We start from the raw sequence: 72089 nt of genomic DNA on the forward strand, positions 1-72089 counted from the left end.
GTGTATCAAGCATCTCAGATGTGCTAGGTAATGCGGATAAGCAATGACCAAGAGGAATTTGTCTCCACTCTTTTGGGGCTTAGTTTACAAATGCTAAACTTATTGGTAAATAAGTGATGAATGAATAATTGATAAATTAGAATTATGATAAATACTAAAAATAAAAAGTGTACAATGCAGTATCAATATATAGAAAGTGAACATATGATACTGTTTTTATAATCCAAAACACTCTTTCAATGGAGGCATATTCAGTCTAGCCTAAAAGTATGTGCTAGTCTGTGTGTGTGTGTGTGTATGTGAAGTTGTTCAGTCATATCCGACTCTTTGCGACCCCATGTACTGTAGCCTACCAGGCTCCTCCATCCATGGGATTTTCCAGGCAAGAGTACTGGAGTGGGGTGCCATTGCCTTCTCCATGAGCTAGTCTAGAAGACATTATTTTTTCTTGATTTACAGCATGATCCAGTTATGAGTAAAAACCATAATATCTGAGCGACAAAATAGGAAACTAAATTCCCATTCTTGGGCAAGCATACAGACTAGTTTAGTGAAAGGTAGACATACAGTATGGCTTTTTTCTTCCTGTTGTTTTATGCTAGAGCAGCTATTTTCTGCTTTTACAAATTGCATGGAGCCATCAATTATGGCCAGTATTCTTCAAAAAATACGAAGAGCAAAACTATAAAGAAGCAAGTGATTCATCACTAAGCCTGAGGCCAGCTGTAAGGGGAAAAGCCCTTTCTGGCTTGAAGCTAGCAGGCACAATAGCACATTATTCCTGAAGGAGCTATGGTTTGAAATTTCTGAATGGGCTTACCACCAGTCTCAGCTGGCAGCCTACTCAGCATGCACAGGCAGGTAAACTCTTCAAATACACTTTTTTTTTTTCCCCAGTATGGAGACTGTTCCTAGTATTTCTATAGTCATCAAAAAACAAGGTGAGATTTTATTTTTGTTTTCATCCACTAAATTCACGCATCTAATTGTGAGAGTATAAAATTCCCTCCAACTCTCTTAAGCAAGAGCTTTCTCTTTTTCAGACATAAGGTATCTTATCTCTTTTGGCACCTCTGACTGTCAGTACATGAGTTCTGAGAATAACAAATTACAGGCTGATAGACATCTAAATGGAAGCAAGAAGGCCACCGTCACAGCTACTTTTATAATGTGGCATGTGGTTGAAAGAAGGAACACTAGGACAGAAGGCAACATTCTAGGTAGAGACTGACCTATTGGGAGTGAGATGAACTGAAAGAATTAACCATACAAAAGGTTACCAGGAGGACTAGTTATTGTACTGCCCTGAATTGAAATGAAACTGCAGTGAACTAATGAAAGCCATTGTTGTTGTGTTCTCTAATTAACTGACTTTTAAACATCCTTAAGGACAATGAAGAACACAGAAGGCATAGAGGAATTTTTTCACAGTGAATCCTGAACATTGCCTCTGCAGCAAGAGGTAAATGAGGATAGAAGAATGAAATATACTTCTTCATGAATTTCCCCCTTTTTGATCATGAAAAAAATTTTCGTGGCAAGCAAATTGGAGACATTGTCGAAGAACAGTTCCTTTTCACATAAAAGTTACCTTTATTAAGCTGGCAGTCAGTGCCCTCGTGGTTCATCTGCCAAGTAAGTGCCAGGCATGGAATCTATACTGTGGCAGGCGTGGAGGCAGGCAGGCCTGGCTCTCCCACCCTCCTTATGAATCACCGTTCTTTGCTCCTTTGTACCCGAGTTGCCACTTTTCCCACTCTCTGCCTCCCTTCTCATTGGAGGGGTCTCTTCCCTCACACATGAGCTGAATGTTCTGTTGTTGCCAGGAAGCCAGGCTTACTGAATGCTGATTTCATGGAAGTCGCACAAGAGAAGCGAACAGTAACCTTCCGAGTAATCTGCATGAAAAGTGACTTTACAAGACATAAAGTGTCCAGTTTGGCTGATGATGCCTCATTTGTGCTACTTTAAAGGAGAGGAGGTATATACATATATATATATTATATATATATATATAATATATATGCTATATATACAAGATTTTCCCTTTAATATATACACATGTACACATATGGTTTTGTTTCTATTTTGGGTTGAGTGTTTTAAATGGATCTTTTTTATCCAATGACTTTTCTTTTTTTTTTAAAGATCCCCAGAAAAGTGCAACTTTAAATTAGCTGTTCTATTTTTAAAATTCCTAGTATATTCTAGAGGGTGTTGCATATGTTGTCTACATATATATGACACTTAATATTCAATTTCTGGGGTCTGATATGGTAGAAAGGTATACTTTATTTCCTTTAACATCTAAGATGAGAGGGGCTATTCAAAAGAAGCAAATAAGTGCTCAATAAAAGATATTCTCCTAATATAAAAGATATCTCCATAATCATTACTCTCTGTAGTTCTCAAAAATAAAAATTTTTACAATACATCATCTCAAATTATGCCCCATTGCCATTTACTCAAGCTACTTTTATGCCCAGACTTTACAGGAATTAAAAGGAGATTAGGTAATCACTTATAGTAAACTGTATCTTTATTTACTCTAAACAGCTTTATATGGTGAACTATCACTTACCTTGTGACTTGATAAACTCACAGGGAAAACACTGCTTGACAGTATGATTTGTTTTTATAAAGCAGAGGGGAGGATTTCAGGGTTATATTCTGAATAGTAAATGGTCATAAATACAATTCTTCAAAGTCCTGGAAAACACAGAGATTGCTTATAATAAAAATCATCCCCTATTTATCTTAAATAGCAATTATTTATCTATATTGTGCTGACACACACTTTACATTCAATGTTTTTCTCCCTGGTGTCATACATCTTCATAATGATGAAGAAATAAAACTACCATATGTTTTATGCTTCCTGATTTATGACAATTACAAAAACGAAGAAGCAGAGTAAGCTAATTTCGCAAAAGAGAGAAATCTATTTATTGAAAAATTCAGTACCTAGCTGACAGTGATTTGCGAACTGTGACCAGGAGAACTCCTAAGAAATGAAATATCCATGTTAGTAATGTGATTCCACTGAAGACATTTTTCATATGTTATTTTCCATTTTTCCATTGTTTTCACTAGTAAAACCAATAGAAATCATCAAAATTAAATCTAATAGGAAATCTGATCACTCAGAATCAGTAATAGTAAATAGAGATTCACTGTAAATTCTCCTGCTCAGTTCAGCCCAGATCTACAAGCGTCTAAGAGCTGTTTGGCCCTCTGTTAGCAATCTTGGCAGAAATTCAGAAGACTGAATGGAGATGAATTCTTAATGACTTCCTAACATGTAGGTGGGGGGCTCTTTCCAGAAGCAGACTGAGACACAAGATGTGTAATTACAGAATGAGGGAATTGGGTACATTGAGGCTTCTCCTCAGGATGGAAATATAGGAAGTCAGTTCTCAGCAGAAATGCGATTCTGCCATTAGATACAAATAACAACAGAGGAGTTCTCAATATGCATTTAAAATATTAGTTTCCTTTGAACAAAAAGCATTTATTCATGTTGGTTGTCTACTGAGACGCTTTCAGATATTGAAAGGCAGCTATGCGGCTTTCTCGAGTCTTCTCAGGTCTAGGGTATGAATCTTCTTTTGTGATCAATTTCATATTTGATATTTGGTCCTAATGCTATGGATCTCTAGGTGGTCATACTTTGCATCTTGAAGATGTGAAATATCGTGTGCTAGATTACTCACTCTTTGCCTAGTTTGTGTATCTTGGAAAGTTGTTTCAAATAACCAAATTGCCTTGCTGTACATCTGAAACATTGTAAATCAATATTTCAATAAAAAATAAAATATAATAAATTCTAGAATGAGAGTATCTTTCCTTGTGTTACCATGTTTTTCCTTAAGTCAGATTAAACATATGCCTCTTTACTGTCCAATATGGAAGGCACAAGCCACAAGAGACTAGTCAGTACCCAGACTCAGGCTGTTCTGATTGACTTGCAATATGAATATAAAATACACAACAGATTTTGAAGCTGTCATATGAAAAAAGAATGAAAATATCACAATAAGGTATTTGTATCAGCTACATGATGAAATGATATTTTAGATATGCTGTATTAAATAAAACACACTATTAAAATGAATTTTACTTGTTAAGATATGTAGCTACTAGAAAATTCAAAATTCTACATGTGCCTCATATTGTGTATCTATTGAATAGTTCTGGTATGTATAGCTATATTGTCAATATATTATAGCTGTAAATTCTGAGCAAATCACTTTAACTAATTTCCCCTGTCCCAGTCTGCATGTTTTATGCAGCCTACAAGACATTTGTTGTAGGAGAATACACGAGGATCATATGAGGCAGTGCCAGGGTCCAGCCCCGGTGGATCCAGGGAATTCGAAGGGTGGACGGCGTTGGCAAGGAAAACTTATTTATTTATTAATATAAGATTAGATTAGGAAGAAATAGTGTAGTAGGAAAATTAAGTGGAGAAAGAGGGCTGAATAACTTGGATTACGTGGAAGACCAATAAAATTCCAGACAAGGAACTCGCACCATCTACATTGGGCCACCGGCGCTCGCTTGAATATCTAAGGGTGCCTTGCCTTAGGCTCCCTTTCGTGCGGGTCTTAACAGCCAGGGCAAGTAAGTAAACTTGGCGAGCCTCCACGTCCCAGATGGGAATTCAGCCTGAAATTAAAGTAAAGAGAAAAAGGAGGGAGAGGGGGAAAAAGAGAGAGAGACACGGGGGAAACCAGTCCAGTGACTGGCTCCGGCTCCTATTGTTTAGAAGGCCTTATATGCCTTTTAGATCGTACATAAAGATCAATGGGTAATACAAAATTATGCAGTGTTAGCAGCGCAGACTCTTATCAAAACCAGGCTTTTCTCTCTGCATACCTAATTGTATACACAAGTCTTAGGTGATTTACATCATCTTCTGGCCAAAAAGGGCCAATTAACATTTTACAGCCTTTTTTCTGATAAGAGCTTGTCAACCAGAAGACTTATTTGTGTTGATCTTCCCAAAGTCTGGTGCCACTCTCAGAAAGTACTAAATAAAGTTACATTCTTACATAGCAAGGATACAAGAGGAGTGCAAAGAGAAGTAATTAACTCAAAAGTCTAGTGTTGCTAACATCAGAACTACTATATATCTTTTTCCATATCCCATTTACATTGATTAACATCCTCCCAGGTGCCTAAAAGATAAAGAATATGGAGGCCTGGCAGCAGTCATTGAGTCAACAGTGAAAACCCTCTACCAATATAATTTTTAACTCTTTAGAAAAGACTCTGTATCTTTAAGATGCTTTTAAGCTTTGTGCCTCTCGCAGTTGGGGGCTGTAAGCAATTCACAAGCTGTAAGAAGTCCGGGGGAAACTGTTAGGCAAGCTAGAGAGCTATCAGAGGGGGTTTAACTGAAACATCCCTTTCAAATGCAGAAGACTAAAGCCCTGAATTGACTTTTTTCCAGAGAATATCAGAAAAGTGGAAAAGCAGAGTACAAAAGCCGGCAGATTTTTTTGTTTGTTTGTTTGTTTGTTTGTTGGGGTACATGCTCAGGAAATTCCAGGGGGACCCCTGAAGTCTGATCACGACCTTGCGTGTGTCAGCTTCCTTCCTCATGACCTTGTCACGGGCAGGATTCCTCATGCTGGCTCCCGGCAAGGCAGAGTCATTGGTCACCCAGAAGATGACCCTCAACAGCAGCAGTACTGCTGTAATCAGCAGGAAAGAAGGGTCCTTAATAACTGAGGTGATGGACATAATCACTGACGTTCCCAGACCTCCAAATCTGGGATTTGGGATCCTGCAATCACAAGCACATCTCAAAACAGGGATAGAATTCACTGTATGGAAACACTTCTTTTAACCACATGGTTATTATAAAGACAATCTAAGCTGAAGAAATCCTTGAGATTCAACAGATGCAGGGGAAAATACTTCTTGGAACTCCCTTTATCTGAGGTGCACGCATGCTCAGTCGTGATAGACTCACTGTGGTCCCATGGACTGCAGCCCGCCAGGCTCCTCTGTCAATTGGATTTTCCAGGCAAGAATACTAGAGTGGATTGCCTTTTCCTTCTCTGGAGGATCTCCTCGACCCAGGGATCAAACCCACATGTACTGTGTCTCCTGCATTAGTAGGTAGATTCTTTACCACTGAGCCACCTGGAAGCCCCTTGTTCATCTGAATAAAGGCAGAGACTTCTGAAAAATGATCACAGCTATCAAGTCCCTCTTCAGGGTGGCTTTTATTCTCAGGAAACTAACCCTATCAGGGAGTTCCCTGGCAGTCCAGTGGTTAGGACTTAAGGCTTTCACTGCCAGTCCAGGTTTGACCCCTGGTTAGGGAACCCCACGAGATGCAAGGCCAAAATGAAATCACAACACACAAAACTATGAAATTATCTGAACATTGAACTCATGCTTTCTTAATCTCATTAGAGAGCTTTTTGGATTCTACAGTTTAAATGGAAGAGAGAGATGGTGGTGGATGAGGGCTGACAGGATTTTGTGAATTCCAAGAGACTGCATGGAACCTCGAGGACTGGAAGAACTGTAACTTGAGCCCCGAAGCTGGAGCAGGGCTGAAAATTTTAGACAGATAGATAGACAAAATGGAGGATCATACAAACTTTGTATTGATTTGGTGTCTATACCCTGATAGCTCAGTTGGTAAAGAATCCGCCTGCAATGCAGGAGACCCTGGTTTGATTCCTGATTCAGGAAGATCCCCTGAAGAAGGGATAGGCTACCCACTGCAGTATTCTGGCCTGGAGAATTCCATGGACTGTATAGTCATGGGGTCTCAAAGAGTCGGACAGAACTGAGAAACTTTCACTTTTCACCATCAAACAGTTGGTATATTAAGTAAATTTTTCAAATTATTTTTCTTTTTTTAGTTGAAACATCTTTATATTTCCTCAGGCCTCTTATTGTCTCCAAAATCAAATTGATTCCCCCTTCTTTGCTACTTGCTACTCTAATCATCATTGTAGGAACTGCCACCAGTTCATAAAAGATATTAGACTAGGTTGAATGGTTACATTTTCTTTATACTTAGGTAAAAATTAATAGTCAACTACTAGTGAATGTTCTGGAGAAGGAAATGGTAACCCACTCCAGTGTTCTTGCCTGGAGAATCCCAGGGACGGGGGAGCCTGGTGGGCTGCCATCTATGGGGTCGCACAGAGTCAGACACAACTGAAGCGACTTAGCAGCAGTGAATGTTCAGTTCTAAAAGACATGTGCTGTGTTTCTAAACCAACACCTTTCTATACTTAAGTCACTTCATCTATATCACAACTCCATAGGTAAGTATGTTGTCCTCAATTTATAGATATGGAAACTGCAGACCAGAGATAGTAAGTAATTAATTCATATTCATACAGCCTATGACAAAGGAAGATCTCCCTAGATTCAAATCTGTTCCTTTTAGTCATGTAACTAAACTACACTATCTTTGACTGTGTGAATTATGTACCAAAGCCAGATGGTGCATAAGCTATAAATTTGCAAAACATTTCATCTGACTAGTGAAAAGTGTGAACAAGAGAAGGAGGGCATAATTAGTCATCCTTTAATACAAAAGTGTTAGATCGCACTAGGGGGGACCTTTTCCTCAAACATAGAATAAGAACCTTGAGAAAAATATGTTGCTCACCAAATATGTTTTTTTTAACAGAATATCAAACCTAAGAACAAAAAGGATATGATGTAGTTAAAAAGCATGGAACTATAGATAAGTTATAAATTTAAAAACTGTCTTTCCCTACTATTATCAAATGGATAGTATTCACAAGTATTCTCCATTTTTCATAAGTTCATTTTACCCTACTTCATGTTCATGAAAGACCTACATTAGTGCTTGTTTTAGCTAACAAAAAGAAATTTCAGGAGAATTTTCATTTTTATGGAAAAAGAAGAAAATGAAAATATCATTCAGCTATTTGTTTTGCAGCAAGCTGTTATAGAGGCAGTGCACCCCATGCAGTGAGAGTGGTCTCACCAAGCTTCTTCCCAAGGACCTACCTCAGCAGCATCTCAACATCAAGGTACCTAAGCTTTGAACTGTGTCTGTAAGCATTTGTGCTTTCACCTCCATTTATTCTGTGCTTCCATTAGCAAGGAGTGTCCTAAGGTAATTGCTTCTTCCCTTTATACTTTTTTGGCTTATGAAAGCTTTCATAGGAAAGCTCTACTTCTAGACAGCAAGGGAAACTTGTATTTCTACCTGTACACTTTAAAAGCAATTATGTCTGGCCCATAATCACATAAATGTCATATGATTTTGTCTTCAAATGCTCTTTCTCATGACCCCCCTTTTTTTTCCTTTGAGAATTTCTACTAAAATTTCCTTTGGAATGCATGAATTTTTCCTTTCAGCCATGGAATCCATCTGTTGTCCTATACAAAGCCAGGGGCAATTAACAGTACTAGGATGGAATTTTATTGGAAGGAGTAGGACATATTTCTGATCGTTTTAAAAAATAATTTGCTCTATTTATCCATATCTGGCTTAATATAAATTAACAGTTGGTCAATGCATAACACAATAAAATAACAACAAGTTCCGCCCACAGACTAACAGATTGCATTTTAGGTACTGAAAAAAGGCAGTCAAATTTACTAACTAACTTTTCAATCTTAAATAAATTTAGCATATTTTATAAAGATTATTTTTAATGTGCTTTAAAAGTAAATAAATTAAACATGACTTAAACTCTAATGCATGTACATATTAATCTAAATGGAAGCATAAGTTCCTTCTGGATTCTAAACTGTCAAAAGTTTCATGTTTCTCTAACTATCCCATCCTTTGTCATTAATTTATATATCCTTTAATATGCAAGGCATGCCTTCTTTTATTTTATTTTTTTTAACCATTTGTGACATAGTAAGAAATATATATTTGATCTCTGCCCCTTGTTTCTGGACCAGAACTCCCTAAAGCCCTTGGAATTTCCTTAGTGATAAAGGTGAGAGAGGCATCTTTTGTTATGCATAACAAACCCCTCTTGATCTAACCCCAATTTATATGAACGTGGTGACTCCTGGAGAAGGGAGACTGGTTGCCAGAGGAACCCACCATGTGATTAGAAAATTAGAACTTTCAGCCCCAACTCCTTGTTGGTGATTTAGTTGCTAAGTCGTGTCCAACTCCTGTGACCCCATGGGCTGTAACCTGCCAGGCTCCACTGTCCATGGGATTCTCCAGGCAAGAATACTGGAGTGGGTTGCCATTCCATTCTCCAGGGGATCTTCCCGACCCAGGGTCTCCTGCATTGCAGACAGATTCTTTACCAACTGAGCTACAAGGGAAGAACCCCTCAACTCCTTACCTCTAGGGAAAGAGGTAAGAGAAAGGGGCTAGAGATTGACTTAATCATCCATGGCCAATGTTTTCAACAAATCATTCTTTCGTAATGGAAATTTCATTTAAAAAAAATCCTAAATATGAAGGGGTGCACAGAGCTTCTGGATTGGTGAACACATGAACTCAGAAGCCACTGCTCCTTCCCCATACCTTGTGCTATGCTCACCTTCCATGTCTTGCTCCTGAGTTGCACCCTTTTATAAATGGGTAATAAGAGCAGCACTTTCCAGAGTTCTGTGAACTCTTCTAGCAAATTATCGAACCCAAAGAGGGGGTTGTGGGAACCCCTTATTTATAGCCAGAAGACTTAGAAGTACTGGAAGCATGGACTTTTCATTGTCATCTTAAGTGGGGGCCAATTTGTGAGATTGAGCCCTTAGCCTGTGTGTGTGTTAGTTGCTTAGTCGTGACTGACTTTTTGCAATCCCATGGACTGTACCCTGCCAGGCCCCTCTGTCCATGGAATTTCCCAGGCAGTAATACTGGAGTGGATTGCCATTTCCTTCTCCAGGGGATCTTCCCAACCCAGAGATCAAACCTGAGTCTCCTGAATTGCAGGCAGATGCTTTACCCTCTGAGCCACCAGGGAAGCCCTGTGTGTCTACACTAACTCCACGTAGTCAGTTTTTAAGTGTTGTGAGAAGAGAAAGTTTTTTATTTTCCTTTACTATCCCTCTTCTACAAAGGAGGCAAGAATATACAATGGAGAAAAGACAATCTCTTTAACAAGTGGTGCTGGGAAAACTGGTCAACCACTTGTAAAAGAATGAAACTAGAACACTTTCTAACACCATACACAAAAATAAACTCAAAATGGATTAACAATCTAAATTTAAGACCAGAAACTATAAAACTCCTAGAAGAGAACATAGGCAAAATACTCTCCGACATAAATCACAGCAGGATCCTCTATGACTCACCTCCCAGAATACTGGAAATAAAAGCAAAAATAAACAAATAGGACCTAATTAAAATTAAAAGCTTCTGCACAACAAAGGAAACTATAAGCAAGGTGAAAAGACAGCCTTCAGAATGGGAGAAAATAATAGCAAATGAAGCAACTGACAAACAACTAATCTCAAAAATATACAAGCAACTCCTGTAGCTCAATTCCAGAAAAATAAATGACCCAATCAAAAAATGGGCCAAAGAACTAAATAGACATTTCTCCAAAGAAGACATACAGATGGCTAACAAACACATGAAAAGATGCTCAACATCACTCATTATCAGAGAAATGCAAATCAAAACCACAATGAGGTACCATTTCACACCAGTCAGAATGGCTGAGATCCAAAAGTCTACAAGCAATAAATGCTGGAGAGGGTGTGGAGAAAAGGGAACCCTCTTACACTGTTGGTGGGAATGCAAACTAGTACAGCCACTGTGGAGAACAGTGTGGAGATTCCTTAAGGAACTGGAAATAGAACTGCCTTATGACCCAGCAATCCCACTCCTGGGCATACACACCAAGGAAACCAGAATTGAAAGAGACATGTGTACCCCAATGTTCATCGCAGCACTGTTTACAACAGCCAGGACATGGAAGCAACCTAGATGTCCATCAGCAGATGAATGGGTAAGAAAGCTGTGGTATATATATACAATGGCGTATTACTCAGCCATTAAAAAGAATACATTTGAATCAGTTCTAATGAGATGGATGAAACTGGAGCCTATTATACAGAGTGAAGTAAGCCAGAAAGAAAAACACCAATACAGTATACTAATGCATATATATGGAATTTAGAAAGATGGTAATGATAACCCTGTATGCGAGAGAACAAAAGAGACACAGATGTAAAGAACAGTCTTTTGGACTCTGTGGGAGAGGAAGAGTGTGGGATGATTTGGGAGAATGGCACTGAAACATGTATAATATGATATAAGAAACGAATCGCCAGGCCAGGTTCGATGCAGGATACAGGATGCTTGGGGCTGGTGCACTGGGATGACCCAGAGGGAGGGTAGGGGGAGGGAGGTGGGAGGGGGGTTCAGGATAGGGAACACATATATACCCGTGGCGGATTCATGTTGATGTATGGCAAAACCAATACAATATTGTAAAGTAATTAGCCTCCAATTAAAACAAATAAATTTAAATTAAAAAATAAATAAATAAAAGAATAAAAATACTCCCTGCAAATGTTCGAATAAATGTATACACAAATAAATGTCTAAAATAGACATCATAATACAGAAAAACCAGTGTAAACCCAACAGATAAAAAAAATTAAAACTATGCTTAACATTTTTGGATAAAAATCAACCCAAAGAATATAATATATAAAATTAAACATTATAATCATTTTCTTTAATTTTTTTCCTTCAGTCCTTTGATAGAGAAGTCTATTGATTCATAAAGCCTCACACAAATATAATTTTTATCTTCTAGCACATAAAATAATATTTAGCTATTAATACACTAAATGTTTACCTACTTTTTAAAATTATGAATTATCTTAGTAATTTTACTTATTTCTTAGAAACCTGACCCAACTTCAGTAAGAGTAGCATAAAATATCCTAGCCTTCTTACTCTATGAGGTGGAGGTAAACAACCAAACTCTCTCTATATACATATACCTACACACATACACACACGTATATAATAGAACTGGGACTTTCTATGTGATCAAAAGAACAATTATTTTTACTTTAATAAGTGAATTAAAACAATTCACATTTACATTATGACAGATGTGGATGTCCTAGTCATTAAATTGTTTCATATCTTCTAAAGATATCTTGAAAAGTTATTTACTCTGTTTTATTTGTTTTTGATGTATGCATCTCCTGAAAATAGAGAAATACTATATTCTGTACTACTGGCTCCCCTTATAATGATAACTCATATGTTAAATTTGTCTTTTTCATTATTGGTCAATATATTTCTAAATTTCCTTAAAAAAAAGAAGAAATCTATTTTATCTCAGCTCATTTCTTCCTCTATCTAATTTTAGTTAACTCTAATATCTTTCTTAGTTTTTCCATTTGTGCTGAAAAATGTAGTTATACTTCTATTCATTGATTTTACAGGCTTATATTTATCTTCAGCTAGTGAAAAAGGCAATGGCACCCCACTCCAGTACTGTTGCCTGGAAAATCCCATGGAAGGAGGAGCCTGGTGGGCTGCAGTCCATGGGGTCACTAAGAGTCGGACACGACTGAGCGACTTCACTTTCCCTTTTCACCTTCATGCATTGGAGAAGGAAATGGCAACCCACTCAAGAGTTCTTGCCTGGAGAATCCCAGGGACGGGGGAGCCTGGTGGGCTGCCTTCTATGGGGTCGCACAGAGTCAGACACGACTGAAGTGACTTAGCTGTAGCTGTAGCAGTAAAAATAAGGAAATTCGTGCACCATCTCCCATCCTCCTAATTTTTTTGTTACATTGTCTCCCTACCTTCTAATTTTTCCTTTGGTTGTGTGGAGTTATTCATGCTGGCTGCCCATTAGTCATCTGTGGGCTTCCCAGGTGGCACTAGTAGTGAACAATCTGCCTGTCAATTCAGGAGATGTAAGAGACGTGGATTCAATCCCTGGGTTGGGAAGATGCCCTGGAGAAGGGAAAAGCAACTCACTCCAATATTCTCGCCTGGAGAATCTCATCGACAAAGGAGCCTGGAGGGCTACAGTCCATGGGTTGCAAAGAGGTGGACACAACTGACACAACTTAGCAGGCACACACATGGAGATGTTGAAATATACTAGTGTGCAGGCTCCAGCCCAGAACTATTAAAGAAAAATCTATGCGCCCAGATTTGGGGCACTGGCATGACTTAAGAGTTCCATAGGTGGTTCTAATATGCAGCCAGGCTTGAGAACCACTGGTTCACACTATGTTTTACTGTTTTCAGGCATTCAGCCAATTCAGTTCTCATCATCTGATGTCTCATTTCTTTCAGTACTCTTCCGAAAAGAGGCAAATGCTTCATTAAGTTCTCTCTCTTTCCTACCCCCTCTCTTTTTTCCCCCCATGTTTTCTATTTTTCATTGTTAAAAATTTGACAGTTTCTCAGCATTTCATGGCAACATTTTCTGGTGAAGCTTTTGCTTTTATGAATTTGTTTTCCTCTTCTCTTGCTTCCATTTTCTTATAGTATCTCCAATTAAACCCTCTTCTGGTTCTTCCTTATTTCATATTTTAAGGAGGTAAGTTTTTTTTTTTTTTTTCTGGGAAAGAGAATTCTATTGAAAAATACTTTGTGGACACACAGCCTGTGCAATTGCAGAAGGTTCTTTGCACAGAGGACTCTGTGCTATTCTGTCACCATCTTAAAATTTTTAATAATTTCTGAACAAAAGATCTCACATTTTCGAGGGAAGGGAGGGGAAGTGCTTCAGGTTAGCAAGACCTTTCTTTATAACCCCCCGTGGAAATGGACAATATTTTATAATACCCGACTTCCTACTGCAGCTAGAGAGGCCACCCTGCTTTCTAGAGAAGAGGCTTCTTTGTTGTGTGGTTGCTGGTTCAAACAAGACTCCTCCAACTTGGAAGAAAAACAAATCAAAGAAAGGTCATAAAAGATTTCATGTAGCATCTTTCAATTGCTGCAGATGAGGGATTTGGGACAGGATGTGTTCTTTACCACTGTCTGAGCTTGGATGACGTGAGGTCCTCCTTCCTACTCTTGTTCTGGCTACTGGTTTCCCAGCTCTCTCACCACTTTAGGGCTTAAGGTTTTCTTTACAGCCTCATTTTACCAGAAAAGTCCAGCCTTTGTATTTTTAGCTTTTATTCCCTTTATCGCTTTTAAATGATTTGTAGGAGAAAAGAAAAAGGAAAATATCTGAATTTACTTGGTAATCCTGAAAAGTATATTCAACCCTCTGTGTCTTTATGCTTTATAGATATCTTCTGAACGCAACCTATAACCCAACAGTCTCTATCTTTCAGCTGTGTGTAGGAGTGAGGAGGTTAGTCCATTTACATGTATTTGTACTGATATATTTAACCCTCATTTCTTTTGTTTTCTTGCCTTTTAGTGGCATTTTAAAATTGTATATATATATATATATATATATATATATTACATACACTACTAATTTGAATGTTATATACTCTACTTTTATTGTGAATTGGTATTCTAAAAAAATAACATGCACGTTTAATTTATAAAATAAAAAACAATCAGTGCCTACCTTCTTCTTCAGGCTTCCCAGGTGGCTCAGTGGTGACGAATAGCCTATGCAGGAGACACAGGTTTGTTCCCCGGGGTTGAAAAGTTCCCCTGCAAAAGGAAACGGCAAGCCACTTCAGTATTCTTGTCTGGGAAATCCCAGGGACAGAGGAGCCTGGTAGGCTACAGTCCATGGCGTCACAAAAGAGTCAGATACAACTCAGTGACTAAACAATAATCTTCTTCTTCACATACACTTAACATATACATCTTCAACACCTATACACAACTCCTATCTAAATGTAAAACTTTGTCCAGACATAAGTTTTATCTAGTTTACTAACCCTACAAGGCAGATATTTATGGTTCATGCTGCTGCTGCTGCTGCTAAGTTGCTTCAGTCGTGCCCGACTCTGTGCGACCTCACAGATGGCAGCCCACCAGGCTCCCTCGTCCCTGGGGTTCTCCAGGGAAGAACACTGGAGTGGGTTGCCATTTCCTTCTCCAATGCATGAAAGTGAAAAGGGAAAGTGAAGTCGCTCAGTCATGTCTGACTCTTAGCGACCCCAGGGACTGCAGCCTACCAGGCTCCTCCATCCATGGGATTTTCCAGGCAAGAGTACTGGAGTGGGGTGCCATTGCCTTCTCCATTTATGGTTCATAACTTGTGATTAACCCACATGCTTTTAAATTTCTAATTTTTAATTCCTATTTGTATGTCTGAATTAGTTTGAGATAGATTTCCTTTTTGTCTTCTTTCTGTAACATTTCCTTTTAAGTATGTGTACTTGTATAAAATCTGTTTTTGTTTGAAGTTATCTTTCTCAATTGTGAGAGATAATTTGCCAAGTATATAATTCTAAGTTGATAGTTCTTTCTCCAAGACTTGCTAAGATTTTAATTTATTATCTTCTGGTTTTTATTGTTGCTTCTGAGAGACCTGTGGTAAATCTAACTGGCATTACATTATAGGTAAGTTACCTTTACTCTCCAGTTTTTTTTAATGTCTTTATCTTTGGAGTTTCAAAGTCAGTTAAATATGTCTTGAATTGGAATTTTTATTGGATTTATTTTTATTCATTGTTCTGGGATCTGGAATGCTTTCTGAATCTGAGAATTCATGTCTCTCCTCAACTGGGGGAATTCTCAACCACTACTTCATCAAATATTACTTCTTCCCATTCTTGCCTTTTTATCCTTTCAGAACTCTGATAAGGTGTATGCTACTATTTCTCATTCTAGCCTTCCTATGTCCTAATTTGTCTTTTATTTTTTCCTTCTCTTTGCTGAATTCTCAATAATCTCTGAGATCTATTTTATAGTTTCAGTGATTTTTGTTTTGAAATTTTGGTTTGTTGTTCAGATTTACCTTGTTATTTAGATCTTATGGTTTGCTTATTTTGGTGGCTTTATGTTTTAATTTCCTTAAACTTTTATTCATGTTATTACAATCTATTTCTAATAATTACTATGCTTGTAACTCTGAGGGTCTAGTGCTGTTGTTTGTTTTCTTTCCTGATCCTTGTTCATAGTAGCTTATTTTCCAGTTTTATTGAGATATAATTGACACACATCACTGTATGAGTTTCAGGTATACAACATGAAGATTTGACTCATTGTAAAATGATTGCACCAGTAAGTTAACTTCTTGTTTTAAAATGTTGCTTCATTTCATTTTTCTTCTGATCTGCATCTAAAAAATTGTGTTATACTCTAGATGAGGATGCATTATTTTCAAGAAAATCTATAATCTATCTCTATCTTAACCTATTAAAAAAAGCTATGACAAACCTAGGGAGAAGGCAATGGCACCCCACTCCAGTACTCTTGCTTGGGAAATCCCACGGACGGAGGAGCCTGGTAGGCTGCAGTCCATGGGGTGGCGAAAAGTCGGACACGACTTCACTTTCACTTTTTACTTTCATGCACTGGAGAAGGAAATGGCAACCCACTCCAGTGTACTTGCCTGGAGAATCCCAGAGACGGGAGCCTGGTGGGCTGCTATCTGTGGGGTCACACAGAATCGGACACGACTGACGTGACTTAGCAGCAGCAGGAGCATGACAAACCTAGACAGCATATTACAAATCAGAAGCATTAGTTTGCCACAAAGGTACGTCTAGTCAAAGCTATGTTTTTTTTTTCAGTAGTCATGTATGGATGTGAGAGTTGGACCATAAAGAAAGCTGAGTGCCAAAGAATTGATGTTTTTGAACTGTGGTGTTGGAGAAGACTCCTGAGAGTCACTTGGACTGCCAGGAAATCAAACCCGTCAATCCTAAAACAAATCAATTCTGAATATTCACTGGAAGGGCTGTTGCTGAAGCTGAAGCTTCAGTACTTTGCCACCTGATGTGAAGAACTGACTCTTTAGAAAAGACCCTGATGCTGGGAAAGATTGAATGCAGGAGGAGAATGAGCTGGACAACGGAGGACAACGGAGGATGAGCTGGTTGGATGGTATTACTGACTCCATGGACATGTGTTTCGCAAGCTCCAGGAGCTGGTGATGGACCAGGAAGCCTGGCGTGCTGCAGACCACGGGGTTGCAAAGAGTCGGACACGACTGAGCAACTGAACTGAACTGATCTTTCATATTTTTCCATCCTTTTATGTCTGTGTTAATTTCTCAGAAATTTCCTCAGATATATTTTTCCAGTAGAAATTCATTGCTAGGTTTCAAATATTTCTGTTCTATTTTCACACTGCTTAGGTCCTTCTCTTTGTTTCTATTATTGTTTTTCCCTCTATTTCACTTTTATAAAAATATTAGTATATATTTATTTTACATATAAATCTATACACTACAACATACTCCTGAAATGTTGCTGTCTTTGTTGGTGTGGTGAATTCTATCCTATAATTATTTAAGAAATCCTGGGGAAGAAGAATTAAATAACTAAGGAAATGCCTCTTCTATGCCTATACTTCTATCATTTAGCATTTTGACAGGAGTTATAGCAGAAAACTGAATTACTTTATTATAATGCCTCATTCTTTCACCAGCCAGATGACATCCAAATTTTTTCATCTGGATTTCTTGGCCAGTTTCTACTTGTAGGATAGTGGGATATTTTCTCAAAGACTGACTGGGCAGGATAGTGAAAGAATATAGCAATCATGCATGGATACAGCTTTATTAGTACTCCAGAGTCTTCAATGTCAATTACTGCATTAGTGTAAACTTCTTCAGATAACTGTAGTCCCTAATTATCTTTAAAGATATTAGGAATGAAGCCTCTTAATTCATCCAAATAAAGAAAACATTTCTTCATTAAACTGATGAATTATATTCCTTTATTCCTATATTCCTTTATTCCTATATTCCTTTATCTGCTATATCTGCTTAGCAGATAATGAAAAAACAAATTTAAGCCCTTGAGCATCTAGAAAATAAAACAGACCTGTTGTAGAAACTGTCCAGATTCCATTATAAAAAATGATCTTACTTCCTTGGACTGGAAAAAAATGTAATTTTTAAAACCTCCAGTAAAAATAAGGGAATATAATTCATCAGTTTAATGAAGAAATGTTTTCTTTATTTGGATGAATTAAGAGGCTTCATTCCTAACATCTTTAAAGATAATTAGGGACTACAGTTATCTGAAGAAGTTTACACTAATGCAGTAATTGTTGGTCGGAGAAGGCAATGGCACCCCACTCCAGTACTCCTGCCTGGAAAATCCTATGGGCAGAGGAGCCTGGTGGGCTGCAGTCCATGGGGTCGAGAAGAGTCAGACACAACTGAGAAACTTCACTTTCACTTTTTTACTCTCATGCATTGGAGAAGGAAATGGCAACCCACTCCAGTATTCTTGCCTGGAGAATCCCAGGGACGGGGGAGCCTGGTGGACTGCCATCTCTGGGGTCACGCAGAGTCGGACACGACTGAAGCGACTTAGCAGCAGCAGCTGAGGTTGCTGAATGACTTCCTTTAAAATTTTACTGGTGTCCCCGGAAATTTAATACCAGATGCATTACAGCTATACCCTTATTGAAATCAGTAAAAGTCATTTTTGTTGTTCAGTCACTAAGTCGTGTCCAACTCTTTGAGACCCCATGGACTGCAGCATGCGAGGCTTCCCTGTCCTTGACTATCTCCTGGAGTTTGCTCAGACTCATGTCCATTGAGTCCGTGATACTATCCAACCATCTCATGCCCTGTTGCCTGCTTCTCCTTCTGCCCTCAATCTTTTCCAGCATCAGGGTCTTTCAAAATGAGTCACTTCTTCACATCTGAGCGACTAACTTTTGGGAGCTTTCCTGGTGGCTCAGATGGTAAAGAATCTGCCTGCAATGAAGGAAACTTGGGTTTGATCCCTTGGTCAGGAAAATCCCTTGGAGAAGGGAATGGCTACCTGCTCCAGTATTATTGCCTAGTGAATTTTATGAACAGAGGAGTCTGGCGGGCTACAAAGAGTTGGACATGACTAAGTGACTAACTTAAAATTCATATAACCATTTTAATATTCAACTCCCATTAATCATATCAACAAATGATAATCTCCTATTTTACCCTCTTCAGCATTGTTTCATGATTAATTAATCACATCATCCTACCTGCAAGAGCGGATGAGGTCGGAACCCCTGCGTTCACTTTTATGTCCAATACAGGTCAAAGCCATGGACTTGCACTGTTCTAAAAATGTAACCATCAGTCACATGTGGCTATTGAAATTCAGATTTAAAGATAAATTAAAAAGTCAGTTTCTCGGATATGCTAGCCACATTCAAGAGCTCGGGAGCCACATATGGCTGGTAGCTACCATATTGGACAATGCAGATATAGAACATTCTAATCATCACAGAGTTCTATTACAGAGCGCTTCTATAGATAATAACCCATTGATTCAGGAACTCAAACGTGATTCTTATTGAAAACAGTATCTCTGTGAGTAACTGTATGAAGTTTTATCTATCAGAGCACTGCATCCAAGTTCTCCTCTATTTATATGAATGATTTAGTCAATTTCATTAGTTGTGTAAGAACCTCATAGTGCAACATAATACTTGTACATTTTAATCACCATTTATAACTACTGTAATAAAATCAGACTTCACAGAGAATTCTAATGAATCAAATGTGACCATCCAAGTGCCAGAAACTGTCGTCTTAAAATAGAACTTGTCTGTGAACACTTTTAAACATATCAACCTTACAATTTATTTACCTACATGCAGTCATGTCTCAACCATCATATCTTTAGTAGTCATTCAAGATAATATGCTGAAAACTTTGTTATATGGTATTGAAGGATTCTATTCATATGGAATGACATCTAGAAATTTTTCTTTTCATTATCTTCAGTATCTAATATTATCTTACCAATAGCTTTATCTCTGGAAATTTTAAAGTATTCAAAATTGAAATGAAGTTATCTTTCCCAGGAGATTGTATGACTGTATTTCACTTCCCTGGTGGCTCAGATGGTAAAAGCATCTGCCTACCATGCAGGAGACCTGGGTTCGATCCCTGGGTCAGGAAGATCCTCTGGAGAAGGAAATGGCAACCCACTGCAGTACTCTTGCCTGGAAAATCCATGGATGTAGGAGCCTGATTGGCTACAGTCCACGGGGTTGCAAAGAGTCGGACACGACTCGGCAACTTCACTTTCACTTTCATTTCACAATCAGAAAGCAGTAAATTATGTCTGGCTTATCTGACACGATTTCCTTTACTCATTGTTGTATGGCCTGGACTATTTGTTAGGTGGACTTCATTACCACTTTGATGTGATAGAAGGAATTCTGATGTACTACATTGTTTCCAGACACTTCCAACTTAACAGTCAACTTTTTGGTGCTTCAGCAAATTTAAACTATGAGAAGATATCTGGGAGGTATAGATATTATATTAATGCATTCTCCATCAATTATTTCTAATTATATCATTTCAACCATACTCATTCCAAGAAACATCACATAACAAGAGGACTACAAAAGCTCCACTGTTGGCTACAACACTGGGTTGCTACATCACATACTGCAAAATAATACAAAGGAATTGTGTTTTGTAAACTAGTCAGCTAGAAACAGGTGTTTACTTGACCAATCTATTATTGACTTGTAGCCATTTCTTTTTTCCTTGTAGTAGTGTTCTTGCCTGGAGAATCCCAGGGACAAGGGAGCCTGGTGGGCCGCCGTCTATGGGGTCGCACAGAGTCGGACACGACTGAAGTGACTTAGCAGCAGCAGCAGCAGGATATTATTGTACATATCAATAATACAGTGATACAATAATATAATCAGTATAATATCCATATCATTGTACTGATCTTTATGGTTTATTTGCTAATTGTTACAAGTTTGTGCCCTTAAACACCATCACTCTTGACCCTCTATCTCCCTTCTCTAGTCACCATCATTTTACTCTGCTTTTTACAGCTTTCAGTTCTTTTAGGTTCCACATATAAGTGATATGATACAGTACTTGTCTTTATTTAACTTATCTCACTCAGCATAATGCATTCAAAGTCCATCCCTGTTGTCACATATGGAAAAGCCTCTTTTCTTCTCATTGCTAAATAATATTCCAGTGTGTATATGCAGCACACTTCTTATCTATTCATCCATAAATGAGCATTTGTGTAGCTTACATATCTTGTCCATTATGAATAATGCTCCCATAAACATAATCATGTATATATTTCATTGAAATCCTGTTTTTATTTCCCTAAGGTATTAATATATACTCAGAGTGGAAATTCTGGATCATACGGTAGATCAGTTTTTAGTGTTTTGAGGCCCTTCCCTATTATGTTCTATCGTGGCTGAACTAATTTACATTCCCACCAACAGTGTATAAATATTGCCTTTTCAGGAAAAAAAAGCTTTTATAAGAATTAGGGTTTAAAGGACTAAATCTTAGAATGCTTTCCTCTGGAAAAAAGTAAAAATTAGATAATTTTAAAAATAAAATTAAAAAAAAAAGATTCTCTTTTGACTACATCCTCGCTAGCAGCTATTGTCTCTTGTCTTCTGGGTGGTAGCTATTCTAACAGATGTGAGGTGATGTATCCTGGTTTTGTTTTGAATTTCCCTGATGATAAGTGTGCAACCATTTCTTTATCAGAGAAACCAGCATCTTTCCTAAGAGAATATGTGAGAATTCCACCTGCTGCGGCAGCTGTTTGTCTACTATCAGCCACCAAAGGCATGAAGAGAGAGTGTGAAGATCTTCACTGGTCACTGTGACCATTACTGCAGAGTCATCTGACTGTACCACAATAGAACCAACCACAGATCTAGCCAATTTTCCAGAAAATACTCCTGCTTTTCTCTGGCCTTTGTTTATAGCTATATTTCTAGTCCTTGCCCACCTTCCCCATATCAACCCCACTCGTCCACTCTGCAGCATATAAGCCTCATAAGTGGGTATATGGGATCCTACTCTGCCACGCAGACAGAGGGATTTCTCACTGAGCGGAGTCACAGAAACCTCCCTATAATCTATAACAGTTTTCTTCTGTTATGTGTACTTTTAAACTGTGAGAATAACAAGTGTGTTTGTGTATGAGAGAGAGAGAGACAGAGAGACAGAGCATCTCATTGAACTTGAGTTGTGGAAATATCAGTATAGCAGGGTTTTTATAAGTGCATTTTCAGGCTTTCCATGTTTTTTTCATTGTTTCTCATTTCTTTACCATGTTGCCTTTTTCAACTAAGGATCTTGTTAGCCTCTTATGACTATAATTCATTTTTAAGTGGACAGCGGCAGTAAGGAGATACCTCTCGTCCAAGGTAAGGAGCAGCGGCTGTGCTTTGCTGGAGCAGCCATGAAGAGATACCCCACACCCAAGGTAAGAGAAACCCAAGTAAGATGGTAGGTGTTGCAAGAGGGCATCAGAGGGCAGACACACAGAAATCATACTCACAGAAAACTAGTCAATCTAATCACACTAGGACCACAGCCATGTCTAATTCAATGAAACCAAGCCATGCCTGCAGGGCAACCCAAGACGGGCGGATCATGGTGGAGAGGTCGGACAGAATGTGGTCCACTGGAGAAGGGAATGGCAAGCCACTTCAGTATTCTTGCCTTGAGGACCCCAAGAACAGTATGAAAAGGCAAAATGATAGGATACCAAAAGAGGAACTCCCCAGATCATTAGGTGCCCAGTATGCTACTGGAGATCAGTGGAGAAATAACTCCAGAAAGAATGAAGGGATGGAGCCAAAGCAAAAACAATACCCAGTTGTGGATGTGATTGGTGATAGAAGCAAGATCCGATGCTGTAAAGAGCAATATTGCACAGGAACCTGGAATGTCAGGTCCATGAATCAAGGCAAATTGGAAGTGGTCAAACGAGATGGCAAGGGTGAACGTTGACATTCTAGGAATCAGCGAACTAAAATGGACTGGAATGGGTGAATTTAACTCAGATGACCATTATATCTACTACTGTGGGCAGGAATCCCTCAGAAGAAATGGAGTAGCCATCATGGTCAACAAAAGAGTCTGAAATGCAGAACTTGGATGCAATCTCAAAAACGACAGAATGATCTCTGTTCATTTCCAAGGCAAACCATTGAATATCACAGTTATCCAAGTCTATGCCCCAACCAGTAACTCTGAAGAAACTGAAGTTGAACGGTTCTATGAAGACCTACAAGACCTTTTAGAACTAACACCCCCAAAAGATGTCCTTTTCATTATAGGGGACTGGAATGAAAAGTAGGAAGTCAAGAAACATCTGGAGTAATAGGCAAATTTGGCCTTGGAATGTGGAATGAAGCAGGGCAAAGACTAACAGAGTTTTGCCAAGAAAATGCACTGGTCATAGCAAACACCCTCTTCCAACAACACAAGAGAAGACTCTACACATGGACATCACCAGATGGTCAACACCAAAATCAGACTGATTATATTCTTGGCAGCCAAAGATGGAGAAGCTCTATACAGTCAACAAAAAAAAGACCAGGAGCTGACTGTGGCTCAGATCATGAACTCTTTATTGCCAAAAACAGACTCAAATTGAAGAAAGTAGGGAAAACGGCTAGACCATTCAGGTATGACCTAAATCAAATCCCTTATGATTATACAGTGGAAGTGAGAAACAGATTTAAGGGCCTAGATCCGATAGATAGAGTGCCTGATGAACTATGGAATGAGGTTCGTGACATTGTACAGGAGACAGGGATCAAGACCATCCCCATGGAAAAGAAATGCAAAAAAGCAAAATGGCTGGCTGGGGAGGCCTTACAAATAGCTGTGAAAAGAAGAGAGGTGAAACGCAAAGGAGAAAAGGAAAGATATAAGCATCTGAATGCAGAGTTCCAAAGAATAGCAAGAAGAGATAAGAAAGCCTTCTTCAGCGATCAATGCAAAGAAATAGAGGAAAACAACAGAATGGGAAAGACTAGAGATCTCTTCAAGAAAATTAGAGATACCAAGGGAACATTTCATGCAAAGATGGGCTTCATAAAGGACAGAAATGGTCTGGACCTAACAGAAGCAGAAGATATTAAGAAGAGATGGCAAGAATACACAGAAGAACTGTACAAAAAAGATCTTCACGACCCAGATAATCATGATGATGTGATCACTCATCTAGAGCCAGACATCTTGGAATGTGAAGTCAAGTAGGCCTTAGAAAGCATCACTACAAACAAAGCTAGTGGAGGTGATGGAATTCCAGGCGAGCTGTTTCAAATCCTGAAAGATGATGCTGTGAAAGTGCTGCACTCAATATGCCAGCACATTTGGAAAACTCAGCAGTGGCCACAGGACTGGAAAAGGTCAGTTTTCATTCCAATCCCTAAGAAAGGCAATGCAAAAGAATGCTCAAACTACCGCACAACTCCACTCACCTCACATGCTAGTAAAGTAATGCTCAAAATTCTCCAAGCCAGGCTTCAGCAATACATGAACTGTGTACTCCCTGATGTTCAAGCTGGTTTTAGAAAAGGCAGAGGAACCAGAGATCAAATTGCCAACATCTGCTGGATCATGGAAAAAGCAAGAGTTCCAGAAAAACATCTATTTCTGCTTTATTGAGTATGCCAAAGCCTTTGACTGTGTGGATCACAATAAACTGTGGAAAATTCTGAAAGAGATGGGAATACCAGACCACCTGACCTGCCTCTTAAGAAATCTGTATGCAGGTCAGGAAGCAACAGTTAGAACTGGACATGGAACAACAGACTGGTTCCAAATAGGAAAAAGAGTACATCAAGGCTGTATATTGTCACTCTGCTTATTTAACTTATATGCAGAGTACATCATGAGAAATGCTGGGCTGGAAGAAACACAAGCTGGAACCAAGATTGCCTGGAGAAATATCAATAACCTCAGATATGCAGATGACACCACCTTTATGGCAGAAAGTGAACAGGAACTAAAAAACCTCTTGATGAAAGTGAAAGAGGGGAGTGAAAAAGTTGGCTTAAAGCTCAACATTCAGAAAATGAAGATCATGGCATCCGGTCCCATCACTTCATGGGAAATAGATGGGGAAACAGTGGAAACAGTGTCAGACTTTATTTTTGGGGGCTCCAAAATCACTGCAGATGGTGACTGCAGCCATGAAATTAAAAGACGCTGACTCCTTGGAAGAAAAGTTATGACCAACCTAGATAGTATATTCAAAAGCAGAGACATTACTTTGCCGACTAAGGTCCAGCTAGTCAAGGCTATGGTTTTTCTAGTAGTCATGTATGGATGTGAGAGTTGGACTGTGAAGAAGGCTGAGCATCAAAGAATGGATGCTTTTGAACTGCGGTGTTGGAGAAGACTCTTGAGAGTCCCCTGGACTGCAAGGAGATCCAACCAGTCCATTCTGAAGGAGATCAACCCTGGGATTTCTTTGGAAGGAATGATGCTAAAGCTGAAACTCCAGTACTTTGGCCACGTTATGCGAAGAGTTGACTCATTGGAAAAGACTCTGATGCTGGGAGGGATTAGGGGCAAGAGGAGAAGGGGACGACCGAGGATGAGATGGCTGGATGGCATCACTGACTCGATGGACGTGAGTTTGGGTGAACTCCGGGAGATGGTGATGGACAGGGAGGCCTGGTGTGCTGCGATTCATGGAGTCACAAAGAGTTGTACACGACTGAGCAACTGAACTGAACTGAACTGAACTGAATAGTTCTTATTCAGATCTCTCAGTTGGCTCAGTGGTAAAGAATCCAACCATCAAGCAGGAGACTCAGGTTTGATCCCTGGGTCGGGAAGATCCCCTGGAGAAGGAAATGGCAACTCACTTCAGTATTCTTGCCTGGAGAATTCCATGAACAGAGGAGCCTGGCAGGCTACAGTCCTGGGGTAACAAAGAGTCAGACATGACTTAGTGACTAAAGAACAGCAACAGTAGTTTTTATAACCGTACCTTTGCTAATTCTATATTTTCACATTGATCCACTGTCTTACATCAAAAATTCAGAAAGTAAAGGGATAGTGTAAGAAATGTGGCAGCAAAAGATAATCAAACCTGTCCCCTGGATGCATACACACACCCACATGTGCATACATGTACACCCACTGACAAATAGCATAACATAAGAGGCCTGCTCAGCTCAACTCCAATTCTCCATCCATTTCATTCCAAGACAAGAAAAAATAATAATAAAATCAATAAAAAGTTCAAACAAATTTACCACCACAAATAATTGTCATGAAGATTCACCTCTCATGTATCTCCTGGGCTTATTTTTTCATCAGAAAAATAAGCTATACAACTGCAGTATTAATGGGAGGTGTAAGATTTCTTTAAACTGATTCCAGAGTTATGAAATCACATCTGGAGAGCTGTAGCAATTATCTTTATAAGACTTCTGCTGAAGAAGGGGAGGAAACCTCTCACTGGGATAGAGGGGAATGGGTTTAATAATTTGGAAAATGTTTCCTGAGGCACCAAACATTTGAATTCAATAGCTTTCTGCAGTTGAAGCCTTTATCATCAGTAATTGTTAATATACTGTTTAACTTATTTCCTTGTTTTCTCACCTACTAATATTTCTCCCTTATTTAACTGTTAGGTTATAGGGAGGAAGAGTGATGGGATTGTCTTTTAGAATTTTTTTTTTTTAATCTTACATACTTTCTATTTTCCCTGTCATTTTGGTTGACTCCTCCCAGATCCTTTGAAATTTTGCATTATTTATAAAACTTGGTCTGAGCTGGCAAACGCGAAGCATTTGAGCCAAGCTGAAGAGTCTCATCCATTTCTCAAACATCAGGCCCTCCTCTGAACAGCTGACACAGGGAAGGGAAGGGGTGGCTGGGGAGACAGGCTTGTAAACAGTTACAGAGATAAAGGAGAAAGAGGAGAATCATGGGGAGGGGATGCTATGGGAACACAGCAGGAGTACTTATTTAGTTATATCTCTTCAGGTTAAAGCATGCATTTGCTAGACTTATTTAAAATAGGAGCTTTAAAGTTAAAGCAGCTTAATCTTTATCAAAAATTCAGAAGGTTTTTCTATTCTTCTCCTCCAGATTCTTGCTTCATTAATTATCCATTCTTTTAGAAATTTCTCCAGGGACTCCTTCTGTTCAATCTGCAAAAATGCTTAATTTAATTATTCCTGTCCTTAAAAAGGTGTGGGGGGGGAGGGGGGGAGCTTCCCTTGTGGCTCAGCTGGTAAAGAATCCGCCTGCAATGCAGGACACCTGGATTCCGTCCCTGGGTTGGAAAGATCCCCCGGAGAAGGGAACGGCTATCCACGCCAGTATTCTGGCCTGGAGAATTCCATGGAATCTATAGTCCATGGGGTTGCAAACAGTGAGACACGACTGAGAGACTTTCACTTAAAAAAAAGAAAAGGCTTCTTTTTGGCCAAAGGTCAACAATAACATCCTAAAGGAATGCCCAGGGGCCTCAACTCAAGCCTCCCTAGGATCTCTCTCTGGCAGCATGTGATTCTATTCAAGACTCTTCCCTGGGCTTCTGGCTCACAACTTCAGTCTACTGGGAGCCACTTGGGCTTTAGAGCTTGGATTAAACCTGTTTATATCCTTTGCCCAATACTCTATCAAGTTCTTAGTTTTTTTCTTATTGATTTGAATAAGGTCTGTATAGATTTTTAAAACAACTCTTAAAATCTTACATGAGTTGTATTTCTCCTATCTTGTTTCTCCTGATATTATTAATCATAACAATTAGCTAACAGTATTAATATTACTTAGCTTCATTGGGTAGATTCTGGGTTTGGGGATCTTCATTCTAAAGATAATTATCATTATCATTAATAATTATACTACCATTTATAATATGATGATAATTATATTATCGTTTCCTCTAATACTTTAATGATGTAATTTTTTGCTTGTAAATATTAGTCGACCAAAAATTAAATTTCTTTTTCATTTGTTGGTTGGTTGGTTATAAAGAAAGTGTTTATCTCCTGTCAACCTTACTTCAATTTTGTGTTTGAGTCTGTGAGAGAACAGCCTAAGACCACTCTGTGGTTATTCCTACCCATTCAGTGGCCAGCGCCGTGGGGACTGCAGACCAGTGCTTCACGGCTGGGCTAAGGCTCCATCTTCGGAAGGGAACTGCGCCTTCTCAGGTGACCTTGGGAGGAGCAGCAGTACATTTGGGAACTGGAGCACTCCATTCACCCAAAATTCCTCCCTGGTTTCAGGCTTCCCAGGAACGGCTGCTCTTCCTTTTCTGCCTCTTCCGCATCGCAGCGGAAGTAGAGATCGTGCCGATCTCACGCTAGGGGTGATGCTGCACCTGCGCAGAACTTCTGCAGCCAGCATCCACTGCTGCAGACTTGGGAGCGGTCTCCTGGGTTGTTCCCGTGATGATGGCGATGTCCCCATGGTTCAGAGGAGAGTCTGTGTCACACAGAGCAGTGGTGGGCGGGTTCATATTAAGACGCATCTGTGAGAGGCTACTGATCAGTTCTGGGATCAGGAGGCTCCGGCAGTGGTGTCTCTGGGAAGCCTGCCTGGATCTGGTCACTGAAGGTTCCAGGAGTAAAGCAGCCAGCGATAGGAGTGGCCCCAGTGGTAGCAGCGAACTTCAGCACAACTTGCTGGCTAGTATTCCTGGAAGATAGGAGGCTGACATCACCCACGTGGTACAAGCAGCAGAACTCTCCTCTGTTCTCTTTAGATTTATGACATACATGCCATCACTTTTCCTTTTGTAGACGATTGTTCCAGTTGGAAATCAAGGTTGGTGCCATCTAAGGGGGTTCCCACTGTTAGAAATTTGAGAACACCTTGCTCCTTGCAGGAAATCAAAGACTCAGACATTGTGAAAGAAACCAAAAATATATCAGAGAAATGATGTGTGTAATCTTTGATGTGGGTGCCCCTAGACTGAAGCAGAGAAGGCAATGGCAACCCCTTCCAATACTCTTGCCTGGAAAATCCCATGAAAGGAGGAGCCTGATAGGTTGCAGTCCATAGGGTTGCAAGAGTCAGACACGACCGAGCGACTTCACCCTCACTTTTCACTTTTCATGCATTGGAGAAGGAAATGGCAACCCACTCAGTGTTCTTGCCTGGAGAATCCCAGGGACGAGGGAGCCTGGTGGGCTGCCATCTGTGGGGTCGCACAAAGTCAGATATGACTGAAGCAACTTAGCAACAGCAGCTAGACTGAAGGTGTGATCCATGTGCACCCAGAACGGATGGGAACAGAGCAGTGCATTTCCTTCAGTAAGTGAAAAGAGATGGAAGACAGAACAGATGCAAAATTATGTTTAGAAATACTGTGAAGGGAGATTGGGGAAATTCCAGATGGTGATTTCTATTTCCTCTTTGGAAGTTTTCTGTTGAGAGTTGAAGGCATTAAAGTGGAGACGGGTCAGGTACTTAAGGAGAGTGAAAAAGAAATGGAATCACTGTGGTGTATAGTGGAAAACAAGCTGATTTGGAAAATGAGATCAGGTTTCTGGCATTCTTGGGATACCCATGCATTTGACAATTATAAATTTATAGTGAAACCCATTCACCTTGTTTTAGATTTTCTTGCAGTGCTCTAGCTGTCACTTAAAGGCATTAAAAAAAAATCAGATAATTGGGTTCTTCCTAGTTTGAAGTTTTGCAAAATAAGGGGAAGTGAAATTGGAATACTGGAACAGGAAACTAAAAATGATGGATTGTAGAGACTAAGAGGATAGAAAGCGGAGAGGAGATAGGAGAAAGCTAACAGATGTGAATAAAGTATGGATAAGTGAACTAGAAATCATAAGAGTGTTGAAGCACAATCCTACTACAATTAGTTTTATAAGGAAGTTGGGACTATCAATTGTGCTTAACAGATTATGTATGTATTTATGTATCTGTGGCTGCACTGAGTCTTCATTTGCTCTGTGTGGGCTTTTCCTAACTGTGATGAGTGGGGGCCACTCTGTTGCAGCATGCAGCCTTCTCACTGCAGCGGCTTCTTTTGTTGCAGAGCACAGACTCTAGGCACACAGATTTCAGCAGTTGCAGCCTGCAGGCTCAGTAGGTATGAAACATGGGCTCAGTTGCTCTGTGGAATGTGGGATCTTCTCGGAGCAGGGATTGAACTCATGTGCTCGGGGTTGGCAGGCAGATTCTTATCCACTGTAACATGAGGGAAGTCCTGGATTATTTAAATAAGTGCTTTTGGAGGTGAAAGGCTTTAGCTGAAGAAAAGTCCCATGGTCTGCGTAGAGTGTGTAGTAAGGTGGAATGGAAATGAAGATTATCTGAGAAGAGGAAGTGTATCATTTGTTGGTGAGGGAATGTTCCCTTTATCCATGGAGTCAAACAAGCACCAGAAATATGCTAAAGAAATACACAATATTATGGGAGCCTGTGAGACAGCCTATGGAATTGTTTAATATAACTGCTGATACGGTTGTCCTTTCAGTCATGTTTGACTCTTTGCGACCCTGTGGACTGTAGCCCACCAGGCTCCTTTGTCCGTGAGGATTCTCCAGGCAAGAATACTGGAACGGATTTCCATGCCCTCTCCCAGGAGATCTTCCTGACCCTGGGATCAAATCCACATCTCTTACGTCTCCTGCATTGGCAGGCATGTTCTTTATCACTAGTGCCACCGAGGAAGCCCAATATAGCTTTAACCCCTGTAAACGTCTGATACTTTGTCTCCATGAGAGTAGAAACTGTGTCTATTTTGGTTATTTTATCTCTAGGATCTAACACAGTTTCTGGCACATAAAGGGGACTTGGTGGATGTTTACAAATGAATGAATGCCTAAACAACTGAATGAAGGACGGTGTGGTAACCACTTCCCAAAGCTCATGACTCCCACCGAGCTTTGACTCCTGGTACTCACATCCGTGTATAGTCAGGTCCCACATTGCACCACAGTTGGTCTATGTGGCCAGTAGACCACAGTGGAGGTCAAGGTGTGCTGCTCTGAAGGTAGTTTATAAAAGCTTGCAGCCTCCATCCTGGATCACTTGCACTGGAGGAAGCCATGTCATGAGCAGCACATGGTGAAAAACTGAAAGAGTGCATGTGTGAATGATTTTGGAAACAGACCCTCAGGCCCCATGCAAGGCATCAAAGACTGAAATGCCAGCCAACAGCTCAACTGCAGTCTCTTGAGAGACCCTGAGCCAGAACCAGCCAGTAAAGCTATACCTGGATTCTTCTTTAAAAAAAAAAATATATATATATATATTTATTTATTTTTGACTGCTTTGGGTCTTCGTTGCTGCAAGTGGACTTTCTCTAGTTGCACGAGTGGGGCAAACTATGGTGTGTAAGCTTCAGTAGTTTTGATTGGAGGCTCTAGAGTGTGGGTTCAGTAATTGCAGCTCATGGGTCTAGTTGTCCTGAGGTATGTGGAATCTTCCCGGAGCAGGGATTGAACTCATGTCCCCTGCATTGGCAGGTGGATTCTTGACCACTAGACCACCAGGGAAGTCCTGAGCCTGGATCATTAATCCTTAAAAATGATGTGAGAGAATGTTATTTGCCTTAAGCTGTTAAGCTTTGGGGTCATTTGTTATGCAGCAATAGATAACTAATACAGATGGTATGCTATTTTTAAAGTACATTTCAAAGCTTATCTTTTTTTTTTTTTACAAATAATTTCAGAAAATTTTCTCTACTTTGACTCCATTCAGAAGGAGGGTTCCCCAAACTTCCACCATTCTTCCTGCCCCTAATTTCAATTATCATTTCATGAAGAGGAATTTTCAGCCTGTAGGTCTATGAAGAAACCAGGACAAACAATTGCTTCCTGGTCTCAGGAGATAATTTATATTTCCTTTGATCTGTTTATAAAATCATAAACAATGTCTCCACTCTTTACATTATAGTAATTTTAAGAGTCCCATATTTCTACATTAATAATAAAAATACCATAAAGCTTTAGTGTTTAAAGGCATAAAATACCACTAGATTATGGCATAGTTACTTATTTTCTCATTTCATGAGATATTGTGTAGGCTGATATAGAAAGTATAAAGACTTTTGAAATTGCAATGATTAACCAATCCACACTGATTTATTGCCGTATTTGGCATGTTCTTCAGTTTTTCTCAAAAGTGAAAACAAGCCAGTATAATAAATCATAACTGACACAAGCCACAAAATACAGTTTCAGCACAGGATAATTCCACCAACACTGAGTTTTGTTCATTTCATTCTAAATGATTAAAACCTCAATAATAAAAATACAGAAATAAATTAGAAACTTTAAGGATAATTAATTTTGGATGCAATGCAATTTCTGTTCAAGTTAACTATTTTTTTTTAATTCATCTCATTGCTTAAAAAATGAATCATTACATGGTAAAACTATTATATGAGGATAGTTTAAAAGCTCTTTATATTTGTCAGAAAAAAAGCAGTTCAATGAATTAAAAGGAATACTGAATTTTATTTACCAGATGGGCCTATTTTCAGAAAATATTTTAAACAATTCTAAAATTAATTTTAATAAATAGCAAATCGACACAGTTAATTGATAGTTTCCCATATAAATTTTGTTTTAAAAAGTAAATTATTTTATAAAAATATAATCTTAGCATATGAGGTTTCTTGCCTTATCTGTAAAAATTATTTGATATATATAACAGCCAAATTTTAAGCAATGTCAATTTCCTCTACATAATGATGAAAGTGCATAACATTTTATATCTTGCTTTAGGATAATATATTTTAAAAACATGGACTTATCTTCACATATGAGACTAAATGAATACTGCAATATTATTATATATTTTGCCCAATTTCTCATATTTATGAAAAAAGAAAGAAAAAGAAAGAAAGAAAGTGAAGTTGCTCAGTCATGTCCAACTCTTTGGGACCCCATGGACTGTAGCCTACCAGCCACCCCCGTCCATGGGATTTTCAAAGCAAGAATACTGGAGTGGGTTGCCATTTCCTTCTCCAGTAGATCTTCCTGACCCAGGGATTGAACCTGGGTCTCCCGCATTGTAGGCAGACACTTTACTGTCTGAGCTACCAGGGAAGTCTATATTTATGAAAGACATGATAAATATAATCACTTATGCTTTATATAACATAGTTTAACTTATATATATATTTTTTATATTCCATGGTCTAATTTATCCAAAAGATGTGTTTACTTATTTTACGTAGTATTGCCCTATAACAGAGTTCTATACTGTGATCTAGTTTACAGTTGTTTTATATAATAACTGGATGACATTTAATTCTTTGGTTAGATTTGACTCAAAAGAGAGATTGCTTTGAAGTGCAATTAGCTTTGTGAAATTTGCCCTAAAATCATTTCAACACATTTAAGCTTGTTCTTGTTCACCCACAGTGAATTGCTTCATTGTACTTTGCAACTCACCCGTCCTGAATGCCAGCTTGAGAAATCAACACATCAGACAGGATAGTAGAGGGTCTATAGTTCTTAATCAAAAAATCTATTTCCATGATAAAATTAGAGTACATTCTTGGGTATATCCAACAATCATTTCTAAAAATACATTAAATGTGAGCATTATAAGAATGGTAGGCTAAGAGGAGACTCACAGGCTCACATACACACGCTTGTATGTGTGCGTGTTTGTACTGAAGACTTCATTTTTATACTGTATTTACAAAGAACGAAATGTAACATATGCATGCATGTATATGTCTCACCTCACCTAATGTCCAACTGTTGAGCTATCTAGGATCAATCAGTTTTCATTAAATTAAAGCCTAATAGTTCCTCAAGGACAGAAAAAGATATTTCTCATGCTTCTTGGTACCTTCCTACTACCCCTATCCCCATGGCATCCAGTACAATGTCCAAAGCAGGTGGTAAATAAATATTTTAATTGAGTTGACAATGGAATCATTTTTTTTTTCTCAGTCTGGTAGGTTTTTATCCATTGATTTGCTAGGCCTTCTTATGTGTTAACTGGGTTAGAGATATACATTATGACTGCATTTATTTATATACTAAATATTATTATTGACAGTTTTGTTCTGCCAAGAACAAAATGAAGACAGACATAAAATAACTGTTAAGAGCACTAGTGTGAACAAAGAAAGAAAATATTGCTAGCTGATTTTGGTCCTATCAAATATACCACTTAGACACCATTGTGGTCTTTGGCTATTTGTATAAGAGCACTTTCCACGTCCAGGCACATTTTAACTGAGGCACTAGAACCCAGGCTCATGCATGAGAGGGGACCAGCCAGCTCGCCTCACAGATCAGCCCACAATAAATAGTGCTACTCCAGTGGGATTCCAAAGAATAATAGTCCCTTGCTTCCTTCCTCTCTTGGTGCTCCCGATCATAAGCACATCCTTATTCATTTTAATTATTTCACTGAAAATTACCAAGCAAATGACAATTTAAAACAAGAGGAAGTTTCTAATTCTCTATAGTTCTATAAAGATTGTGTGGGGAGGGGGGTGGGAGGGGGGTTCATGTTTGGGAACACATGTACACCTGTGGTGGATTCATGTCAATCTATGCCAAAACCAATACAGAATTGTAAAGTAAAAATTAAAAATAAATAAATAAATTAAAAAAAAAAATAAAGATTGTGCCATCTATAAATAGTTGGAAAGTAACTATGTCTAATTTTATAAAAGTTATCCAGTAAATATTTTTGTAGATTCTAGCTTCCTTCGTGGGGGCTGAGTAGAAGCCAGACTGAAGTTTTATTTTTCACTTTTACTCCATCCAAAGAGTGGGTTCTCCAAACTTCCACCATCCTTCCTGCGCCTTCTTTGGCATCATTCCATCAAGAGGAATCTTCCTAGCTGTGGTCTGCAGAGGAAGTCAAGACAAAACAATCACTCGCTAGTCTCAGTGATTGAGACTAGTCTAAATACCTTGCAATTTTGCAATTTGTACATATATCTATTTCTCTTCCCTCTGTCCAGAAAAAGCCCCTTTTCAGGCATATCCTCATAATAAGATCCTATAAAAGTGAGTATGCCTTTCAGCTCACAACCTCAATTCTGTTTATCCTCAGGAGAAAAAAAAAAAAGAAGGATATAACATATGCATTCAGACTACAATATAATTTATAATAGTACAAATTGAAAGCCATCAATAAAAAAATCCATAATAGAAAAACATTCAATAAAAGTATGATTTGGTCATTAAGTGGAATAGCATGCAAACACTATATGATAATTATGGCAACTAGATTGTGAAGTACAGAAAGCTGCTACCTCTAATTCAATACAAAATCTGTAGATTGAGGAATTTCCAAAATTCTGACAGTCCCAGAATTAGGCCTCCTCCACCACTATTTGAACCAGTGGGAAAAGGGGCCCCTATGTCTGACCACGCTTACTTCCAAATAGGTCTCCCCTATGTCATCTGATGGGTGAAATTCTTTTGCTTTGACTGCATCTGAGAAATGGGGTGTTTTTAGCTTTCCAGCCTCTGTATCACAAAAGAGGATTGGAATACATGTTGAGGGAGATAATCCATAGGGATTGTTACTACTTTTAAGGAATTACTAGTTTATTTTATCCACATAATTTTAACAATTGGATGGGTGGGGAGAAGCCAAGGAGACATGGTATACAATCAATGAATATTTTTAGGAAGCATAATTTCTAGAAATAGGCATGTTCGGGAGAAAACATTTATTGTTTTTTTAATAAGAGAATGTTTAATAATCGAATATTTGCCAATGATCACTATATTCTAAAATCCTATCAAAGAAACAAAAGTGTAAATGATATTGGATTGGCAGCCTGGTGTTGTAGAAAGAGGACTACATGAAGGCTAAATATATTTGTATTTTAGTTCTGGTTTTCTTACTAATTAGATAGATTATTTAGTAACTTAGTCATTTAAGTAAATAACTATTGTACTTCAACTAGATCTCTGAGTAATCTTGTTTCATTGAAATGTAAAAGAGAGGATTTCTAAATTTCTTTTCTAGTCCCATAAAAGTGCTTAACTTCACCATTATTATTATCATGATCACCTAAGCTGTTGATTTGTCATGTAAATTTTAATTTATTTAGTCTCATTTTTGGGAAAAGGAGAAACCACTTGTGCCATACATATATATATATCCCCTCTAAGTATAGTTGCTGCTCTTTCTACAACACTGATAATCTTCAAAAAATTAGATTATATGGATTTTAGAACAGTCCGTGTCATTATCCTTCCCCTGCCAAATGTTAATGCAGCACTCAAATGTCTAGGGTGTCTTATAATTGTTTATTACCGAGAGGGCATTTATTTTTCTTCCTTGGATTAAGGAAGATGCTCTTTATGGAGCATCTGCTACTTCAGGCAGTGCCCTGCAATGCAGTCCTCCTTCAGCCATGGAAAGCATTAAACAATCATACCAGTTGGATCTTCGTGGCATTTTAAAATTTACAAAGGGCACTCACAAACTTTATCTCATTTAATCCTCAGAAGAATCCTGTCCTTGCTTTACCAAGGAGACAACTGAGGTTTAAAGACCAGAGACAAGGCATGTTCCCTGTGCTTCAAACCTCACATTGAGCTTTACCTGTAACATCTCAGCTACTGCATGTGAAAAAAACCAACCCTTCATGAATTGACACCCCTCTGCTAGACTTGATTCTTCGCTTTTGCTCTAGGAAAACTGGTTCAATTCTAGGCAAAGCCAGCACTTGCTCTTGTTTTATTACTTTCCTGCTTGGCTGCCTACAAAATGTAGTCCTCATCACTGCAAAGATTGAAGCTTCACTTTGCTAAGTAAGCACCCTAATATGAATGATTGATTCATGACAGCACAATTTTCCTGTTTTTTTTTTTTTTCCACTGTGGTTGAATTAGCTACCAGAAATTACAGCTCTAACCTATTGAAGTTTTTGTAGAAAGTGATATCATAAAATATCATATTATTTCAAAGTGGTATCATAAAATGAGTATATGCAGGATATATAGGATGAGGGAAACTCTTCTCTTGACATCATACCTATAGTAAGTTCATTAGATCAAACATGATGATGAAAATGAACTCTAGACCCTAGGCGTGGAACCTATGGAGTTGTCTTGGGATAAACTAACTGTTGAGGAAAATCTAGCAGTGTCATACTGCCAGAAGAAGTGAGAAAACTGAAAAAAATTAGGAGATGTGTAAACATTTATAGAGCAATAATTCTATTTTTTGTCATATAGAAAAACAAACGCATATTTGAATTTGCAGAAGCTAGGGTCCTAGATCCTCTCATTTATTTCACACACTCAGATACTTTCCCCTCCTGGTGCAGACTGGGGGTTTTAGTCTCTGAAGAGAGTAAAATAGATGGTAAAAGGCAGCATTCATGGAAGAAAAACAATATACTACTCTTAAAGAACATTTAGAGACCAAAAGGGCTTTTAAAAATTAAAACTGTGATCAGAGAAACAATAAACTTGACAGATGTGTTGGACAAGACTTAAGAAAAATTTTCTGGCAAGAAAAGAAAAAAAAACCAGAAAGGTAGGAGAGAAAATAAAAATTAGAAAGTGTTTAGTCTGTTCAAATGGTATAAGACAAATACCATAGACGAGGTGGCTTACGACCAACAAAAATTTATCTTCCTCAATTCTGCAAGCTGACTGTATGTGTGTGTGTGTGCGCACTCAGTCATGTCCAACTCTTTGTGACCCTGCAGACTGTAGCCCACCAGTTTCCTCTGTCCATGGGATTTCACAGGCAAGAATACTGGAGAGGGTTACCATTTCCTACTCCAGGGGATCTTTCCCAACCAGGGATCAAACTTGAATCTCTCCGTCTCCTTCATTGACAGACGGATTCCAGCCTGACCTGGGAAACCTAGAGGCTGATTAGCAAACTTCATTTTATCTGTAACCTTAATTCCCCTTTGCCATGTAACATGGCATATTCCAGGACTAAATCATGCACATCAGCAAAATTTGTAGTGGAGAAGCTCCACGACACCCATACATTTGCCCAACAATCAAGAGTTCCACTTTGAATCCTCTCTCAAGGGCATTGACAGTCAATCAATGACAAGTCAGAGAAGTGGCAAGAAAGATGAAGAGAATTGTGTCTTCATACTGGTAAATGAGCAGATACTTTCACTTTTCTCTGATATCGCTACCCCAAACCCTTGAGGAGTCAGAACCCTTAGAAATTTGGGGGTGAAAATCCTTTAAGAAGAATGCACCATCACCAAATTGCTTAAATCTGTCTACCCCTGAAGACAAGGAAGAACATTTGAATCCATACAGTATTCATGGTGTAGACTTGAGTGTGGTTTTAATAAACAAAAGTGCCTGAAAAATGAATAGACTCTAACCAAGATGCAATAAGGGATAGGAAAAGCAGTTTATAGCATACTAACTCATAAGAACGTTAATGAAAAATACGTAAACTCATATTTTTACCTCTATGAGTCTATATTCTTCAATCACCTGTTGCAAGTAAGTGAAAATCTGGAAAGCCCATTCAATTTATATGTAACAGATTATATGAGCCAAAGATGGAAAAGCTCTATATAGTCAGCAAAAACAAGACCAGGAGCTGACTGTGGTTCAGATCATGAACTCCTTATTGCCAAATTCAGACTTAAATTGAAGAAAGTGAGGAAAACCACTAGACCATTCAGGTATGACCTAAATTAAATCCCAGGCTTAAAGCTCAACATTCATAAAGCTAAGATCATGGCAACTGGTCCCACCACTTCATGGGAAATAGATGAGGAAACAGTGGAAACAGTGTCAGACTTTACTTTTGGGGGCTCCAAGATCACTGCAGATGGTGACTGCAGCCATGAAATTAAAAGACGCTTACTCCTTGGAAGGAAAGTTATGACCAACCTAGATAGCATATTCAAAAGCAGACAAATTACTTTGCCAACAAAGGTCCATCTAGTCAAGGCTATGGTTTTTCCTGTGGTCATGTATGGATGTGAGAGTTGGACTGTGAAGAAGGCTGAGCACTGAAGAATTGATGCTTTTGAACTGTAGTGTTGGAGAAGACTCTTGAGAGTCCCTTGGACTACAAGGAGATCCAACCAGTCCATTCTGAAGGAGATCAGTCCTCGGTGTTCTTTGGAAGGAATGATGCTAAAGCTGAAACTCCAGTACTCTGGCCACCTTATGTGAAGAGTTGACTCATTGGAAAAGACTCTGATGCTGGGAGGGATTGGTGGCAGGAGGAGAAGAGGACAACAGCAGATGAGATGGCTGGATGGCATCACCAACTTGATGGACATGAGTTTGGGTAAACTCTGGGAGTTGGTGATGGACAAGGAGGCCTGGCATGCTGTAGTTTATGGGGTCACAAAGAGTAGGACACAACTAAGCGACTGAACTGAACTGAACTGAACTGTATGGATATGAGAGTTGGACTATAAAGCTAAGCACAGAAGAATTGATGCTTTTGAACTGTGGTGTTGGAGAAGACTCTAGAGAGTCCCTTGGACTGTAAGAAGATTCAATCAGTCCATCCTAAAGGAGATCAGTCCTGTGTGTTCACTGGAAGGACTGATGTTGAAGCTGAAACTCCAGTACTTTGGCCACCTGATGTGAAGAGCTGACTCATTTGAAAAGACCTTGATGCTGGGAAAGATTGAGGGCAGGAGGAGAAAGGGATGACAGAGTATGAGATGGTTCAATGGCATCACTGACTCAATGGACATGAGTTTGGGTAAATTCCGGGAGTTGGTGATGGACAGGGAGGCCTCGCGTGCTGTGTGGTTCATGGAGTCACAAAGAGTTGGACATGACTGAGCAACTGAAATGAACTGAACTGAACTGATTACACGAGCTCTGAAGAGATGACAGAGAGAGGCACAATGTCCATCATTTGAGCTGAAGGGCCATGTTCTTTCCTCAGGCTCTTTACTTATTTCCAGCAGTAGGTTTTTTGGTTTTTTTTTTTTTTTCAAACCATTTTCTTACTGTAAACTGAAGGAAATACAGCTCAAGTCAAAAGTGGTAAAATCATTTTTCATTTTCTAAGCAGTGATAGAATGACTAGTGTTATTATAAACGAAAGAAATGAGTTCATGCTTTCTTGATCTTAAAGTATATAAATGTAATCAACGTTTTTCTTTTTAAAGGTGAAAAAAGTAGGAAAGATTCAGAGAACTGATTTGCTTTTGTAATACAAAGCTATTTGTCTTACTGTCATAGTCAGCCCCTTCATTCCTATCCATCCATCCTCTTCAGCCTCCTACAGAAGCCTTCAGGGGATGAAGCAACATGCCAAAGATTGATGGAGGGTATGGGTTAACTGTTGCTGAAGCTTCAATATTTTGGCCACTTGATGCAAAGAGCCGACTCATTGGAAAACATCCTAATGCTAGGGAAGATTGAAGGCAAAAGGAGAATGGGATAGCAGAGGATGAGATGGTTAGATAGCATCACTGACTCAATGGACATAAATCTGAACAAACTCCAGGAGATAGTGGAGGACAGAGGAACCTGGTGTGCTGCAATCTATGAGGTTTCAAAGAGGTAGGCATGGCTTAGCAACTGAACAGCAATGGGTGAACATTTTGTGAGCTGTTCTAACTCGACAATGGAGATTTCCATAGACCTTTTTCTCTGAAAGTCTTTAAGATAATTTTCAATATTCACAGTCAAAGAAAAAATAGCAAAACAATTATCAGACTATTATGAAGTCATGAAACAGTGATTCTGAGTTTCTTTATATCCTTTTATTTCATACTTTCCTCCCTCTGTTTCTCTCTCTCTTGTTTTCACTGCATAGAAGACATATCTACTATTTACCTATATTCATTTCTCCTTTCCTTCTAGGCACTTTGGAAAAGTAATGGGCTGGAAGGGAGGTGATAGATGTCATAGCTGTGTGGAAATATCTCAGCTGACATGAAACACCCACCAATACTTTCTTACCCTGAAATTGTGAAAATGCATGTTGAGAAGGAAATACCAAAAGCTCAAAGCAGCCTAGATTCCCCAACAACCTTATTCAAGGCAGCTAAACTGGCTTCTAGTGATTGAGAAATTAACTTTTTTAATCCAGTCACGTCCCAAAGATTTTAATTTTCTTTGCCAACTTCATTTTTCATTATGTATTTTCCCCATGTAGGCTTTTATTATTTTATCAATTTACTCATATCCTTAGACACTTCTTCACTAAATATGCTTGATTGGGCTTCAAATTTTAATTTTCCAAATTTATATATACAAAGATAGACAGGCATAAATGCTATGAAGAACTAGTTTCATTGGAATATAAAGCACGCAGGAATCTTGTCAATTCAATTTGAACTATGGTGCTCACTAGGGGATTTGGTATGTATTGAGCTACTGCTGCTTCAGAAAGATGCCTTCCACTGGGTGACTAAATTTAAGGTTTGTTTATGGGAAAGGCATACACATTGGAATCCCTTGAAACTTGGTTTTTAATTCCAATTCTATCATCACAAGTTCTTTGACTCTGATTTATTCTAAACTCTTTCAGCCTTGGAAAATGTCTAAGAAATGGAGACATGATATATCCAATTTTAAGTTTTGGAATAATTAAAGATCACAGATGCAAAAATATTTGGCATAGAGTTGATAGCAATAAGAAGAGAGTGAAAAGTTGGCTTAAAGCTCAACATTCAGAAAACGAAGATCATGGCATCGGTCCCATCACTTCATGGGAAATAGATGGGGAAACCCAAAATCACTGCAAATGGTGACTGCAGCCATGAAATTAAAAGACGCTTACTCCTTGGAAGGAAAGTTATGACCAACCTAGATAGCATATTCAAAAGCAGAGACATTACTTTGCTGACTAAGGTCCGTCTAGTCAAGGCTATGGTTTTTCCAGTAGTCATGTATGGATGTGAGAGTTGGACTGTGAAGAAGGCTGAGTGCCGAAGAATTGATGCTTTTGAAATGTGGTGTTGGAGAAGACTCTTGAGAGTCCCTTGGACTGCAAGGAGATCCAACCAGTCCATTCTGAAGGAGATCAACCCTGGGATTTCTTTGGAAGGAATGATGCAAAAGCTGAAACTCCAGTACTTTGGCCACCTCATGCGAAGAGTTGGCTCATTGGAAAAGACTCAGATGCTGGGAGGGATTGGGGGCAGGAGGAGAAGGGGACGACAGAGGATGAAATGGCTGGATGGCATCACTGACTCGATGGACATGAGTCTGAGTGAACTCCGGGAGTTGGTGATGGACAGGGAGGTCTGGCGTGCTGTGATTCATGGGGTCGCAAAGAGTCGGACACGACTGAGCAACTGAACTGAACTGAAAAGTTAAGAGTTATGTTTTACGCAGTGGGAATTTTCAGTACTTCCAGCCTGGGAGACAGCATCTCAAGTAACCCTGAGAGGACTGCTCTGAGGAGGCCAGGGGAGGACGCAGGTTATACACAAGTTTTGTATCCAAGGGCAGGTAGTCTGAACATCAAAAGATTATTGTTAATTAAAGAAAACCAGATAGCCCAAGTTAAGCAATTTAGTGCTTTTCTATGTATGGGAAGATGCAAGAATCTGGGCTCAGTGAAATCATTCCTTCTATATACATCTCAACTACCCTATCCAGCCCAGTATCGTGTCTTTTCACATTCTGAGCTTCCTTGGGTCTCACCATAGGCAGTAGCTGCAGTCTGATGGCTGCCTGAGTGCAGGCATTCTTCTCCTTCCTGAGTGCCTTTAGGGCTCAGGGGCTTACATTAGAGGGCTGGAATCGCTATGCCTGTGACATCTTTGCTTTACTGAAATGGCAGGAAATAATTTATTTCATATACATATGTGTGTGTTGTATATATATATATATATAGTATCAATAGAAAAAAATGTAAATTAACTGAAGGTCAAATACTTCTGCTGGAAACAATAGGGAAAGATTGAAGTTTTCAGATCCAGCCTGTTCTCTGCTTCTACACAATCAGCAAAGGAGTAGTTAATTGTGCAGGAAGAGGACAGAAGATCACAGTAGGCTGGGAGTACACTGGAGATGTTTTAGGCCCGCCAGCCATGCCGTCACCTGACGAACAGCAACCACCAGGTAAGTTCTAAGTCAAGGCAAATATGTCATGAGCTATCTAAGTCTGTTATCGAAAAGCCAACAGGTAAGACAAGGGACAGGGGCTATCACCTGAGTCTGGGGATCTAAATTAGTCTCTAGGAACTGACAGGGAAACATCACAGAGCTCCCTGAAACCTTATTAGAAGCAGGCAAGAGAAGGAGCCAGTAGTACTGTTGTGATAGTGACTCTTTTTCAATAAATTAGTTCATGTTCTCAAACATTAATTAAGTACAGAATATGTGTCAGGCCCATTGATACGTACAGAAATAATGATACAGACAGAAAGGAATTTAAGAGTAATTTGTAGGACTTGGTGACTGATTAGATGGGGGTGTTGAGAAAGAGGGGATCAATAAAACTTCTGAGGTTTTGAGGACTCTAAAAAGTGCTTGTTTAGGAAGAATGGTGAGTTTTTAGTTTCAGGTGCTATGTACTTGCAAGATCATTAGGATATGATTTTATACTCTTAGAAGAACTCTATAAATGGAATAAGGAAGGCAGAAACTTAGTGGTTTGAGACAAATGGAGGTAAGGAAGTAGAGAAAATGACTACAGTCTATTCTTAACAAGAAAAATATGAAGGAAGACACACCCAATGCTATAATTATAATGAGCCATGTGGTTAAGAAGAGATTTTCAATGGAAAAATATTTTAATAGTTTAGTGAGAAGAATATATCAGGAAGGAGAGGTTCAAAGAAATGATGAACCACTGGCTCCAGAAAAGTCAGAGGGTTCAGACCAAGCTTGGAAGAATGAGCATTTAACCAGGGAAGGGAAACCTCATTATCTGAGATTGGAGGAAAGCAGCCTAGAAGTATCTCTTTTCTAGAAGTAAAGGGAAGAGATTTGTTCTGGTCCTAAAATCTGATGGATGGCAGTTATAGATAATATTTTGGCTAAAAATAAAAAATGAACATAATGATTTTTAACATTGTCAAAAGTATAATGAATCATCTAGAGTGGTATATGTTATTTTTGATGAAAGACAGGCGATAAACAGAATAGTTCATTCCAATGACCCAGTCCAATGCTGATTCTCTGGTCTTCAGAATTTGTTTTCCATACTTGCTTTCTAATCTAATACTATTGTAAACATTTTTCAAAGGCTTAGAGAACAGGCAAATATTGATTTTAAATTAAGCTTGTAAGAAGGCTTTATATCCCATGCTTGTCTCTGACAGAATAAGGAAAAGTGCGTTTTCACATTTAAATGGCAAGGAAATGAAAGTAGCAATAAACCTAGATTTTCTCTTCAAGGCCATAGAATTTTGAGAATACATCCTTGGGAACTTACTTGAACCGTTCAGATCACGGTTGTTAGGGAAAAAGAAAAAAATAATTATTTTACTATGTTTTATAATCTTGCTGGTGGTGGGTAGAGATAATGGAGTGGCACATGTCGACGTTGAAATATCAGTCATTAGCTTATAACCAGCAAAGGGAGAAGAGGAATCGCTCTCCCATTCTACGGAATACATTTGTCTTAGTACAACTAACAATTATCTTAATCTACTAAGAAATGTCTTACTTACAAAAAAATTATTTTTTCAGAGGGTAAACATTTAATTGATCTAACCTGACGACTTCTGCTCAAATATATTTGTCTGTGACAATAGATAAAAATAAGTAATAATGTATGTGAGCTATGGGACTTCCCACGTGGCACAGTGGGATAACCCAGAGGGATGGTATGGGGAGGGAGATGGGAGGGGGGTTCAGGAGTGGGAACTTATGTACACCCGTGGCGGATTCATGTTGATGTATGGCAAAACCAATACAGTAATGTAAAGTAAAAAATAAATAAAATTTAAAAAAAAAGAATTCACCTGTCAATGCAGGAGATACAAGAGATTCAGGTTTGATATCTGAGTCAGGAAGATCCCCTGGAGTAGGAAATGGCAACCCACTCCAGTATTCTTGCCTGAAAAATTCCATGGACAGAGGAGCTTGGTAGGCTACAGTCCATGGGAATCACAAGAGCTGGATTCCACTGAGTAACTGAGCGCACACCCATATGAGCTATATGGGAACAATGTATTACTGTCATAGTATAAAAAGTATAGATACTTTACTTCCCCTTTAATTCCATATTTTATTCACTGACTCTACAGTATTTTTCAGTTTCTTAGCACTTCCACTGAATTTACGAGTCAAACAGATTCTGCAGATAAAACACCCCCCTTCTACCATCTGCCTCTATCTTTATTTATGTTAGGAACACTTGGGAAATAATTTGCCGAGTAAGGATGCTTATGGGAAACCATGGACATTTCACAACCACAAATGACTAACCCTGACATCAGACAATTCCCAGATATATAAATGTGAGATGGTAAGATTTAGCAAATAAAAATATAGGCCATCTGGTTAAATTTGAGTTTTAAATAAACAATAAACTTTTAAAAATAGGAATATGTCCAAATATTGCATGGGGTACATTAAAAATTACTTTGTACTAAAAAATTTATTTACTGTATTTGAAATTACTCTTTAAATTTATCCATTAAATTTAGTGCATTATAATGTACTAAATTATCCTGCACTAAAAAATTATCCAGTTTATCTGAAATTCAAATTTAATTTGGCATTCTGTATTTTATCTGGAAATCTTCTGCAATGAAAGTTTGTAGTAACTATGTCTTCCTCTTCTGTCTGAGTTCCTTTATGGTGGAGCTGGAGTAATCCACACTTGAATGGTTAGCACCTAAAGCAATGCATGATACATAGTGGGTGCACAATAGAAATGTGTTGAATGAATGAGTGACTGTCAAGGATGGATTTTAAAGAACCAATAGAAATAGAGATAGAGAGATGGTGGTATAGATATAGATGTAGATGTAGACGTAGATATTTATTCTCTAGCTTATTTTGTTGGCATAGCTCAACAAAGTAATTATTATTGGTACCAGCTAATGAGAAAAATTTTCACATATTCAAGTATGGGGAAGCCATTCTGGCTCACATATGATTTGGCTTGAACTTTATGCTATGTAGAAAAGTCTCTCTTATGGATTGTACATCTGCTTTAGAGACACAGATGTATAGAACAGACTTTTGGACTCTGTGGGAGAGGGAGAGGGTGGGATGATTTGGAAGAGTGGCATTGAAACATGTATACTATCATGTAAGAAACGAATTGCCAGTCTAGGTTCGATACAGGATACAGGATGCTTGGGGCTGGTGCACTGGGATGACCCAGAGAGATGATATGGGGAGGGTGGTGGGAGGGGGCTTCAGGATTGGGAACTCATGTACACCCGTGGCGGATTCATGTCAATGTATGGCAAAACCAATATAGTATTGTAAAGTAAAAAAAATCACTGAGAACTTGAATATTCTAGACTCTGTCAAACTCAGGACACCACCAACCATATTCAAAACAATATCTGCTAGCAGCTAGCAATTGCCAGATGCAAGCCTGTGGTTTCAGGTCTCCCCTGTAACTATGCAATCATCTCAGTCCCCAGTCAATCCTTGCTTAATAAGCACCTTGACTTCTTGCCAGCCTCAATCCCAATTCTGGACCAATAACTTTTATACTATTGCAGGTCTTAGCAATAAATGCCTCCCCCAGTTTGTAATCTGGTGGAACACAATTCAAGTGCTTCTTGAACTTGTGTCTTCCGGGCTCTAGTCCTCATTGTAGCTCCAATAAAACTCTCTTCTATTTCTTGATATAAGTTGTTAATTGATTGCACTGACCTTAAAAAGAAAGAAGCCAGAGTTCCAATCCCACTAGAGTCACCCTTTGGCAATTTATACGCGCAACAACCCAGCTGTTACCCTCTTTCTGGGTATAGCTGTGGCTATCCAATGGATGGAAATGGACACAGCATTCTTCTGCCCAGGAAAACTCTGGATGCCTGCCTGAAATTTTGGTTATATCTGAGGAAACCACAGCTCTGGGGCTTCCCTGGTGGCTAAGATGGTAAAGAATCTGCCTGCAGTGTGGGAGTCCTGAGTTTGATCTCTGGGTTGGGAAGATCCTGTGAAGGAGGGCATGGCAACCCACTCCAGTATTCTTGCCTGGAAAATTTCTATGGACAAAGGAGCCTGGCGGGCTACAGTTCATGGGGTGGTAAATAGTTGGACATGACTGAGACTAAGCACACACCACAGGTCCGGCCGAGAACTAAAATGAAGACCCACTAGAAGATCCAAATCTTCATCTGAACACTGAGAAATTAAACAAAGAGTTTATGGTGAAAAGTGAAGAAATCTATGACTCTCATGAGTTGCTACTGGCAGCCTCTGGCTAGAGTTCACCATAAAATCCCAGGTAAGATCCTCCAAGAAGCAAGAGGTTCATTAAGTTACCCAACTATCATATGAATTGTATCCTGGGTTTTTTTTTTTTTTTTTTTGAGAAAAAGTATTCTTCCAGGAATGTACTGAACTCTGTATGTAAATAAATATAAACTTCCAGGACCTAAATGTGATTGACATGAAACAGCATACTGCAACTAAACTTTACCAGAACATGTACATACACAAACTATACCTTAATTATATATTAAAGAAAATAAATATAAAATATGTAAGTATATTTATATAGAAAGAGAATATATATTTATATGTGAATAAATAAGTAGATTGGTAGATAGATAGATAAATGATAGACTGAGCCTGTGAACGGAGGCTCCTGATTTTAAGGCTTTCTAACTTTAACCCACAATGGCTAATGTACACTGTTCAGGTAACACATCTCAGAAATGGCTGTGACTGCTATAAAATTGTGAAATGTGTTACAATGTGTTTGATGTTCCCGCCCTTCTGATGGTTTCTCTTCCACATCTGAGCTGTTGCAATGACTGCAAAGACCTATTTTCCAGGGACTGAACCTCTGAAGCCTGTCACTCCATTGCCCTCCCTGGGACCATCAGATCTATGGTGGCTGGTCCTTTAAATCAGTTCTGCATTTCTCTCAGTAACATAGAATTGGTTTCCATCCTGTTACCCATACAAACCTCAAGAGCAACTTGACTACTCTCTCAAGGTGGTTTTTGTACTTCTTGGGTAAATGACAATACTTTTAACTGTGAGAATAAAACTAATAGAGACCACAAGATCCACCTATCCTTTTTATCAGGATAATTTTGATTTCAACAGTGCTTAGTGATCTAACTCAAAAAAGTGACTAGTGATGCGACTTTGTGGCCGCATAAGAGGAGAGTTAAGAGTAAATGTTGCTACTCTTGGGTTATTCTGGCAGCCTAGTCTAGATTTGATCATTGAGATCACATAGAACACCATAAAGGCCCCTGAGCAAGCCTTGTTTCTAAACAGATGTTCTCAGAAGTTTCTTTTGTAGTTAACTCTTGTTTAGTATTTCAGGTATAAGCTCCTCCACTAGGCAATCAACCTTCCCTGTGATCACACCCCAATCTGCTCAAATTTAATTCATGTTGTTTTTATAGCACATAACATCTGCTTCTTTCATTCTTGTCTCCACCCTCTTTGACATCAATTTTTTTCCAGCCAGTCATTCTGGATTAACTACACATCTCTAGGAAACCTTCTCTACTTACTCCAGTCCATGTCGAAACACTTTCTCTGAACTTTCATTGCATTTCTAGTTTATATACACACTTCTTGCTACTCAAGCCAAAGTTTTCTTCTTAAGTGCAAACTCACCTGAGCAATCATCCATCTCCATCACAATTCTTATAAAAATTGCAGCATTCCTATTTTTATTCAGGGAAAAAACAAGATCAAGGGTCACTTTCTTACTATTTATATGTGTTCCTGAATAAACACATAATAAACACAGAGATTTGAAATGTATTACATGACTGTAATCAATTTCAGAAGCAACAGTAAATTTCATTATATTAACTCTGTGTATTTAACTTAGTGTTTAGAGACTGGATATTAGTAAGAAGAAGCAGTGACAGCCAAAATACATTCAGAACCCAATTTTGTGTGCGGCAAGCTTTCTTGAAAAATTTAAAGCTGAAATACTATTTTTGAGACAAGAACAAGACACAGGAGTACACACTGTACAGATAACCTACATCAAATGATTACTAAGAATACAAGTATAATTCCAGAACTTGACTTTCAGCGCCTTAGACCGGACTCCTGAAAGGCTACAAATGGAGTCTTATATAAGTAGAAACATAGAAGGTACATACAATGTGACATTCCAGTTCAAGGCATGTGCTACTTTTTTTTTTTTTTTTGTATATCCTGCAATAGAACAATTAAAAAAATAAAAAATCTCCCCTTTCGACTCTGCAAGGAGACACTTGGGGAGTTCCGTGCGCCCAGGAGGACCATGGCTGAGCTTAAAGTTACTCCAGGCAGCTGTGCACAGCAGGAGAGTTCGACTGGAGTCCGGGGCAGAGGTAGGGGCAGGGGCAGGGGCAGGGGCAGCGGCAGGGTGTAACTGTTCACAGTCACAGCCGGAGATTATTTGCAGTCAACCGCTCCGAAGGAAATGTGGTCTGGAACTACTTTGGAGATTTGAAAAATGAAAAGAAATGGGAACCCAAGTTACCCAGCCCGCCTCCCCCACCTCTTTCTGAGTGTACCAACTTAGCATACGCTGAGAGGACAACAATCAAATGAAAAACATTTCCAGGGGTGAACCCCAAAGGTCAGTCTCTGGCTGTGCCGGACAATGGGGGTTGGGCTTCCTCTTCTCCTCCAAACGGATGAAGGAGTCTTAACGAAGAGGCATTTTCTCCGGCGAAGATTCTAAACCCCAGCGGGTTCCACAAACTCCGGGGCAGCGAAGCTTCTGGCGCGGGGCGGAGGGAGGGGGGTCGCTCTGCGAATCGCCTCTCTGGGACCGGGCCCCAGAACCGCAGCCGCGCCCCTCCGCCCCCCGCGCGCGACCCCGCTCGACCGCACGCTCCCAGCGGCGCGGCGCCCCCGCCCGTGCCCGCGCCCCCGCCCCCGCCGCGCGCACAGCCCGGCCGGAGCGCGCACCCGGCACACAGGCGCCGCCGCGCTCCGAGCGCTCAGACCGCGGCCGCCGCCGGCCAGCGAGACCCAGTCTTGCACGCCCGACATGCGCCTCGGCTAGCGACTCCCTCGCCCGCGAGCACCGTGCGTCCTCCCCTCGGTTATTTCTCTCCTCTCTCTCTCTCTTACACACGCACAGACACACGCGCGCGCGCTCACACGCACAACCTCGCACCAGTCCATCCCCCGGAGGAGAAAACATTTCCTTGGCGCCCCCTCCCTCTCCATTCAGACCCGCAGAGGAGCCTCGCGGTGGGAACCCCCAGATCGTCTGGAAATGTTAATCCTAAAGCGCTTCCTCGCCTGTATTCAGCTCCTCTGTGTTTGCCGCCTGGGTGAGTGATAACATTTACATTTCCCCTCCGGGGACACGGGTCGGGGGTTTTCAGAGCCTTCGGTACTTGCTGCCGCGCCGCCATCTAGCAGGGAGGACAGAGGGACGGCGGACTGGGGCGCCCGCCTCGGTGGTCGCGGCGGCACGGCGGGTGTCAGCGGCGCGGGAGGATGCGCCCGCTTCCCACTCGCACCTCCGCCGCGGTCCACCTGCGGGCAGGAATGGTGCTCCCGCCGCCGAGAGAGAGGGTTTGCCCATCGCGCCCCCTGTCCTCTCTGCTCGTCTCTCTCCTCTTTGCAAAGTGTGGAAACAGCCTCTTCGATACACATTTTTAAAAAAGATAAATACAGCCGTGCGGCGGGGCTACGTACTGTATGGCATTCTTGCTGTTAAGTTCACGCTGTGGATATTTGGGGCTTGAATGAGAAATGCACGTGTCTGTTGCGAATTAAACACACGCACGCATACAGACACACCCGAAAGGTAGTAACAGGAGCAGGCACCAACCTGACTTTTCGGTGTTTTTCTGTACTTTAAATTTAGTCACATTCAAGTCTGGGCATTACTTAAAAAAAAAAAAAAGTTTTAATCAAAATTTCCATCAACGTTCTGCCACTGCTGCCAACGTCAGAGGAAAGGTGCAGGTTGATAGTTATCGGGATTCATCTTTCACCCACCACCTTCCAGGTTACACCTTTAATATTGAAACTGCCTTCTGAAAAAGCCAGGTAGAATATTTACCTGGGATGCAGATCCAAGTGTTCCTAGCATTTTTCTGGAAGAATTATAAAACTAGAGTTTTGTATTCTGTTAACGAAATGTCTTTTTTCCTTCGTGAAGATGGTCTATTATGATGGAATATAATAGGTTTGGAGGCATTAACCTGAAAGGTAGAAGATGTACCTCTGTTTGTGAGTACTCCTACTTGACTTTTTGACTTTTTTTTTCAGTTAGAGGATCCTAACTTGTTTTCTAGATTGCTCATAATAAAATAGATATTAACCTATATTTTTCATCCAAGAGATGGTGCTGCTCTTGGCATGGTAATCTTTACAAAAAGAAATAATTTACATGTTCTAACTAATGGGAATTGCATTGTACATATGGTGATAGTTGCCAATAGCATGCCAGATACCTGGATATGATTTAAATTTTAAAAGATTTAGGAAAGTGCTCAGGGATGATGTGATACACATGGTTGACATTTCAAGACTTGCCGAGAATCTGGTCCTGGTTTTCTCTAAAACCATACAATTGATTCTGGTGAGAGGAAGACATTTTTTGAAAGCGCTGCGGTCATCGAATACACACCTGTTGAATTTATGTTTCTGTTATAGATCTGTGTTAACAATAAAGCCAGATTCTCTTGGTACTTAAAATCTCAGTGTAATATAAAAATAAACCAGAGAATATTTATTTGTATGCCACCTAAACCACATACCCTGAGTATATTGTGAAGTTTTAAAATTGAGATATAATTTGCATGGCATAATTCATCTTTTTAAATTGTTGAGTTCAGTGGGTATTAGTATATTCACAAAGTTGTGCAGCCTTCCTCATCTACTTATAGAACATTGTAATCAGCCCCCAGAGAAACTTCCAGGAACAGTCATTTCTCATTCTCTCTGACCCTAGCCTTGGCAATCACTAATCTACTTTCTTTTTCTATGGATGTTTCTATTCTGAGCATTTATATAAATAGGACCATATGATATGTGGCCTCTGGTGTCTGGCTTCATTCACATAGCATAGTGTTTTCAAGATTCATTCATGTCGTAGCATGTATCAGTACTTCATTCCCTTTTGTGGCTGAATCCTATTCCATTTCAATACACCATGTTTTGCAAAGGCTGTTTTCAGTAAAGCATTATTAGTAGCCTGTTGCTTGGTGTTTATAGATTTCAGCTAATGCTTTGATGATATAAAATTTAACTGGAAAGAATTAAATGAATTATTTAAGAATATCACAAGTTTATGTGATGATATTGAATGTGAGCTTGCATTAGAACTGAGAATGAGTTTTTTGAGAGTGGCAGGTAAACACTTTCATATCCCTTCCCACTTTAACAAAGTTGGCCTTTTACATTGTTGCTTACGTGGCCTTGGGGCCATGGCTACCTCAGATGGAATGAATATTTGATCTCAGGATAGCACCTTTTGAAAAACGAGAACACATTATCTACAAATAAGTTTGGTCTCCACTTCAATTATTTTCCTCTCAGCATCCACTAGTGAATTTGTGGATGTGTAGACTACTCATCTTCAGGGTCTTTGGAACCAATGAGAGGACTGGCACGGGTAATATATGCTCAGGAAGGTCCACCCACTGAGACTTGCTGTGCAGGTTGACAGCTCCAATTCTTACCATTATCCAGAACAAGATGTAGAATTCATAAGGTGTTCATTGTTAGCAATTTAGAATGTCATAATGACCTTATCACTTTTTGTCTCCAAAATGTCCTGATATTTTGAATTGGACATAGGAACCAATTGCTTAAATAACTCTCCAAACAGAAAAATCAGATTATTTGGAGTAAAACGAATTCTTTCTTTTGAAATTACTACTAGAGATCATTTTAGTTCAGATGGTAAAGAATCTGCCTGCAATGTAGGAGACCCAGGTTCAATCCCTGGGTCGAGAAGATCCCCTGGAGAAGAAAATGGCTACCATCTCCAGTATTCTTGCCTGGAGAATCCTATGGACAGAGGAGCCTGGCGGGCTATAGTCAGTCCATGGGATTGCAAAGAGTTGGATACGACTGAGCAACACTTTCACTTTTCATAGGTTTCAGGGGGAGGGGGAGTAAGTGAGGGGTTAAAACTATCTGTGAGTTCATCTATTTGTATAATCATCAAGATTGGCCTGAGGCCTCAAATGTTTTTGCCAAAATTAGTTAGATCACAGTCCTTAAACTTTAGGGTACATCAGAGTCACCAGGAGAGCTTATTAGAGCACACATTGTAGGGGCCCACCCCGAAGAGTTTCTGATTCAGTAGGTCTGGGGTGGGGCCGAGTATCGCAATGTCTAACAAATCCCCATGATATACAGATGCTGCTGGTCCAGATCCACGCTTTGACAACTGCAGAGCCAGTCTACCATTTAAATGTCCATAAAGTTTCTAGACTATTAATAGTTTTTCACTGTGGACTTGATTTCTGATACCTGACAATATTATTTTTTAAAAAATCACTTGAGGAACACAATATGTAATGTTATTCAACTGAAGATGATTCTTTATCCAAGAGGCAGAAAATAAAGATGACTCCAAGTTAATTCCCTAAGTGAATTTGGACCTTCTCTAAAATAATTGAGAGGTTTTCTATTAGGTGGAGAACTAATGTAGTGATTGTATAACTCTGTTATTTAATTGTGACCCAACAAACAGGTAATGGGAAAATGTACAGTGGCTTCCTGTAAGGAGGCTTAACTATGAGTCATGGAGGAGAAGTAGGTATGTGAGGAGCGTTTTAAGGAGGAATAGTTTCTTTCAACTACTGAGAATTCAGAATCTTTGAATTAAATGAGTTATAGTCATGCAAGGTACACGGAACTAAAATGTTTAAATATTACTGTTAAATTTGAATCAAATTCTCAACTTTTACGTCGTGTAGTACTGCTTTAAGGGCTACATTAACTGCAAATTATACCCAGTTCCTCTGCAAGAATTAATTGCTTCATTTATCTTGAGCGTGGAATCAGTACAATACAGTATGTTGTGGCTCTCAGCTTGGTCTATTTATCTTCGGAAGATAAATTGCAACCAGGGATAGAAAATATTCATGCCTTTCCTCTCCTAATAATAACTAGTCTCCATTCAAAAAATTAATTACTTTTGATTTGCAGAGTAGCAATTTTCTTTATTTCATCTCTCTCTCCTTTTTATGTAGACTATAGCTGCTTCCACTCGAAAGTTTGCCAGGATAAATCATTTCATTGATGAATTCACTTATGTTCACATGTCTGCACTAGACATTTGGGAACTTGCTGATAATTTTATGATGTGGGAATTTTGCTTCCGGCAAAAATTCAGATTTTTTGGGAAGCATGAACTACATTTCTTCATTCCGCTGACTCTGAGGAGATTTGAGTTTTGTCTTACCTGGTAGTGTTGTTTGACCACTGACTTGCCAACTGTTTAGACTGTTGTATGGAAATAAACCTCCCTCCTTCAGGACCAGAGGACCTTAGAGGAAGAGTTTGACTGAGAAGATGAGCTTGTGTTTTAGTTCTGTTTACCATGTAGTCAGAGCTTGCCAGGTGCAAACCCAATGCTGAACAAGTTACATATATTTGCTCATTTCATTCTTCCCCAAACTTTTTCAGATAGGTGTTTCATTTTACATATCTTTCAACTGAGGAAACTGAAGCACAGAGAAGTCAGATGACTTACGAAATGTCACACAGCCTGTCTCAGTCTGTTGTGTTCTGACTCTCAAATGTGAGACCCCTTTCATTCCTGGGAGATCAGTTCGCTGTTTGGATTTACTAAATCATTTCATATAATTGGTGATGCTACATTTCACGTTCCCGTTTGCTTTCTTTCAGATCTCCATTCATGACTTTTTCCATGTGGTCCCCTATTACTTTCTCTCTCTTTTTTTTTTTTTAAAGAAGGCATAATTTATCATTTCTAATGTACCATTGGAAAGTTTTGACAAATGCATGTAGTCAGATAACAACCACCATGATCCAAATATGGAAATTCCCATCCATACTGTTTTATTGTTTATTTTAATATTTATTTATTTAGTTGCAGCAAGTGGGCTTCTCCCTAGTTGCAGTCGCTTAGTTGCCCTGCAGCACGTGGTATCTTAGTTCCCTAACGAGGGGCTGAACCCGCGTCCCTTGCATCAGACAGTGGATTCTTAATCACTGGACCACCAGGGAACTCCCCATACTATTTTAACTACTCCTCCATTGCAAGTTTCCTAAGTGCCCAGCATCTGATAGGCACTGATAATTAAGCAGCACATCAGCGTCCAGAGTCCTAATACTCATTACCTTCAGTCCAGCTGATCTGAATCAGTCCTCACATTGAACACCTCCTTTAAGTCTCACTTTGAAGATATTTTCTTCTTTTAGAACTAGTTAAGAATAAGTCTTCCAAAAATCTCTCTTAATGTGTTAAATATCTTAACTTTAAAATATTTTTAAATGTTGCCCACTTCTTGAAGTGAGAATGATGAAAGTCAGAACCAGTTTTAACGAGACATAGGTACTTCCGATTGTGCTTTAACTTTTAATGTCTTGTTGGGAGTAATTCCTGGCAGCAGCCACAAGTTACAAAAGGAAATCAGTTTTTATCTGAGTTTGTAATTCTTTGAAGGCGTGTATAACATCCATACAGGCATTAAGGGAAAAATTATTTGATCATATGGCACAGTCCTAAAACACTTCTATTCTAGAACTGTGCTGTGCAGTGCCATGGCCACTAGGCATATGTGGCTGTTTAATTTGAAATTTATTGAAATGCATTGATTCAGTCCCTCATTCACGCCAGCCCCATTTCAGTTGCTTAATCGGCATATGTAACTAGCGACTGCTGCATGGGGCAGTGCACACAGAGAATATTTCTATCTCTGCAGAAAGTCTATTAAACAGCGCTGCTTTAGAATCGAAAGTTGATAAAGTATTCACTGCTTTAGAATCAAAAGTTGATAAAGTATTGATTGATAGTACTGATGAAAAGTCAACTCAGCTGAAAGGACTCCTAGAGTCATTAAAATTATTTGAAATGTAGACATGTTGGTTATTTTTGGCCTGTGCTCTGTCAGCCATACAGAAATCACAGAGACATTCTGGTGGCTGGAAATAGAGCAGCCAAAGATGAAGAAAGTTAAAGGGCCACTATGTGGCCGTTATGGACTGGGGTTACTGGGAGAGAAAGAGATCAGCTGATGGCCCAGGAATGAGAGCTCCCACAACTCCTTTTCTAAAATTTGTTCTAACATTCACTGTGTTGCTTTGCATGCCTCTGCCTGTCTCCCCTAGACAAGCTAGACAGGCTTCTTGAGAGCAAAGACTGTATTTCATTCGCCCTTTGACTTAGCTTTCTTGGACTTAGCACCTGTAATAGGTGCTTAATAAATCTTTAATGCATAAGGTCATAGAGAGACAGTACTGTGCGGCTTCTTAGTAGTAGCTTTTTGCTGTTGAGATCAGCCAGTTTTCTCTGGCATTTCCTTCTTTTTGATTCCAATTTCAATTTGAAGTGAGGTCAGCTTTGATCTTTAGCCATCCATCTTTAACGCCACTCCTGGCACCAGACCTTCCCTTTCTTTGATTCTCCCAGAAATGCACCTGAGCATCACCTAGATCCTGACACTATCTGTGAATGAGAGATATAGCCCCCATGATAGATGCTGCAGGTGTAGTGGCAGAAGCAATTTGGAGTGAGCATTTAATTCTAGGTGAGTTGGCAACAATGAAGCTTGGATATGTCCTAGGAGCAGGGCATCAAGCCAGTGTGTGTGTGTGTGTGTGTGTGTGTGTGTGTGTGCGCGTGTGCGTGTGTGCACGTGCACACATGCTTACCTGTTAGGGAGACAGGGCAGTGGGGGTGAGGGATGGTCAGTAGTCAGTAATGAAAAATGCAGTATCTTGATTCGGTGAAGACAGTATCCTTAGTTAATCAGAATCCACCATGTTGGAGGAAGTCTTCTCTGGTCAAGCTGGCCCTAGTCAGTGGCCTAGGTAGTGGCCCAAGTCAGTTCTGGAATGCAGACCAATGACAGGAAGTGCAGTGACCTTGTGTTGCTGTTCGTGCTTTAGCAATCTGTTTTGTCGTTAATCCCAGAGGTGATGTATAGCACATAGTTCAGCCCTGCACAGAGCAGATATTCCACGAATATTTGAATTTAAATTTTCACAGGAGTCAAAAACAGAAAAAGAGATTTGCTCTTTGATTAGGATCTATGCTGTATTTTCTTCTCACTCACCTTTTTTTTTTTTTATTGGCTTCTATTTCCTTTATACCCTACTTCCTTTGAGCAAGAATTTAAGGTGAAAAGAAATTCAACATGTCTCAGCACTGTGATAAAGAGTTTGATAGGAAGGAAATTGATACTATTTGATACCCTTATTTAAAAATATTTTTGATGTGTTAATATAATTTGGGGAATTTGGTAGTTAACATAATTTTTAAATTATGTATTAACTTTCTTTCTGCCAAAAAATTCTAATATGGTTAACATGGGAAGAGTGTCTTTTTTTTTTTTTTCATTGTTTCTGATACTTCCACACAGATATTAGAGTAAATGTGATTAATCAGAGTCCTGGTTAATGTGAACTTTCTGGTTTCATTCAGTAAGCAAGTATTAATTCATGTACATAGTGACAAAATAAATTTTTTACAAGTTTCCTTGGAAATATTGTCTTTACATATTTGAAAAAATGATTTATTAATTAGCAAGAAAGAAGGATTTTCTGTTAAAATACTCATAAACAGTGTCTACTAGTGCCTTTTCCATTCTTGGAGAATTGTTCTAGCCTTCTCTTTCTCTACCTTCCCCACTTAAGTTCACAATTTTTCTGTTCTTTCACTGTCACTGACCAAACTGCTTGTTTTTTGATGCTGAGAGCGCTAACATATTTATTTAAAGATGGGTCTTCATACTAGACCTTTTGTTTGAGCTGATTAACTTAGTACCTTGAGTAGGAATAAAAGAAAATGTTGCTGTTTAGAATGCCCTCTTTTTGCAGAGATCCTGGTTCCCACTGGAGTCCCAGTTATGTGTTTGGAATAGCAAAATGCTGGCCAGATGTAAGGAACTTTCTGGATTATCTCATGGTTTTCAGTCACCTGGTCAGCAAATTAAAAATCCTTTCTGTAATGACATTTTTGCCCTTGCATTCTGCCACTGCATCTGCTTGAACAGGATTCCTGTGTGGCGGCTCACCTGGCACACAGAACTGTGCAGAGTCTTGGTCTGCCCACTGGATGCTGCACACGTGATCTCTCATCCTGTTTGTTTTGGTGTGATAGAAGGTTGATAACCCTTGGTCTAGGTCAGTGGCTCTCAGTCATGGCTGCACTTTGAAATTTTCTGGTGTTAACGGGTCGAATGTTTATTTTCCCCCAACATTCTTCTTATGTTGAAAGCCTAACCCCTCAGTATGATGGTATTTGGAGGTGGGACCTTGGAGAGATCATTTGTTTTAGATGACATTATGAAAGTGGAATCCCCTTGATGAGATTAAGGCCCTCATAAGAAAAGAGAGCCCAGAGCGCTTGCTTTCTACCCAGTGAGAACACGGAGAGAAGGCAGCTGTCTGTAAGCCAGGAAAAGCACTTTCTCCAGGAAACAAATCTTCCAGCCCCTGGCTCTTGAATTGCTCAGTCTCCAAAACTGTGAGAAATAAATGTTTAAACCATCCAGTCTATGGTATTTTTATAGCAGCCTGAGCTGACTGTATACCAGGGGAACTTTGAAAACATACTGATGGCTGGGCCCTACCCTGGATCAAGTACCTGTGTGAGTGTGGGCCCCAGACATGAGTATTTTCTTAAAACTCACAAGGTAGATTACAGAGTACGGCCAGTGTTTAAAATGACAGATCTGGGTCAACCTCGTGATACTACTAAATTTTAGTTCATTTTTCTTAAGGTAGATATGTTGGCAAGTTTCATGCCATCCTAAAACAAAGCTAGTGCCACAGGACAAAGGCCCTGGAAAACTTCCCATCCTTACCCCCTCTTCTTAAGGCAGTTTCAGTTTCAGAGTAACCCTAGGAGGAGGAGTATAGACTATAGTGGTTAACCTCATAGTCTTTGAAGTCCAGAGGAACTTCAGGAGGCCCAGACAGTCTTGGAGTTGGTCCAGAGATTCAAGTCTGTCAGCAGATGGGAGGGTTACTGAACCACTTGGAGATGGGCGCATTTATCAGGACATGGACACATAATATTGTTTGTTTTGTCAACAATATGTATTCTTACTGTTTAATTGAGTTGTTTATTTTCTTTCTCCATGCATAATTTGTTGAGTTATTGTTTTCTCTTATCTAGTAGATACAAGGTCTAGCTGTATCTTTTCGTTTCAGCAATTTATTTCGTGGGTGTGTTTTTTATATTACGCGTTGTCATTATTTGTCAGATCGAGGCTGTTTGTTTTTACCATATTTGAAGAGAACTAATAACCCCATTTTAAAGTTAACAAAGAACATTTTTAGATGGTCCAAATAACTGTTTTAATATTTTTAATCATTAAATGACTAAATGGTCAGAACACAAGCATGTATCAATTCATTGAATCTTTATTGAGCACACTGTTTGTGATAAATATTCTCCTAAAGAGAATATTCCTCTAGCGTCCTTTAAACCTTTGGAAGAGAGAAAAATCCGTACATAAGTAGCTCTCATACTTGGCAGAGTTTGTAGAATATGAAAGTGTAAGTTATGTGGGAGTGTAGGCTAAACTCACCTCTGGGAACATTTCTAAGAGGAGATGGAGTTGGATGGAGATCCTGAAGGGTGAAAGGATAGGTCGTCAAGGGTCACTGTTTGGGAGGGTATTAGTGATAAAAAGGATGGCATGCACAGAAGCATGGAATGAAAATGATAATGTGGTGTTTTGAGGGAGGAACAAATTGGGAAGGGCGTGTATTAGTGGAATAGTTTCAAATGGTAGGTAGGATTTTGGAATTTATCCCATATATGAAGGGAGCTATTGAAGCGTTTTGAGCAGTGGAATGACTCGAGCAGATCTCTCTTCTTTAGGAAGATGACTTCAGTATATCGGCGTAGGGTGGATTGATGCAGAGTGAGACTGGGAATCAGGAAGCTCAGGTAAAAGACTGTTACCCTGTGTAATAGTGGAAATGTGATAGATCATTTGGAGGTATAATAATACCCTCCTCTTTATATAGTAATTAAATGTTTAAAAGTATTTCAAATACATTGCCTCCTATGATATGTGTCATTGGTGTGATGGCTCGGACTTGATGTCATTCTTACTTACTCTGGAGAGCAAATCCTTGGTGGTCCTCGGTGGAATGTCCTCCCTGGGAAGGTGAAGATGTAGCTAGGACCGTTTAAAGTCAGAGAAATATCAGGGAAGGAAAAATGGAGGCAGCAAATACGTACAGTTCTACAGAGTTTGATCATTAGAAGAAAGAGACATAGGGGAAGATAGTGTGAAGACTGCTTATTTATTGACCAGAAGAACAACACATTTGTTACCTCAAGTCGGAGAAATTGATGGTAAACGTTTCCCCAGAACTGATTAACTCAGTGCCTTGAGAAGTAATAAGAAGAAGTAGTGCTGCTAAAAATGATCTATTTTTATTGATTTTAGTCACAACTCTTAAAAAAGCTTTTTTTTTTTTTTTTTTTTTTTAAGGATAGGAGGGATTTGAGTATATTCATAGTGTCAGCTTAACTTTAGTGTCTTACCAAAACTCTCTACTTCATTCACCTTTAAAATCCTTGTGTTTGTCCTTTTTGAAATGAGCTGTACGGGTACATTGTGACATTTCAGTCAGCTGTCTGCCAGTAAGTAGGCTTTCTTAATATCCATGATTTCAGATTACTTGAAGGCTATCATACTCCTATCACATAAGCTAATACCTGTGTATATTGCTGGCAGCTTGTGTTTTACATAAAAACAGTGCAGTGGGAAAATGATCCAGAAAATAGTCTTCCTAGAATTTGTTTTAAAGTTGATTTTAGCAATTTTTTTCTTTCAAATTGTGAAAGATGCAATAGGATTTTATCTATTGTATATCTCTTAAGATGTATTAAGAATGCATGGACTGGTAAATTAATCATGAAGTTTCAGAAAAGGATAAGATGGCAGCTATCAAGGGTAGAAATGTAAGCATATTTTCCATGTGTAATGAAAAAATGCAGCTATATTATGTTGTATGGGTTGAATGCAAGCCTTTTGTATTTAAGGTGTATGGCTAAATGAATTCATGAGTAATATTTGGGAATGGTCAAGTTTCCTTGGCTTTCAGAGTGGGGAAATGACATTTAGTATATATATTTATATAATGCTTTAGTATATATAAATATATTTATAAGTATCTATGCATATATTATGTATTGGGTGTGTGTGCACGCTCAGTTGCTCATTCATGCCTGACTCTTTGTGACTGCATGGACTGTAGCCTGCCAGGCTCCTCTGACCATAGAGTTTGCTGGGCAGGAATACTGGAGTGAGTTGCCACTTCCTACTCCAGGGGATCTCCCCTACCCAGGGGTCAAACCCAGGTCTCTTGTGTCTCTGGCGTTGGCAGGTGGATTCTTTGCCACTGCACCACCTGGGAAGCCGTATATTGTGTAGATATGCATATATACATGATAAATAAATATGTCACAACATATATATACATACATATACACAGTATATGTGTATATATACTACACACACACACACACACACATGCATGCATGTTTTCTTGCTTCTCAAAACTGATACTGACTTATTAAGCATTCAAAGATTACATCTTTGGGAAAAATCATTAAGTATAATGAAAGGATTTATCCAGGATATTTTAAGCCTGACTTTTCCTTCCTCCTGTGTAAGGAAAGGAGAGAAAGAAGGTCTGTCTTCTCCTGTGACCTGAATACAGTGCTGTTCTCCAAAGGGGTTGAGTCCGGTTGTGATCAGTGGAACTCATTTCACCAACCTCACTGAACAGCCACTGTGTGCTTATCGCTGTGCTTGACTTCAGTAGTTTTTCTCTTTGAGGAGTTAATCTGATTACAGATATAAAACGTAACCTAGTGGGAGCATATTAGAATAGAGAATAATGAAATACATGTGAGATGGTATGAATCAGATTTTAAGTCTGTGAAAATCATTTAAAAATACAAAATAAAGATGTAAATTCATTTTAAAAAACGTCTCTGTGAGCATATGAGCAGCAGATCCTCTTTTCTGAACATGGAGCATTTACTGTTTCATTCAGTAATTTTAAGCTTTTTTTGTGTCCCCTTCAATATTCTACCCTACCACATTCGAAATAAGTAGCAAAATATATAGACAAAATGTGCGGGTTAAAACACTCTTGTATGTTCTCTTCAACATTACTTACTGCTAAGAAAATGTCACATAATTTACATAGTTAAGTCTGTCCCGATTTGAGGTTAACTTTTTGGTGGTGGCAGCTGCTATTCTGTGACAAAGGTAAACACTTGGTGCTACAATTCAAAGAATGACTTGATAGGTATATGATTCTTAGTTAAAAGTCTATCAGAATGGGACAAGAATTTTGGACATAGATAGCAGTGCTGTCTGCTAAATGAATTCCTGAAAAGAAGCACAAAGAATGAAGTCATTTTTAATTAGCCAGTATGGCTAGTGCATGTTGTCCTGAAATCCTTTATGAAACAGTACAACCTGGGCATCATCCATCCTGCAAGAGAATATCCCATAATGCTTCTCTCTTGCCTGTGATTCCAACTTATTTTCTTCCTAACTTTTCATTACATTTTAGTCATTTAGTATTCTCGGCGGAAGAGATCAAGAACACACAAGATGCTTCTTTGTTCCTCAATAGTTTATTCAGAATTATACCCCAACCCCCTCCATCCCCCTCCAAAACGACTAAACATCCGTATGAAAGTACTCCGGTTCTATACTTCACAGGAACTTTTCAAGGTGGCTGTTTTCTCCTCTTCTCCCCCTTTCCTCTCCCTTCTCCTCCACATTTTAAAATTAGAATTTTACAGCATCTATTTGAAAAAATAAAACAACTGTTAGTTTTTACAAGCATGATGAGAGATTAAGTTATATTCAACACAATGGCTTTCAAGCAAGTGAAGATAAGAAAGTGTTTAGCCAAATAATCTCACTACTAATGATAATGGCATATAAACCCTTTTACTGGGAGAGGGGTTGGGTCTTTTCTGAATACTGGCAGAGAATGTGTAGTTCCACATAGTGAGTTTTCCCTTTTCAATACATGGGGAGTGCTGACTTTTTAAAACATGAGGCTTTGAGACTGTCATACACAGTCTGCTGGAGATTTGTTTGGGTGATTGCATTGCTGGAGAAAACTCACTGAAAGTAGGTCATCAAGAAAAGATTGATATAGACTTTTTGTGTGAAAGTAATTATGCTTGTTTATTGCATTCTGCTACATTCTAGTATGCCAGACTATGCAGTGCCAGTGAGAAAATATGTTCTCATCATCCCACTTAGGATTTGTAGTCTGCCGTTTAAGTTGCCGCTGATTGAACTTCTTAAGATTCTTATACCATACTCAATAACAAAGAATGAAAAGTTTTTGCATATTGCCTATGTTCTTGCAGCAGCACCTATAAATTCCAGACACATATATTGGTTGATCAAAACATATCTGGAAAGTTCCACCATATTAAATCTCTCTCTCTCTCAGGCATGCATGCTTACACACACATAAACGCACACATACATGGGCCATGAAAATAGCAACAAACATCTCTTATTAATTTAGTAAATACTCACCAAAATGCATACAGTTCAATAAACACACTGCAGTCATTACTTACATGACATAAATCATTGCTTGTTGAAGGCCAGTGTTAAAAAGGCCTTTTGCAAGTTTAGGAACTTGCATCACAGGAGGAAGAGTTTCCTCTTACTACTGTGTTTCTGTAATTCTCAGGAAGAAATTCTCCTGCATCTAACTGCAGTAATGAAACACAGTATAGGAATGAGGGTTTCCATCCCTGGAAACCATTGAGAAAATAACAGAACAGGTTTTGTGTTGTTTGTATTCTTCCTACTCATTTTGGGGAAAGACCCATAGGTTCATGGAACTCTTGATGTCATTTGGTATCCTAAAGAAGACAAGCTGCTTCAAGACCTGAACTCAGGCTACCTGTCCAGATTGTCCTAAACTTTCTTACCTGTAAGCCTTCATTTTGGCTCAGGGTTTTCCTTTTTCTTTGGTGGCTTGTGCCTGTCGGCATCCCTGGTTATTTTTCATCTCCACTGTGAAGCCTTCTCTGACATATCCCTGTTCTTGGGCAGAGAGGGGGTACACATCACTCCCATTGTATTTCAGTTGTTTTTAAAGCTCTCTCACTTGAAGGAGCCTTATATCAAGACTCTAGAGACCCCTGGCCCATATAGTAGGTGCTCAGTTAATACTTGTGGCATAAGTCAGTGAGTGAAATTCTTTCCAAAGCAGTCACTCTAAAAACAGAAAATATAACAGAATCTCTCTAATCAAATGAAAGTATTGCCACCACCTCAATTCATTCAGCGCACTCCTCGGCAGGGTAAGAAACTTGGGATTACATTCCTAGCATTAGGAATTAGAATTCAGTTCACCCTCAAATTCACTCAATCCCTCTTATTTAAAAACAAAAACAAACCAAAAATAGGTCAATCAAATCACATTCTCACTTTAATAGGTCCAAGAGTCTATATAGATTTTGGACTGAATTGGCAAACCATCGTGGACGACTTCCTAAGGGCTTTTTCCTCTTGGCATTCAGACTTTTAAGAAGGAAAATTAAGTGATTGGAATAGAGTACAATAGTGAATGCAGAAGAAGGGAAGAAAGATGACTGGCCAGAAACAGGAGAGAAAGAGAACTATAAGTTTCTTTATTCTAAGGAGCGGTGGGAGAATCTACTTTTTGGCCTGTACAGCGGATGCACCATTTCTGTGGCTAAGTTTTCCCTGTATTTCCTGTCAAGCCAGGGTTTTCACGAAACAAAAAGATACCGGATCCCTCTTGTTAACACCTCCTTGTCCCTCCAATACCCCAGCCAGTGCCAACCAAAAGCATTCCTCTCAGTTCTTTTTATCCTTTTTTTTTTCAAACCAAGAATAAGATCTGAGATATGTGAGATCCTGTTTGATTCAGGCATGGAGAAAACACTATATTTTACAGCCCCTGGTTACCTGTTGCTGTCAATAGCTGTATTGTCAGCCTTTTATCTTGGACCCAAAGCTTTAAAATATTTTTTCAGCAGCCTAAGTTTTTGATTTGTAGACTTAAAGCTGTTTTTCTTGGAAAAGAAAAAGCCAGTGTTCTTCATACCTGAAAGTCTCTAAAAATGTGAAAATAGCAGAATTATGCCTTGCCACGCCTGAGGGGCTGTGAGGGACATTGTAAAACTATGTTTTGTGACAAGAATCAGAGTATCTTTTCGTTGGGCTCCTGACCTTGTTTGCAACATAGCTGGAGAAGAAGACATGCAAAACACAAAAGAGATTATGGAAACAAATAGATTGCTATCTATTGAGATGGGGTAGTTTAGTGAAATACTATAGACGTTAGTGTTCTGTTCAATAAAAATGGTTTAAGTACTTATGAGACTTAACAGACACATGAAACTATTTGCACATAGAAATTCTTTAACTTCCCAATTCTGCAAACAACAGGGATAAAATCTAATTCAGGAAAACTTATCCTGGTTAGAGTAAGACAGAGGATCCACTGAAATATATAATCACTTGTACTGAAAAATAGTCATTAGTTTTAACTTAGGGTTAATTGCACTAATATTGAATAACAGGTAATTTAAGAAGTTATTTTAAAGTTTATGTTGTACTATGCCCAGGACAAAATGTAATCATTAAAAATGAAGAAATATAAAATAAGAGAAAACAGAATGTCTGAGGAAAATAATTACAATATTTAGATGTTTAATTAAAAGACATTAAAAAAAGAGTGCTTATTTAAATAGTGATGCTTGATCGAATATCAACTAGGTTATTAAAAGTTTTAAAAGGTATTATTATATAATAGCTGGAAAGAGCAATATTTGATCTGATGAAGAACTGACAAATAGCTATAAGTAATGACTAAGGCTCCTGTGAGATTCCTTTGGGAAAGGTTTTAAAACACAATTACATAAGGAGTGAATTAATTTAATGAAGTTTTAAAATTCTGAGCACAGAGAGGAATTGTGTAGATTTAACATGAATTTTGATATTTCCATCCTGTTGTTTAAAGATGTTTTAATTATTTTGGTTATTTAAAATGAGGCCTGAGTTAAAAGTTCTGTATGAGAATCCTCACACAAAATTCAGCCAATAATGTTATGGTTCATTGGAGGTAATGCTAGTCTTAAGGTTATGAGTGGTCTATGTTTTTGGAAAAGCTTAGTGTGACTTTGGAAGCTTTTGATGAAAAATTATCTTCTGTGCAAAAGCAGAAGGGGCAACATGATATAAAATATAGATGAGAGTTCTCTGAGTGTTTTGGAAGAACTTCCATCCGGAAACAAGTCTCTGTACAAATGCTTACAGCTAACGGTCACATTTTTAGCAGCAGAATTTGTGGGGAGGGGGGGCATTATATACATTCATAATTAAATCATTTATTTTTTCTTTCACATTGTTAGCTTAACATATAATACAAATTAATCGGTAAATGTGTTTAAAATAATGGGTGTTTCCTAACATGCTATTAGCTCTAACATTAAGAAAAGACTACTGCTCCATTTCTTCCTCCAGTTAAACTTCTGTAAAGTATTTCCTTCTCCGTTTGTTCCCCTCCCGTTTACTGCCGAACCACTCTAAACAGGATTCCTTATCCACGACTCAGAAAACCGTCCTCATCAATTACATCAGTGTCCTCAACATGGCTACGCAGTAGTCAAGGTCCCTGGCCCTCGTTTTGTTGATGTTCAAGCAGCTCTTGACTAGTATCACTTTGTTTTTCTGGGGACGCTTTGGTCACTTGATTTCTAGAGCCCCACACCTCGATAGCTCATTGATTACCTACTTCACTGGCAACCTCAAACACTTTTGATGGTTTCTTTTCATGTTCCGAACCTTTAAATATTGGAGTCTTCAAGACTCATTTCTTTGGATGCTTCTTTTTTCTGGCTGCACTATTTGCCTAGTGTGTGCAGTTGTATCCAGCTCTTTGCGACCCCATGGCCTATAGCCGACCAGGCTCCTCTGTCCATGGGGTTTTCCAGGCAAGAACACTGGAGTGAGTCACCATTTCCTACTCCAGGGAATCTTCCCAACCCAGGGATCAAACCCAAGTCTCTTACATCTCCTGCACTGGCAGGCAGCTTCTTTACCTTTGCATGTTCCTGCCTGTGTCCTCAGTTGCTTCCATCATGTCTGACTCTTTGCTATGGATTATAGCTGGCCAGGTCCTTTGTCCATGGGATTCTCCAGGCAAGAATACTGGAGTGAGTTGCCATGCCCTCCTCAAGGGGATCTTCCTCCCTCAGGGATCGAACCCACGTTGCCTGTGTCTCCTGCATTGCAGGCAGATTCTTTACCCACTGAGCCACCTGGGAAGCATATTCTCTACCTGGGTGACTCCCAGATTTTAACTGTTTGTTGAGACATCTGTGGTACCAAACACTTTGTGTTCTCATGTAACCATTATAGTGCTATGATAGACATTACTGTTGTGCCCCTTCTTATTCATCTTTTATTTTCCTTCAAATCACACCTGGAAAGTGGCAGAATGAAGATCGAAACCCAGGTCTGTTGCTTCCAAAACCTCTGCTTTTAACCCCTGTGCCTTTCAGTGAAAATAGCTTTATTCGTAACCATGGTTGGAGTTAGGGTTTAACGTAATTTCATTTTAGCACATACGTTTCAAAGAACTGATCTCTTTAGGGAAAAAATTAACATGATTTGGCAACCTGAATCTTGAGATTTTTACATGATACTGTTGGTTCCAGGCTTACTACCACCAATGGTGCTTTCCAAAGCACGCACATTTGTCACTGTTCTATCCGCCTTTGTGCCTGCCTCTCTCCCCAGACCTGGGGCACAGGGCTGTCTGTCTGCCCTCTATGCCACCTGTCTTAATGCCCATATTTCACCAAGATCCCTCCCTTTCACCAGCTGGAAAGTCATCTTCACTTTCCCCACTAAGAAGGAAACCTGGGCAAATGATCCTTCTGAGCAGTGCCACTTTCTCTGCCTCTTTCCCAAAGCAACTTGCAGTGGATACATTTACTCTTCATGGGCAAAAAGTGCAAGTGATCGAGACCCTCAGGGACTGTGGTAGCCAGAAATAGCAAGGAGTGTGATGATGTGTGATGCCGTTATCCACTTTCTAAATTCATTCTCATTCAGTCATTTAACTCAGGTTTTTGAGCAATGGTTATTTTCCCTAAAAAATTACGATATCATAGTAGTCTGTTGGTTGTCCTAGTTAAGTAAAGAGGATGACAAAGAGGAGGAATAAGTGGAGGTGGAAGGAGATGAAGAATTTTTTTCCCAGTGAAGAAGGGATGTCACTTCCATTGGTGGTCTAGTTCAGTCTGTCATAGCAGAAAGTGATAACCTGAAAATGTATATAGAGAAGTATGACCCATTCTGGTGATGAAACAATTAAACATACAAGCATTTGAAGACATCCAAGAATATGTGCAGACTTCATAAGTCTCACCACACTCACTGAATTATCTTCAGAGATCTCTTCTAATCATGCAAGGATTGGATGGTCTTTTTCATGTTCTAGGTAAGGTGTAAGTATAAAAACATCCAAAAGAAGTAGGAAATAGATGTTTCCCCAATCCAAAAATACTGTCATAGCATGCAGTTCAGGAGGTGTCTCTGTATTAAAGGAATTTCTTGGCAGTCTTTCATCTGCTGTTTTGGGTTGCTATAGTGTAAATGTAATAGGTGTTCATACTAAATTGCTTCAGTCATGTCTGACTCTGGTGTCATCTCTGTTATATTCAAATAGTGTTTTGTAAAGGATGAGACACTGAAGTTTGTTGTCAACCCCTACTGATTTAGAAAAAGCAGTGTTACTTTTTTCCTACAAAGATAGTGGCAAATTCATTTGTATTCCTACACTTTGAGTAGATGAAGAAATAATCGTGAACGTGTTTGAGTAAACTGAGAATTCTGCCTGAGAAGTGCTGCTGAACGCATTGCTGATTTAGACATCAAACCAGGATGGATGCTACTCCACCAATAAGTACAGCTTGCTGCATAGTGAGGTTTTTCGTACATTTATAGTCTACCGAAGTGCAGAGTGAATTACTTAACATTGTAGTAATTCAGATTGATTAGCTTGAAGGGAAAAATGAATGCAGAGTATATCTGTGAGAAGTAGAAGGCATAAAACAGAATAGTTAATGATGGGAAGGCATGAGGAATTAATACAAGGTGACACTACCAGAGAACCCAGAAAATTCTAATGCTCCTGTTTATCATCATAAAGTCTCAAATTATTGCTATATGTAAAACTTTCCTAAATTAAAAATCTACCATTGTTTTTCTTCCTTCTTTCTCTCGCTTGCTCTAAGTTTATCTTAACATTGAAGTCCCAGGACATTAAAATTTTCTTAGCTCCAAATGTACTGACAGCTCTCATTGGATTGAAACAAAAGTTATGGGGTCCTGACTCTATTTTCTTTCTCTTCTTTGCCAGTACTATGTGGCATTGCCATTCATGACCCAATTCAAACCAATTAATTCATTTTCAGCCGTGACTCAAAATATCTCTAACTTCTGATCCTTGGAGGTAATATTCATACAGAATTTTCAGATCTCTCAAGTTCATTTTCTGCATCTTTCTTCCTTCATTTTATTCTTAATATTTTTATGTGTAACACTGAATATATGAAAGATAATTCTACCATCTGTGCAGGTTCATATCATGATTTTTGTGTCACTGGAAGCTTTTTAAAATCTTTTAAGTTTTTTAGTTTAAATCTTTTAAAGTTTTTTAATGTTTTAAAGTTACTGAAAGCTCAGGTTTAATCTGAACAGAATGAGCATTTAGGAACTTTTTCTATTTCTTTCAGACTGTCTCTCCCTCCTGGAGCTCTTGGGAGTCAGAGCTGAAGCTCCATGGAGGGGAGGCAGGGGGTGGTTGGGTGGCTGGACTGAGGCCGCAGGAGAGCCAGACCTCAGGCCTGTTCCAGGAAGGTTCTACATCCTGTGCAGGCCAGGTTGGCACTTTAAGCCGCTTTCTTTTTCTTTTTTTAGGTATAATATCTCTGTTTTTTAAAATTACTTCTTATTGGAGTAGGGTTGCTTTACAATGTTGTGTTAGTTTCTGCTGTACAGCAAAATGAATCAGCTATACAGACATATATGTCCCCTCCCTTTTGGACTTCCTTGCCACTCAGGTCACCACAATGCGTTAAGTAGAGTTCCCTGTGTTATAGAGTATATTCGCATTGTTTAACAGTTGTATGTGTGTGAAGTTGCTTCAGTCGTGTCCGACCTTTTGTGACCCTATGGACAGTAGCCCACTAGGCTCCATTATGGTATCAATAGTGTATACATGTCAATCCCAAACCACCCATATGTAGAATCTAGAAAAATTATGTAGATGGAGGAACTTTCAGCTGGAGTTTCACAGATCGCTGGAGGCAGTGTTACATAGAGTCTACGGGTTGATAGTACTTTATGGATTGTTAAAGACCAAGCTTGGAGGCTAGGACAAGAGAGTTTTTAAATTCCAGGCAAATTCTGGGATTATCATTTGTGTCTCGGGAGTTAGTTGGGTAGTAGCAGTGATAACTGTGTTCTCAGTAAGTGTTGGGGCTTGCCTTGTTTCCCCTGGAAGAGACCCAAATCCATTTCCTGAAGAATATTCTGACCTAGTCAGCAGATACTCTCATGATCAAAATCTGAGCAGAGGTGAGTCAGCCTTTGACTGAGGCAGAACAGGACACAAGAGCAGATGTTGAAACCTGAGATACAGGTGTCAAGAATCATATTTAGTTTTCAGGGTGGAGAGGTCAAGTGTGGGAGCTGAAAAGAAGAAACATGACCGGAGAGAGGCTAAATAGAAAGGATCAACGGAAACTAGATGCCAGGGACGCAGACACCAACTATGAGTCAAGGTCAAAGCCCTGGCAAGTCAGGAAACCAGTCAACCCAGTGGAGGGCTCTCCAGGACCCTCCAGGACCGAAGACAAGCATCCCCTTATCTGTGATAACCTTTCTTACTGCTCAGGAGGGGCACCCTCTCTTCTGTGAGGCCGTATTGTTCCAAGGCCTCTGTCATTGCATCCATTGTATGGCAATAGTTTATACATTTCTCATCCCATTCTAGTCTGTGACCTCTTTGATGCCAAAGGCTAACTCACCTAGAGCATATAAGTGTTGTTGAATTGGTAAAAAGATCTTGGGGGCCTGTATATGTTTTTTAAAAACCCAACAAATAGCCTTGCTGAATTGGTTCATTCTGGGATATAATTTAAGGTAAGTCTCATTGCCCATATTCACTCAGATGCTTCTCCCTGCTTGCTTTAAATCTTTACATTTGTCAAAGGACTCAGGAATATACGGACATAACTGAAACCCCCAGGTAGTGCAATAGTAAAGAATCCACCTGTCAATGTAGGAGGCATGGGTTCGATCCCAGGGATGGAAGATCCCCTAGAGTAGAAAATGGCAACCCACTCCAGGATTGCTGCCTGGAGAATTTCCTTGACAGAGGAGCTTGGTGGGCTACAATTCATGGGGTCCCAAAGAGTCGAACCCAATTGAGCACACACACACACCCACACCTGAAACCAGAAGTTATTTTATATATATTTTGATAGGCACCATGATCAGTGCTTGGATATAAAATGAAGATGAAATTCCTACCTTTGAAGTCTTATGAAGCATGAAGACCACTGTTTTTTATACACAATCTGTGTATCAAGCAACGATGTTTCCTTTTTTTCACTCAGTTGAGCTGTAACAACAACCCCAAGAGGTTTGTTACATCCACTTTACAAATGAAATGGAGTATGGAGAGGTCAAAAAAATGTGCTCAATGTCATGTAGTTGGTAAGCAGGAGAACTTACATTGAAGTGTTTCAGCCCAAAGAAAAGAGAGGCTCTTGGTAGTATTTGTCCCTGTGTGTGTACCTGAATCTGTTTTTAGTATTTATCATTGTGAATGCCCTTAGATTCTGATTAATAGTGGCTTGCTCTTTGGAATGGAAGTAGCAACAGAGAGCAATATTTTCAGAAGTCCCCTCCGTAATTCAGCCAAAGTCATGTGTGCCAGTAATTTCATTCTCATACACACAGCCTACTCAAAGTGAGAAAACAAAACTAAAACTAGGACTAAGGAAATGTAAAGT

This window comes from Oryx dammah, unplaced genomic scaffold, assembly GCF_014754425.2.
Source record: "Oryx dammah isolate SB20612 unplaced genomic scaffold, SCBI_Odam_1.1 HiC_scaffold_18, whole genome shotgun sequence".
Classification (NCBI taxonomy): Eukaryota; Metazoa; Chordata; class Mammalia; order Artiodactyla; family Bovidae; genus Oryx; species Oryx dammah.